The sequence below is a fragment of the Callorhinchus milii genome, unplaced genomic scaffold (assembly GCF_018977255.1).
Source record: "Callorhinchus milii isolate IMCB2004 unplaced genomic scaffold, IMCB_Cmil_1.0 Scaffold24, whole genome shotgun sequence".
In the NCBI taxonomy this organism is placed as follows: domain Eukaryota; kingdom Metazoa; phylum Chordata; class Chondrichthyes; order Chimaeriformes; family Callorhinchidae; genus Callorhinchus; species Callorhinchus milii.
Window position 1 is genome coordinate 2995703 of NW_024704765.1, and position 60948 is coordinate 3056650.

Genomic DNA, 60948 nt, shown 5'->3' on the forward strand with positions numbered 1-60948 from the left:
TTACAGCTGTATCTCCCTGTCCTGCCACCTTCAACGATTCATTTACCTGCACCCCCAGGTCTCTCTGTTCCTTCACCCCCTTAAGATTGTATTACCGCCTACATTGCTCCCCTCATTCTTTCTATCAAAATCCATTACCTTGCATTTCTCCACATTGAAACTCATCTGCCATGTGTCGCCCATTTTACCATTCTGTCTATGTCCTCCTGCAGTTGGCTGCTATCCTTTTCATTGTTTACCGCTCTGTACCTAACTTTGTGTCGTCCGCAATCTTGGAAATGGTACTTGCTGTACCCAAGTCCAGATGATTTATGTATATTAAGAAGAGCAGTGGTCCTAATACCGATCCCTGGGGGACACCACTGTACTCTTCCCTCCAGTCAGAAAAGCAGCCGTTCACCTCAACTCTCTGCTTTCTGTCTCCCAGTGAGTTCTGGATCCGCTGCCACTGTCCCTTTTATACCATTGGCTTCTATCTTTCTTACAAGTCTTTCATGTGGCACTTTGTCAAATGCCTTTTGAAAGTCCATATAAACTACATCAACTGCTCTACCTTTATCCACCCTCTCCGTTACCTCATCGAAAAATTCTATTAGATTTGTTGGACAAGATTTGCCTTTAACAAATCCATGTTGGTTGTCCCTAATGAACCCATATTCTTCAAAGTGAAGATTTATTCTGTTCCAGATTAGAACAACAAAATTACATTTGTGTAGCGCCTCTCACGTCGGGAGGACGTCCCGAGCTGGGGATCGGGGTGGGGGAGGGCAGGGGTGGGGGCAGCAGGGAGATCGAAAGCACGGTCGAAGTGGCGGGTTTTGAAGTGGCGAGGGAGGAGGCGAGATGGAGGGACTGCGGTTTGGTGGGTGCTGAGTGTTAGAAGCCCCATCCGCCAATAGTAGAGCAAGCGAGGCAGGGGACGTAAAGCAGGGGGTCGGAGAGGTAGGGGGGAGCGAGGCCATGGAGGGCTTTGAAGGCGAGGTCCAGGATCTTGAACTGTTTCCTTGTGTGATGGGAAGCCAGTGGAATTGTGCGAGGATGGGGGTGATAGGGCCATGGAGCCTGGTGCGGGAGAGGACACGGGCTGCAGAGTTCTGGATGATCTGTAGCCTGTGGAGAGAGGAGTTGGGGAGGCCGACAAGCAGGGAGTTTGCAAAGTCAAGTCTGGATGTAATGAATGCGTGTATGAGGGTCTCGGCGGCCTGTGGTGTGAGACAGTGGCGGAGCCGGGCGATGTTGCAGAAGTGGTGGTAGGCAGTGTCGGTCATGGTGCGGATGTGGGGTAGAAAGCACAATTCAGGGTCAAACAAGATACCCAGACTGACTGGAGTGTGCAGCTGTGGAGGCTGATACTGCCAGCGTCTGAGGTGCAGAGGCGCTAGCGAGAGCCAATCAGGAGGGCCTCGGTTTTTCTGACGTTCAGCTGAAAAAAGTTATCCCTCATCCAGGACTTGATGTCGGACAGGCAGTCGGTTAGGCTGCCAGTAGTCTGGAGTTGAGGGTGGAGGGTGGGCAGCACGGAAACCCGATTGGAAGGGTTCATGGAGGAAGTGGGAGGAGAGGAAAGAGTGAAGCTGGGAGGCAACGGCTCTCTCAAGGACCTTGGACAGAAAAGGAAGGAGGGAGATGGGCTGGTAACTGGATAGCTGTGTTGGGTCAAGGAAAGGTTTCTTCAAGGTGGGGGTGATAGTGGCTGTTTTGAGGGGGTTAGGAACAGTGCCAGATGACAGGGAGAGGTTGATACTGTCGGCGAATAATGGGGCAAGGAGGTGGAGCTGGGATTTAAGGAGAGGGGTGGGGATGGGGTCCAGGGAGCAGGTGGTGGGCTTCATGGAGGATATGGTGGTGATGATAGAGGAGGGAGTGACAGGTTCAAAGGTGTGGAAGGAGGGATAGGTAGTGGTCGGAGTGTGGGATGTTGATAGGGAGAGCAGTAGCAGCTGAGCAGTTTCCCTCGATTTTTCCCTCACCTTCTTCATCATCCACACCATCTTCATCACCTTCTTCATCATCATCCACACCCTATTCATCACCTTCATCATCATTCACATTTTCCTCCTGCTCCTCGTCATCATCATCATCCACACTCCATAAGACCATAAGACTATAAGATGTAGGAGCAGGAGTAGGACATTCGGCCCCTCGAGCCTGCCCCGCCATTTAATAAGATCATAGCTGATCTTCTAACCTAATTCCATTTACCCGCTCTATCCCCTTATCCCTTAATCCTTCTATCCTTGAGAAATGTATCAACCTCAGTTGATGTTCAAGGACTGAGCATCCACAGCCTCTGGCGTAGATTCCACAAATTCACTACCTTCTGAGTGAAGAAATGTTTCCTCAACTCAATTTGAAAAGGCTGATCCTTAATCTTGAGACTATGACCCCTAGTTTTAGATTCTCCAACCAGGGGAAACAGTCTCATGGCATCTGCCCTGTCAAGACCCTTAAGAATCTTATAGGTTTCTATGAGATCACCTCTAATTCTTCTATATTCTAGAGAATAAAGGCCTAGTTTACTCAACCTATCCTCATAGGTCAACCCCCTCATCCCAGGGACCAACCTCGTGAATCTACGCTGCACTCCCTCTAAGGCAAGTATGCCCTTTCTTAAATAAGGAGACCAAAACTGCACACAATATTCTAGGTGCGGTCTCACCAAGGCCTTATACAACTGCAGCAAGACTTCCCTACTGTTGTACTCTAACCCTTTTGCAACGATCGCCAACATGGCATTATCCTTCCTAGTTGCTTGCTGTACCTGTATACTAACTTTTTGTAACTGGTGTACAAGGACACCCAAATCCCTCTGAAAATTAACATTGCCTCGTCTCTCCCCCTCTAGAAAATAATCTGCTTTTCTATTTTTACTACCTAAGTGAATAACTTCACACTTCCCCACGTTATACTCCATCTGCCACCTTCTTGCCCACTCACCTCACCTGTCTATTTCCCTTTGCATTCTTTGTGTGTCATCCTCACAGCTTACTCTCCCACCTTTCTTTGTATCGTCCACAAACTTAGTTATGTTAAGTTCTATTTCCTCATCTAAATCATTGATATAGATTGTACACAATTGAGGCCCAAGCACTGATTCTTGTGGCACCCCACTAGTCACATCCTGCCAATCTGAGAAGGACCCGTTTATCCCTACTCTCTGTTTTCTTCCTGCTAGCGACTCTCCAATCCATGCTAATATATTACCTTTCATTCCATGGGCTCTAATCTTATCCAACAACCTATTATGTAGCACTTTGTTGAATGCCTTCTGGAAATCCAAATACACCACATCTGCTGGTTCCCCCTATCTAACCTGCTAGTTACTTTCGTAAAGCCATGTTGACTGCCTAATCATGTTATGATTTTCTAAGTACCCGACGACGACATCCGTAATTAAGGACGCTAGAATTTTCCCCACCACCGATGTCAGACTAACTGGTCTGACATTTTTTGTCTCCCACACTTCTTAAGTCCCAAAATATGAGGTATGCATATATGCAACTACGTAGCAACAGAGGAAAGCACACACTGTTCAGAGAGATACATCTGTATTCTGGAACAAATGTATAGCACTTTTTTTCTGGTTGTCATGGGAGCTGGAGTTCTTCCATTTGGGACACAGAGAGAGAGAGAGACTGAGACAGTGAAAGAAACTGTGAGAGAGGGTCAGCAATTGTCAAAGGACTGATAATTTGCACATCAGACCTCAAAATGTTTGCCCTAAAGATTTAAGTGGCAAGCCTTTGCTCTTTCAACGTGTTTTAAATACTGTATTTAACAAGCCAAGTAAATACCCAAGTCGAAATACTTATTATGTACACCAACAACAGCAGTGAAAAAAACGTCTCGTCAACTTTAAAACATTAAGAAAATGAGATGAGAAGTTTAAGAAAAGTCAACGTTCATGGCCTGAAAATTCCAGAGAACCCCAACCCCATTGTCGACCAATCCATATTGGTTTTGAAGAGTAACTGAAGACAACAGCACCACCGTAGTCCCCAAACCTACAGAAATTCAGCAAGACAGTGATTTGGGATACAAACACAAATCTTTGCCAGTCTCAAATATACTGGGCATTTTCAGCCCATTAATACCGCACACCTCGCCATCTGTAGGGTTAGAGCACTCGCCCTGAAAGCGAGGGGACCTGGGTTTGATTCCTGGGCAAGGCGAAATGCTGGGAAAGTTTCCTTACTCCACACGCCTATTTATCCAGCAGTAAGTAGGAATCTGGTTGTTAGTCGATTGGCGGATCGCTTTCTCTTCAAAATAATAATAATAATCTGGTTACTCAATCTGCTGTGCGCAATTGGCTGCTGCATTTTGCCCACAAAATATACAGTCAATTAATTTTACAGTATTTTCTGTGAAGCGCTTGGAGACGTTTTGAAGATGTGATAAGGCGCTGTATCAATCACAAGTATTATTAGTATTATTGTTATCACCACACAGCCCCACACCCCATTAATACCACACAATTTAATAAGCGTGTTTGACACATTAATAATACACCCTCTGTACTTCCCTTTGAGGCAACAAGTTGCGTCCCTCACACAGGGCAACGTCCCAGAGCGCTTGACAGTGACAGAGCACGACACCGAACCTGGGAGAGGGGGAGATGGTGATAGGCACCGTCAAGGAGGAAGGTCTTCCCACCTTCCTCTAGGACGTCTCCACCCTCCTAACTTTCCCTCTCCTTCTGCTTCGAACTCTGTCCCCTTGAACCCCTTCTGCTCCACTGGCAAACGTGAACCGGGAGACGTCGGAGAAGAGGAGCAGGACCGGGGGGTGCAAGTGTGAGAGGTCAGTGTGAGAGGTTAGTGGGAGGTGTCTGTGTAAGGTGGCAGGTAGTGGCAGGGCAGGGCCGAGGTCTCGGGGATCGAGATTGGTTGTGGGCACCGGTGGGTCCAGGCACAGGGACGTCATTTTAAAATCTCCCGCCAAAACCAACGCCCGAGATTCCAGGCGTGACGTCACTTATGCACCCAGTTTTGACCCAGGTTCAGTTTAGTTTTATTGTTCCCTCGGTCCCTTACTCTCTCTTCCTCCAGCAAGCTTCACAGTGAGACCCTGCCGCCTCTCCCCCCTCTGAGCTGTCCCATCCAGCCCCGCCGTCTCCCCCCCTCCAGCCCCCACCATCCACACCTCCAGTCGCGCCATCCACGCCTCCAGCCCTCGCCATCTCCCCCACGTTGTGCTCAACATGGCACTCGGCGTTGGCTATCCAGCAGCAGCCCCACTGATACCCCATTCCCCACTATCACCGCAAGCCCCGCCAGACCCAGACCCTCCTCCCTCATCCACATTCTCACCCTCCCTGCCTAGCCTCCCCCCACACAAATTCCTCTGCCAACTGTCCCCTCTTCATCGGCCTGCAAAATGTCCGCTCCCTTTCTAACAAGCCTCTCGCCATCAACGACATTGTCATTGCTAAACATTGATACATTGATATTCTCGTCCTCACTGAAACCTGGATTACCCCAGGCTATACCTTCCCCCCGATTGAGGCCACACCTCCTGGCTATACCTTCCACCACACCCCACGGCCTAACCGCCGTGGCGATGGTGTGGCTCTCATCTCCAAGACTCCACTTGCTCTATCCCCCCTACTCCTCCAGCTCATTTCACTCCTCTGAACACCTTACCCTTAACCATTTCTCCAATCTTTCCCCCATAATAATCCTTGATTATCATCCCCCAAAACCTTTCCACACCTTCATCTCTGACATCTCCACCCTTCTAGCTGCCCTCTGCTCTGAACGCCTCCTCATCCTTGGTGACGTCAACCTACATTTCATCCAACCTCTCCCTCCACAGCCACTCTGCCACCCGCGTCCATGGCCACTTGCTTATCCTGGTGATTACCCGGGGCTTCAGCGACTCAACCTCTGCAAACCTCTGGAGTGTGGAAAAGTGCAAGATAATAATAATAATAATCCTTGCATTTGATATAGCGCTTTTCACGTCTTCCCGACATCTCAAAGCGCTTCACAGAATATACTGTAAAGTGAATTGACTGTATATTTGTGGGCGAACGCGGCAGCCAATTGCACACAGCAATGTCCCAATCGTGGATTGAAAATGACCAATTTATTATTGTTTTTGGTTTTGGAGGGATTATTATTAGGCTCTGTGTGGAGTAAGGAAACTTGCCCAAGGTTTCGCCCTCTGCCTGGAATTGAAACCAGGTCTCTCACTTGCAAAGCGAGTGCCCTAACCACTGAGCTACAGGACTCCACAATAGAAATGGAGAGCACCAGCTTTGGTTGTCACAGTAAGGTTTCCACAAGTCCAGACTTACCTTATTGTAGCACAGAGTACAACAGGCCTGAGCCAACCGTACAAACCAACTCTCAACTAAACCTGACAATGTAACAGTGTGTAATGGTGGTCACACACACACAGCGCCCCTCTGTACAGGAGCCATGTTATAGTCTCTGACCACGCACAGCAGACTGCCTAACTCTAACCCCCTTCTAAACCTAACCGAACCTAACCCTAATTGGCTAATCTTAACCCTAAACCTAATTTGCTAACCCTAATTGGCACTAACCTCTAACCCTAATTGATAGCCTAAACCTAACCCCAAACCCCACCCCCTAACCAAAACACCTAACTGGCCCTAACCCTAACTGGAAACTCATCACCAAGTTTAAGAATATCCAGACCAAGCTGAGATTTCCAAATCCCAGAGATAACATGTTGTCCTGTAGCTTAGTGGTTACAGCACTTGCCTTGCAAGTGAGAGGATTTCGGTTCATGTTCCTTATATAATTCATCTTTGCCCATCACCTAAAGATCATTCAGATGAACTGAGCCAAGAATGCCTCGATGTGATTCACGGGTACGTTTCCGTAGTGACTGTTTTTGCAGGCAGATGGGATTGTTGGTGAGATCACTGGGAGAAACTTCTTTTCAAATAATGATGATAATAATAATCCTTGTGTTTGATATAGCACCTTTTCAATTTGTTGAAATGTATCAAAGCGTTTCACAGAATATATTGTAAAGTGGATTGACTGTGTTTGTGGGCAAAATAGTCTAACAGGATCTTTAACATCTGCCTGAAGAGCACCTCGGTTTGATGTCTCATCACCTCCAACAACGTAGCTCTCGCCCAGCATTGCACTGGAGTGTCAGCCTGGACTCTCAGCTCAAAGTACCTTCGTGAAGTGGAACCCACAACCTTCTGACCGCAAAGTGCACCATGGTGCAGTGATCTGATGAAATGTTGGTGCGGTTCCTTTCATGACCACTGGAGGTCTTTAGCACACTTTGAAAGATCCACAGGATTGAATCGACTGAACTAACTAATAAGTAACGACAGGCTCCACATCAACGTTTCTTTTGCAGTGTAAAAAAAAAGCCCTCAGAGGAGAGCTAAGTGAAGATGGGGAGATAGGCAATGTGAGTCTCCTCCATTAGCTGCTGAGCCCCAACGGTTCGAGTTTAAACACTAGGATCTTGAACTCACAACTCACCCCCACCCTATCCATGTGACCTCCTGCACTCTGGCCACTTCCTCTGCTTCACATTCCTTGCTCAATGCATCCCACCGGTGGATGGCCGAGCTTTCACAGGTGTAAGGTGATAAAGGTGTTTCATCTTGATCTGAAACAGTACAGACTGTAAGACAACAGTAAGGCACAACAAGGAACATTGGCCTTATTCAAACAACAACTTGCATTTACATCGGGCCTCACGCAGGTTAGCGTCCAGGAGCGTAAACATTGGGAGCACGAGCACCGAAGGAACCGAAGAAACAAGGACTCGCAGGAGGTGAATTGAATTAATGAGTATAAAACACTATTTTCTGCAGCCTTTCTCACCTCTGACCGTCAGCTTTCTATTTGCAGTGAATGAAGCAGAACAAGCCTCCTGAATAAAGTCAGGGTGTAGTCTCATGGTTCATTCCCCTCAATCACACAGGGAGAAGCTAAGGAAAAAGCAAAAGCACCTTTCATGAGGGGTAGCATCTCGAGTGCTTAACAGTGGTGGAGCACATTGCCGAGGGAGGAGGTGACCGTAAGCACGGGTTGAAGGGGACGGTCTTCAGTCATGATCTAAAAGATGGGAAGGCAGAGAGATTGGGGAAGAGACTTCCAAAGCTTCGGGGGGTGATGGCTGAAAGCACAGCCTCCGATGGTCGAGTGGAGGGAACGAGGATGCCAGAGCAGAGGGAGTGGGGAGTGGGTAGAAAGCATGTCACAGAGGTAGGGAGGTGTCAGGGGGTGAAAACATTTGTAGACAAGTGAGGCAAGCATCCAGTGCAGTGAGTAGTGTCTCGAGAACGCAAACGGTCACATTATTCATCAGCTTGGTCTCTCCTCTGTCCCGCTAAACAAGCTGTGACGATTCATGGATCGAGCGCCAAAGGGACGAGAAGTGAAGCACATAGTCTGGCAGTTTAAAGACACGATATTTACAACTAGTTGAATGCTTTGCATTGAGGGCAATGACATGACGACACTGCTCTCCCTCAATTTGCATCAGCACAGATGGTGTGTTTACGTGCAGACTCTCTCGGTGTACTCCTTCACAACCAGCTGCAGATGTCGTTGGAACTACCTTGTCTGTGCCTGTACCAAGCCTCTCCCTACGGCTTCTATATTGGGTCCAGCAGAGGTGGTTTGTGTTAGTGGAGACGCAGGAGCTGTGCTGTCGGCTGTTTCAGGCTGTGCAGAGGCTGCTCTCTGTCCTTTTTGAGAACATTAAAATTAATTTCAATTAATTCATAAAAAACTTCAAATGCTGCAGCCATTGTTGAATAACGTTAATTCCAAGCTGACACTAAACCTCCTGGGGGTCATTCTTCTTGCTAAGATTAAGCACCTGAGCCATCGACAGTTGCCCCAGTTAGCTGACGAGCTGAGCAGCAATAATAATAAATAATGATAAACCTTGCATTTGACACCGAGCCAGAGAGAAAGGGGACGTGACTGCAGGCACAGTCTAAGAGGAAAGTCTTCAGGTATAATTTGGACACAGACACAGAGGGAGTAAGGTACAGGGAGTTCCAGGGGTTCAAGGTAATAGTGGCTGAAGGCATGGCCGCCAATGGTGGAGCACTGTTTGGGGAACACAGAAGCCTGAGCTGACTGAACAAAGAGGGCGAGTAGAGGAGTGGGGTTGGAGAGGCAGGGAACGGCCAAATGCAGTGATTTGTAGGAGCTTAATACAAACATAGAAACAGCAGGAGGCTATTCAGCTTGAGTCTGTTTCTCCATTCCATAAGATCATGGCTGATCTGTACCTCAACTTCAATTACCCGCCTTTGTCCCATATCCCCTGACCTAACAAATATCTATCCACCTCAGTCTTGACAATGTGAATGGCTCCACAGCATCCACGGCCTTTTAGGGGAGAGTTCCAGATTTCATCTGCCCTTCAGGTGAAAAACTGCCTCATGATTTCACTCCAAAATGGTCTGTCTCTAATTTTATGATGTTCTTTTCAGGGAGTTCCAGAGGTTCAAGGGAATAGAGACCAAAGTTATACAACCTGCTCTCGTAATTTAACCCTTTTAACCCTGGTATTATTCTGGTTAATTTGTGCTGCACCCCCCCCCCCCCCCCCCCCAGAGCCGATATATCCTTCCTGAGGCCCAAAAATGAACGCAGTCTCAGGACCATTTCCTCTCCTTTATATTCCAGGCCCTTGAGATAAAGGCCAACATCCCATTAACCTTTTTGATAACTTTTTTGTACCTGTGATCTTGTTTTTAGTGATTTGCTCTTCCACAGATCTTAGTTTCTCACCATTTACAAAGTATTCCATTTTGCTATTTTTGGATGACCTCATACTTCCCCAGATTGAATTCCACCTGCCACAGTTTTGCCCACTCACTGTATCAAAGTCCCTTTATAACTTTATAATGCACAAAATCCAATTAATCGAATACTCCGCCGGCTGGATACTCACCGGCATGAACCTCCGTCCCTCATCACACCAGTCCTTGCCAGGCTCCACTGGCTCCTAATCACCGAACAGATCGACTTCAAGATCCTCTCACTCATTTTCAAATCACTTAAGTCCCTCCCAGCTTCCTACCTCTCCGACCTGCTAATCCCCCATTCCACCACTCGCTGCCTCCAGCCTCCTATTTGTCCCTTGTGCGCTCCGTTCCACCATCGGCGGCCACACCTTCAACCACTACACCCCGAAACTCTGGAACACAGCCCCTCAATCCCTCCGCATTACCCACCCCCCTCCCTCCCCACCTTCAAATCCCGCCCAAAGATCGTGCTTCGTCACCTTCCCGCTCCCTTTTGCCTGGCTTGTTGTCAGGCTCCACCACTGTCAAGCACTCCGGGATGCTACCTGTGTGAAGGGCGCTATGTAAAGTTGTTGTTGTTATTAACTGCCTGCTCCCATCTACACAATTTACTAAGCCTCATAACTTTGCATCTGCAAATTTGGATATAAAACTCTCCTTCATCCAAGACATATACAGGTGAAAAGCTGAGGCCCCGGTACAGAGCCCTGGGGAACACCACTCATCACATCCCACTAATCAGAAAACGTTCCTTTCCTCCCTACTGTTTCCTGCTCCCATTTTCTCCATTACCTTTTTTAATTTAATAATAATCCTTGGATTTGATATAGCACCTTATCACATCTTCGAGACATCGCAAAGAGTTTGTTTATATTAAATATATATTTATTTATATTGAATGTATTTAGTACTTCTCTTTGGCTTATTTTTAGGTTCTCTTGTACCACTGGTATTTTGTCCTCTTCCTCTACTGTGAAAACAGAAGTATTTATTCAACAAACTTGACATTTCCTTATTGTCCATTATTCTCACCAACATCTGTCTTTAATGGGCCCATATTCCTCTTTGCGACTTTCTCTTAATAGATTTATAAAAACTTTTACTGTTGCCCTTGATATTCCTTGCGAGGTTTTTCTCATATTCCCTTTTTGCACCTCTTCTTACTTTATATGTTGCTTCTTATAAGTCTCCCAGGCCGCTGGATTTCCATGGTTTCTTGCAGTAGTGTAAACCTTTTCTTTTAGTTTGTTGCTGCCACTCACCTCATTTGTTGACGATGAACTCCACAAGAGGAGCTTTTGTGTTTAGGGGTATGGACTGGTTTTGTATTGTACCAAATTCTTCTTTGAATGGTTCCCACTGTATGTCTGTGGGTTTATCCATTAACAGTTCAGTTCAGTTTACTGCAGTTGATTTATTTCTCATCCTTTCTAAGTTCGCCTTGTTTAAATTTAAAATCGTGGTTTGCGACTCTCCCTTCTCCCCCTCAAACCTTATATCAAATTCAATATCATTATAATAATGCTTTAATTTCATATATAGCACCTCATCACGTCTTAAAGCATTTCATAGAATATGCTGTAAAGTGAATTGACTGTATATTTTGTGGGAGAAACAAGTCTATTTGAGTGAATTATGGTCACTATTTGCCAGATGTTGCCTTACCTTCACATTGTTAACTATACTGGTTCGTTACTCATCACCAAGTCTAGTTCGCCTAATCTAGTCCGTTCTAAAACATATTGTTCCAGAAAACTGTCCTGAATACATTCTGAAAAATTGTTGCGTTGCCTACTGGAGCTATTCTGCTTCTCCCAGTCTATATGAAAATGAAAATCTCCCATTACAACCACATTGCTTTTGTTACATTCTTCCCTGATCTCTGCATTTATTTCATCCCCCCACTACATCACTACTATCTGGAGGTCTGTAGACAACTCCCAACAGAGTCTTGCCTCCTTTGGTGTTCCTTAATTCTACCCATAGTGTTTCCATGGCCTGATCACCCTGACTGAGATCCTTTCTTTCCACTGCTGTAATTATGCCTTTTATCAGTATTGCTGCTTCTCCTTTCCCAATCTCCCTGTCCTTTCTAAAGATCTTATAGCCTGGAATATTTAGCGCCCAGTTATGCCCAGCTTGTAGCTTATAATGCACTTGTTTTATTACTTATGCCACGTGCATTCGTGTACAGAACACTTATTCGGATAACTGTCTTCATCCTGCTCATATGCCGTGACATTGTTTTTTTCTCACTTTGTCTCGTCACACTTGTGCTTACTTCGTATAACCCTTTTTCTTCTCAGAGTGTTCATGTTTTCTTTGTCACTTTCCATAAAATCTGACCTTTGCTCTTAATCCTCCGTATTCTTATCTTTAGTTTACTGTATGAGGATCTTGAACTCAATAAATTCTGAGACAGGCAGCCAGTAGACTTGGATAATGGGGTGTGGAGTTTGGTACGAATGAGAATACGGGCAGTGGAGTTCTGAATTAGTTGGCCCTAATACCTACAAACACACATGATAAAGAAAGTACTTTGAGATAACTGGAAGTCATAAATGCTAAGCGAATGCAAGGATTAGTATTCATTGTAGATCTCTCCAGCACTTAATTCAGATAGTGCAACAACCGCAGGTAAATCGTGACATCTGTAGATCAGAACCATTTCAAATTTAATAAGATGTTGAGTTCCGTAATAGCCGAACAGCAACTTGCATTTATATATAGCACCCTTCACAAAGGGTAGCATCTCAGAGTGCTTAAGAGTGGTGGAGCTTGACTCTGAGCTGGGAAGAGAAGAGGTGACCAGCAAGATAAAGAGATTGAGACAGAATCCAGAGTCTTGGGGCGTAGCGGCTGAAAGCCGATGGTGGAGCGGAGGGGACAAGTGATATGTAGGAGACTGGTGCCGGCTGAGCGAAGAGGGTGGGTAGAGGAGTGGGCAAGCAGACTGGAGAGGTAGGGAGCTGCCAGGGTAAGAAGTGATATCAAGCGAGTATGAGGATCTTGAAACCAACCCTTTCTGCAATAGGGAGCCAGTGGAGCCTGGCAAAGACTGAGGAGTTTAGTACAGGAAAAGATACGGCTAGCATACAACTAACAATTAGTTATGCATCACAAATGAGATATTGTCATTGCTGTTTCCAACACAGTAGTGAACTGATTCAGCCCTAACAATAGTCTTCATCTTATTTTCTATAAGTCTTCTTTTATTCGGTACAGTAATGATAAGCAATATAACAACTCTAGTGGATTTTATATCAAGATAGCAGTCTTACCACAGCATTTCTGCAACAAACGCAATTTGCAAAACCCTTTTAAAGGATTTAAAAAAGCTATCTCAGCATATTTTAGATTCTTTTCCAAACAAAAGTCCGTAACAAAAACGAACAGAAAACAGTAAAATGTATTAAATCAAAAAGCATTGCATATATTTACAGCACTTAGTGTTCCTAATACAGTACTACATGAACAGATCAGGAAACATTTCTAGTGTAATAAAGCAGGCAACTATTTCACTGTGTACACAGCTTATAAGTCACATGGAACAAGCTGATCTAAGCAGCTTCTTCAGATGTTCGTGGAACGTTAAACCTCTTCATCCGGTTCTTGCATATTCGACATTTTGAGAGACGTTGCGGGAAATTGTTAATCCAGAAACTGATTATACAACCCAATGTTACACAACACGGAGGTTAATTCCATGTCTCAATCCAGACAGAAGACATCTTCAGCCCAGAGCTGGATCATACACACAAATATGGTTAAATTATTGGCCAGTTGGCAACAAGGTAGCCACAATTATAAGTGCCAACAAGGTAACTACATCCAATTTACATCAAACCACTTGGACAGAAATGCCACTGAGATATCATTTTTGGCTTCCAAACATTGGATAATTAGACAGTGAAACTGAAGAGTTTTTTCTCCCCTCACGCAAATGGATTTTCTAGTCACCACTGTTTGTGAGGCAGCATCAAAAGGGATCTTTTTTTACATAAAAAAAATCCATGACCAGTACCTTGACTATTGCTCCATGAATTGAACTCAAACCTTGGTCAGGCACTCCGGCACTGGAAGGCAAGCTTTCAGATTGGTCCTTTGTTAAAGAGAGAAACCAAGTCACTGAGCGTCCCTGTGTGCCTGGTGCAATCTTTAAATGACTTTGCTTCTGCTGTTCGTCTTCACTGTGCAACCCTCACACAGCTGTCTGCAGCATCTGTGTTTCAATGGCCCAACAGACCAGTACCTGGAATAGGAACCAAACAGGATGTTATTGCTTTAAGCGCTCTGGGACACTACCTCGTGTGAAAGGTGCTATATAAATGCAAGTTGTTGTTTGATCATTGAAAGCTGGCCTCATGTTTTGTGCACCAAGAATAAGAACTACACAGCCACAGAACAATCCGGTTTCTTCTATACATCACGCAATACTATCATTTGCTCTCCAATTAGGCAGAGCCATGAGATCAGACAATACATTTCACATTCTCACAACCCGGAATGTGGATCACAGTCCTTCAGCCCACAGATGCAGAATCAATGGGATTGGTAAAAGGCAAGACGGAGATGCACTTTAGGATACAGAGAAAGGTTGGGAAATTGGGATTAAATTGATATAACCTAATCAAATTAGAGAGCAGGCTCAATGGGCCGAATGGCCTCCTCCTGTTCCTGTTACTAGATGCAATGCAGTGCGTCTCTCAAGTCTGAGATGCATGCCCCATCACACTCTCCATCCCAACATACCAGCATTCCCATCACCATCGAAACCTTTTCGAGTATCTATCAAGTAAGAGCAACTTTCTATACTGAGCAACAAGAAATATTTTATTGAAATCAGACTCAGCTTCTACAGAGATAAACTACCCGGCATCACAGGGAAGTCTTTGTAAGAAACAAAACAACTTACCCTTAAAACCCTCTTCAGGCATACATACTAGAAAGAAAAAGAAAACACTGTGAAGTCCTATGATAGGTTGGTTGCGCACAGTGAAATTGTAAACACAAAACAACGGCAGACATTTCATCATTTCTAACTACAAGAACACTTGACATTAAAATAAATTAAAGTTTCTGATGAAGGGCCCCGGCTTGTCCAATCCCAGAGGCTGATTGTCTTGGTGCTGGGGTTGAATATTAAACCTTTCCGGATGAAACATTTCAAATTCCAGCAGTTTACCCAATTCCTACCTTGCATTATATCGTCCATTGCGGTATAATCAGCAATTGGTTCGTCCGCCTTAGATATAGAAAGAAATTGAAAGCAATTTAATTTTCAAGGATATGTATTAATATCAAATGTCTACGTTATTAGTACAGAAGAACGTGCACTAACTAATGCACCTACTTATCCACAATGGGGCCAGTCTCAATTACTGCTGATAACAGGATCCTCCTCACTGTCGTCTCTAAAGATCAAGTGTGGACTGAGGCAGACTAACTGAACACTAAGTTACCCAAAGTGTATGTTTCCATCAAAACATCACTGAAGTAACCACAATATTGAAGTATAGGGCACTGCCATCAGAGAGCACTTCGCTGGAGCTCACGTTCTCTCACAGCGAGGTGCTTTTGTGGCTGTGCGATCACTGGGTGTGGACTGGCCAGCTTACTGAGCAACCTCTCCTGTGAGCATCTCTAGCACTAGAAGTGATGTCGGTGGTGACCTGATGAGCCAGGATGGGCAAACCAGTTTTCGCAGATCCTTATAATGGGGCACCTAATTTTATGCACCCAAAACACCATGTTATAATAATGATCCTGTACATGAAAAACAACTATTAATATTAAAGCTTGCTTTTTTCAGGAAGCGAACCACAAAGTCACCAGAACTTTATTAAGCAATGGCTTTCATTAATTGGCTATGGTTGGAGTAAAGTACCTTTAAGAGGATGACAGATTCAGGAATTATACCCAGATTTCCAAGTGTTGCAGTGTCGTCAGTCAGCATTCGGCCCTCCAGTGACAAATTCTGATCAAATGGAGCAACGGAAAATGCGTGCATAATCTGCGGGTATGACAGAGGAAGACTGAATCCCAAAAATCATCACTTTAAACAATTAATCCCAGCAACACAACTCTCTGATTACATATTGTGACGTTATGTTGTGAAGACATCTTGAAAGTTCTCTTTTCAACAATTTTTCATTCAAACACCAAATGCGAATGGAAACATTTTCAAGTAATTTACCAGAAGTTTTGAGATCAAATCTATATTGGTCCTTATTGTACAACAGGGTCTCATACAGGCATTTCACCCGGTTAATGATATTCATCAACTTAAAATCACTAGCTTTTGTTCATTATAACCAGTACTGCAGCAATCCCAGAAGGTACACAGCTACTGTTCCTTACCTGTATTTTTAGCTCTTTCAATGTTTGATTGGCGGACACCAGAAGCTCCTTCTCTCCCCGCACTCTGTGGCGTGTACTGCGGCGAATGCCAGGTTTATAGTGTACGCTGCTGTGTGTGTTGCCAATACACAGATGTGCCAGTTTACGCCGTTTGGCTCCATTACTCTAAAAGCAAGAGATTTAGTCTGCATTAGCTTACCACGGTACAAGTACTTACCAGTGTATAAGTTTGAAAATGAAATCACTTCCTATTAATTTCAACGAAAATCTTAACGGAAGAATAATTAAGGGGCTGGGTGGGGGGGGAGTTGGGGGGGAGAACTGAACCCTGGTTTTAAATGTATAGTATTTGAATGAAAGGTTTTTATGTATGGTAAAGCTACGTTCCCATCTCAATTCACGCCCTGCCCTTTGTGGCCAAAACTCTGATTCACGTCCCTCCAAACTGGACTTTCCCAATGGTCTCCTCACCAGCCCGTCAAGCACTACCATCCACAGGCTCCAACTTAGCCACCGTTCAGCTGCTCGCACTTTACCCACTAGCCTTCATAATACCCTTCACTCTGTCCCTTGTCTCCCCATGATCAGCTTAAAGATCTCCACTTTCCACCTACAAATCCCTTCACGCCCTTGCTCCGCTGTGACTTTTATGAAGCCTCACTTTCCTGTCGCTCCTTCTGTTTGGCAAGCTCAGCTTTGCTTTGCATTCCTCACCGTCCGTCCCACCCTCGGTGGCTGACCTTACAATCACTATTACCCTGGAACTCCATACTTGAAGCTCTCCCACATCTGTGTTACCCTCCCTCCTCTCCCTCCGTTCCTGCTTGGTGTCTGCCACAGTCTCTAAAGCACTAGAGATGTTGCCCTGTGTGAAAGATGCTGTATAAATGCCCATTGTCATTTACACACACCAGGTTGCAGCTGCAACGACAGGTCACCAGGCTAAAGTCTCTGCTACACAATGCAAGAGGCTTTACATAAACTATTCATAAGCAGCAACTGAAACAAAGCTACCACACAACCACTCCTTTATGATACTGGAGTTAAATGCCACACTACCTGGTTAAAGTCAGGATCTTTCTCTCCTTCTATCTTGAATTCTTCCCTCTCCTCCTCGGCCTCAGAACCACTCATGTTTAGCTCTGGTGCACCTTCTTTCATAACCTGAGAAGTAAAGCAATCACTTGTGACGCAAACTAGCTACTAACACCCCGTTATACCCTGCCCACAATCCACAATGTGGAGTCATCCAGCTTTCGAAATTTCAACTAGGTTATATGTCTGAAGAGAGGCTGACTGATTTGTATTTATCCCATTATCCTCTCCTCCTGGGAATGGGGGGAGGAAAAAGGAGAGTCTAGTAGGATCTCCATCATTTTGAGCTGGCTCTATGATGATATACCTGGCAATAGAATATCAGAAGCGATTTGATCCTCTCAGGTGGTGGGTATTCCAGAGCTAAATGCAGCTGCAGTTCTCTAAGACACTGTTGATGACAGACCAGAGTCTGGCTCTTTGGTCACGGGAGGGGGAGAAACTGGGATTCCCACTCAGATCTCATTAACAGCCAAAGCCCTAACAAGTAGTCGGGTTGTACTTGGAGAAGCAGCTAGAAGCCTGCCAGATGGGGTTTGCAATAGAAAGCTACACAATGGTATTGCTGGTTAAACTCCAACACCACCTAACGCATACTCTGGGTTGGTCCCCAATCCTCAATTCCTTGCCTCAATACTCTCCAGAATTAGGCAAGTTTCCCTCTGTGTGTAGGTGGGATGCATGGAACTCTCAGTCTGGATGGATACTCTTAAGCATGGTGATGGGTTTCCACACATGCCAGACACCCAACTGACTGAAAAAAAATACTTAAACAGCCTCATTGGCAATCGTCCTAGTTAATAAAACACAAAAGTGTGGTCGGTATGATTTATACTCTGGGCACTTTACCTTCCCAAGTCCAAACAGTTCTCAGCACTTCAATTACATGAGCATTGTCATATACAGTCAATTCACTTCACTTTACAGTGCACAAGATATCTATTATACTATCAGCTTTCATTCCTAAATTACACTCGAAAGTATTTAACTCGGGCAAAGGATGCCAGTCTATATTACACTCGAAAGTATTTAACTTGGGTAAAGGATGCCAGTCTAACGGTGTAATACTTTTTTCCTCGTCTTCTCTCCATATCCCTCAATTGTTGATCGTCCTCTAACTGGACTGAAAGCACCTGTAATTGGTACCCTTTATAAGGTAAGTGCTCTGGGACGCTGGCCGCATGAAGGGAACTATATAAATATAAAAGTTGTTGTTTTAATACAGTGACTGCACCATTAATTGCCACTGGTGGAGGTAATCCGTCACAGCATTGGAGCACAGCAAGAGTGCTAAAAACATGCTTAATATTATTTTGCCATTGCACAACGCTGGTTCCCCTGTACAACTAAGCCTTCATCATTACAGATCTTCACCTTCTTCTGCATAAATGCCCACACAGTGAAGCTAACAAACTTGTTTGTTTCAGAGTATTATTGATGCAAAGTGTTCCAAGATTTGATGTGGAACTAGGAAGAACCCATACAAACAGCAAAGCTTAAAATCTGAATTTTTATTCTTAATCACAAAAAAACACAACATGATTTTCCAGAATGAATACAAGATTTCATCTGATAACATGGTAATTTTCTGTGCATTCAACCCATCATAACTATGCCAATATTACTTTGTTTTTCTAAATCCTTTGTTATTAATCCCATTTGGCAACTCTCTCCACACATCCCTTTATACCGTTAATACTCAGATTGATGATATCGGTCCAGTCTCGAGGGTAACTGCAAACCCCAACAAGCTTCTGAAGAAATCTGTTCTAACTTCTTATCATAGAATCTTACAGCACAGAAGGAGGCCATTCGGCCCATCGAGCCTCTGCCGGCTCTTTGAAAAACTAGTCTCACTCTCCCACTCTCACTGCATAGCCCTGCACATTTTTCGTTTTCAAATAGCTATCCAATTGCCTTCTTCTGCGATTCTTCTACTAAAATCCTAGGACTATTCCCCTGGTCACTGACTATTTTTTCCTGTCCTTTCAGCATATTAAACACTGTTTTGAAATCCCTTTTCAATCTCCTCTACCGCATTGGAAAAAGCACCAAATTAGCTCAGCCTCTCTTCAGATCTAGATTGTCTCATACCTGGTACCTTCACGATTTGGAATTGAAAGCTCAAATGAGCCACATTCTGGACAAAGTTTAGCAGAGCTCCACCTCGTAACATGCCAATAAATTGGACAAGAATAAAAAAAGAAAGCTCACCTTGATATTGTCCACAACTTTACGGATGTATATGGTGGCTTGGGTGTACTCTCTGAGGTCTCGCTGCTGCTGGCACAACAAGCCCTCTCGACACTCCACACACAGCCCTGCACGGTAAGAACAAAAAACATTTTAAAAGTGTTATAAAAAAAACCTAGCAACAGGATAATTTCAGTGAGGTAACAACAACAAAATTACATTTGCATATTGCCTTTCACGCCGGGGGGATGTCCCAAGGCGTTGAACAGGCAGAGTTCCGGACCCGAGCTGAGGATAAGCGTGGGGGAGGGCGCGGGGGGGGAAGCAGGGAGATCGAATGCACGGTCGAAGAGCAGCGTCTTGAGGTGGGTCTTTAAGGAAGGGGGCAAGATGGAGTGACCGCGGGATGGAGTTCCAGAAGGTGGATGCAGAGTGGGGCGAGCAAGGTGGGGGACGTGAAGAGCGGAGGGAGTGAACAGGGTGGTAAGTGGTTAGGAGGTCGAGAGGTAGGGGGAGCAAGACCATGGAGGGCTTTGAAGGTGAGGACAGGATCTTGAACTGTATCCTCTGTGTGATGGGAAGCCAGTGGAGTTGGGCGAGGATGGGGGTGACAGGTCACAGAGCCTGGTGCGGGAGAGGACACGGGCTGCAGAGTTCTGGATGATCTGCAGCCTGTGGAGGGAGGAGTCGGGAGGCCGACAATCAGTGAGTTCGCATAGTCGAGCGTGGATGTAATAAAGGTGTGTGTGAGGGTCTCGGTGGCCTGTGGTGTGAGACAGTGCCGGAGCCGGGCGATGTTGCGGAGGTGGGGAAGGCAGAGCGGGTCATGGTGCAGATGTGGGGTAGAAAGGATAATTGAGGGTCAAACAAGACCCCAAGGTTCTGGACCGGCTTAGCAAGGTGGAGTGTGCAACCATGGATGGTGATGCTGTCAGCGGCTGAGGTGAGGCGGCGCTGACGGGAGCCAATCAGGAGAGCCTCGGTCTTGTTGACGTTCAACTGAAAAAAGTTAGCTCTCATCCAGGACTTGATGTCTGACAGGACAGCAGTGGGTCCTGGAGTCGAGGGTGGAGGCAGAGATAGAGTTGGGTGTCATCCATGCATGTGGAAGTTGACCCCATGTCTGCGGATGATGTCAGCAAGAGGGAGCATATAGATGTTGAAGAGGAGGGGACCAAGGACAGAGCCCTGAGGAACGTCGCATAAGACAGTGTGGGGGCTAGAGGAGAAGCCATTTGAGGAGATGAAGTGAGAGTGTGAGAGGTACGATCCGAACCAATCAAGGACAGCGCCGTGGAGGTTGAGGTGAGAGGAGAGGCGGTGGATGAGGATAGAGTGGTCAACAGTGTTGAAAGCAGCGGAGAGGTCAAGAAGGATGAGGAGGCAGAGGAAGCCCTGTTCCCAGATGGACAGAATATCATTTGTCACTTTGACCAGGGCGGGTTCTGTGCTGTGGGTGGCACGGAAACCCAATTGGAGGGGTTTGTGAAGGGAGTGGCGGGAGAGGATGGAGCGAAGTTGAGAAGTAACAACTCGTTCCAGGACCTTGGAAAGGAAGGAGAGGTTGGAGGTGGGGCTGTAGGTAGGGAGTAGAGAAGGGCCCAGGGAGGATTTTTTTAAGGATAGGAGTGAATGGCAGCGTTTGTTAAAGGGGTGGGAACAGTACCAGAGGACAGGGAGAGGTAAGCAAGTTTTGTGCATTTGAATCAGGTTACCAAGTTTCAAATTTCTACGCTTGGAAACTAATTGGCGGCCAGAGAGCTCCAGCGTAAATAATAATAAAATCCATGACTGTTTGTGGGACGCTGCTGTGCGCAATTGGCTGCCGCTTTTCGCCCACAAAATATACAGTGAATTCACTTTACAGTAGATACTGTGAAGCACTTTGAGACGTCTCAACGAAGTGATAAGGCGCTATATCAAATGCAAGGATTATTATTATTATTTGACATAACTCGCGATGTCCTTACCAGGACTGGTGCTGTATTCCACCTGTACAGAGCCCGTCTCTGCAATGCTGGTCTTTCGCATAACTTTAATTGTATTATCGACAACAAATAATTTGTGGAGGATTTCCCATTCATTTGGCCAGATAAGAGCTACACTGTGCAAAGGAAGAATACAGGTTGTTGAATTTGGAAAGAACATAGAATCAAGATCTGAAAGTGAAAACAATATTAAACAGGAAGCACATCTAGACCCGACGAGCATGAATAAAGCTCTGTTGGTGAAAACATTTTACCCAAATCTTTACTGGTTCGGCAATGAAACCATGACCTTCTATGGCAATGCATTAGTTCCATTTTACACATCCCTTAACTTCTTCCAATTTGATCCTTTGTGTGAAGAAATATTTTGCAAACTCCACTTTTACTGGCTTACTCTAACTTTACGGTTGACTTTATGTCCCCTTGCCCTGCTTTCGCCAACCAGAGCAAAGTCGATCCCCATTTACTTTCTCAATACTCCATTATTCTGAGCACCTCAATCAAAGCACAACTCAACCACCTGAACTATGATGAATGTAAATAACCTTGATTGACTCAGTCTCTCACAGCTGGTGACAATGGAGGTTTGTGTGCAACCACACGCAGATGAGGAAATTGTGGTGACAGTGAAACTTTCTGAAAGTAAAGACAGAGCTCAAGACAATGTACGTGTACTATACATGTAATTCAAAAGTATTTCAAGTTTATTTCCTGCAAATTGAAATTGAACCAATTCATTCTCTCCCCACCCAATCCCTTTGTGGGCACTGCTGATTGACTTGCTGCATTTGTCAATATAACATCTAATTAAAATAGTATGTGCTTTAATTTAGTAATTTAGATTCTGTCTGTCTTGTGATTCAAGTGAACAATAATAACATTTATTAATTGTGTTATTAATTGAGGTTAATCCCCATCACTAATTTTTTTCCCTTCCGGTTACCCTGGTTCATATTCATCAAACATGTATCACAAAATTTTCAACGAATCAACTACTCACTTTATTGTTTATGGGGCTTCATTAGGCAAAGGTTAGCTGCCTCATTTGCCTACGTAACTTTCATTTCCTCTGTAATAAATTTTGTCCTGTACAATACTTGTAATGTTTTATTTTATGTTAAAGGCACTGACGTTCTTCAAATGGGACCCTAGCAATCTCCTATTTGCATGTGGAGGTTAACCAAACAAGAAAGAATTATTCTTTAGGACATTATTTATGCATTCCAAACACGTTTACTAGTATTTACCAAACAAGGCAAACACTTCAAATGAAGCTTTCACAGCATAGCAACCCCCCCAAAGGCAATATTAGATGAACGTGTGAGGGCAATTGTGGAATAAGACTCACTGTTTAGAATCCTCCTTCGTCATGGACTCGGCTGTGAACATGAGGCCTCCGTGAGGACAAAGCAGCGCATTGTTGCCCACTGATGATACAGGACTGCATTTCGTCGGCTTCCTTCAGCAAACAGAACCAAATCAAAGGATAGGGGAGAGATTTATAGTAATGCGCTGTACAATCAGCCTCTTTGCTTTCACATTTCAAACTGAAATGATTTCCAGGTTTCACTGGATGCTATTCCCTGATTAGATTTATGCCTCTTGCAAGGTGATTGGGTTCAGCCTCGGCAGGATCTCCCTCCTCTTGTGGCCCAAGGTATTATCACCCTGGGTTTACTTGGGTCTAGTTTTCCTTCGGCAAATGTGCGGATGTAAAAGCAGGCACAGAATCGTGGTAATGCACAAGGGAATTTAATGGACCGGCAAAGATTGCAGCAACAACAACTTTTATTTATACTGTGCCCTTCGCACAGAGTGACACCTTGGAGCACTTTACAGAAACAGGGATAGACACTGAGTTGGGGGGGAGAGAAGTAGAGGGTGATGTGGCCACAGGTGCATTTGGAGAGGTAGGATTTGAGGCGGGCCTTAAAAGACTGTAAGAGAGGGAGTGTTATACCCAAGTGATGGATGGGGGAGAGGGCCAGAGGTTAGGAGTGTATAAACTGAAGCTTGGCTGCCTTTCCCCCATTTCTACACCTCAGCATTATTCATTTAAGTTTGATATTGTTTATTATTAGTTTAATGTTTATTTCTCTTGTAGCCTTATTTAATAAACTAATTGCTTGACCAATGTTTATACAAACTGAGTGAAGTTTCAAATCAGATGTTGGTCAATGTCAAAACCCCCCAAAATCTAGCGAGTGGATGGGCAATTAACAGATGGAAAGAACTAAATTAACTGGTAAGCAAGTTAATGCGTTAACAAGAAAGCACACTCACTGCCAACTGGAGAATATGCACAGAGTGAAGCCTATATGTAGGAGGCTCTAGGACATTAGGATTCTTTCTGTGCAACTTCAAAGTCAAAGAAACAAAGCTCTATTCTTTTTCTCCTGTCCGGACGTCAAGGATAAACAAAATGCAGAACCTCTCAAAAGCTCACCGACCTTTAATGCAAGGTCAAAAATACAATTAAAAATAGTAATAAGAGAGACAACATAACAAGCAGAACAAAAAAGTCACCTGATAAACTTCTTCCATTCTTCAACAAAAAATTGTGAAACAATGTAGAGAACATCAGTCTCCTGCAAAACATACAGTAAAGAAGCTGTGAGCCTTGTGTGGATCAGACCATGATGCACTCACTTGTACCAATTCCTTGGACATTGTGAAGTGTGTGAGGAAACCCATTCCTAGTACAAATCACCTACCAATACACTTAGTGTCAGAATCTCATACCCCTCTCATGAAATCCAACTTTATACATAAACAACAGTTTGTATTCAAATAGACAGTCTCCTTATTGCTCTTTAATATGAATAAAACATGCTGGATCTATGCCAATGGAATGGCTCCATTGACTTTAAGCAAATTCCTCAATGCGTTGAACGTAAAAATTCCTGAGGGGCTAAACATATGAAAGAGCCTCACAAAACAAGTTACCCCACGGAAAGGAACATCTCTGATGTTTGGGGAGAAAAAAGATGACCAGAAAGTCACCCATTTAACAGGAATCCTTACTGTTATTCAACTAGAATTGAACAGTAGATTTCCATCAATATTTTTCATGCTGCTAGATTAGAAACAAAAACACAGATTTTCTTTTATAAAACGGACAGCAGAAATAATAATAATAATCTCTTTTTTTTTTACCTCAGGCCACTTGATGAGTATTGGTCGGTTCTTCTCCTGAAAGAGACAGAGCAGTGCCGACTTCTGCTCGTTCGCCATCATCTTGCTCAGAGTTTCGTTCTCCTCACCCTCCTTCTCTAATACCTTTGTCACAAAATAAAATACTCTGGTTAGATGTGCAGTCATTAGTTTGAAAGCGAATTCAACAGATAATTGAAGATAATCATAGAATCATTGAATTATACAGCACAGGAGCCCGTTTGGCCAATCATGTCGGTGCCGGCTCTTTGAAAAGAGCTATCCAAATCAACCCCGCTCCCCATAGCCCTGCAAACTTGTTCCTCCCCAAATAATTATCTACTTCTCTCTTAAAAGTTGTTATCGAATCGGCTTCCACCAGCCTTTCAGGCAATGCATTACAGATCCAGATTTCACTCCGTGTGAAAACATTTCTCATCTCCTCTGTTTCTGTTAACAACTATTTTAAATCGGTGTCCTCGGGTTACCGACCCACCCGCCAGTGGGAATAGTTTCTCCTTGTTCACCCTGTCGAATCCCCTCATAATTTTGAAAACTTCTATTAAGTCTCCGGAATAATGCCCTGGAGCCTGGAATAAGTAGTTCTTACCTGACACTGTACACAAGGCGAGTGATAGTGTGCAAATTCAGGTGACTTTGGGAAGTAAGCCTTTAGTCGCTTCCAGGTTTCCTCAGACACAAGTCGCCTTTCAGTTTCGGAGGTGCATAAGTCCCCTGTTATCACAAAAATGTGAATTATGACTCTGTGTGTGCATATTACAAGCTCAGCGCATGCCACTAACAATTACATTTGTGCTGTACAAACAGTATACAGTTCCAATGTACTACAATGAATCCCTTCAAAAAAAAAAAGTTGGTCATTCAACCCATGACTGTCTGTGGGACGCTGCTGTACACAATTGGCTGCCGCGTTTTGCCCACAAAACAGTCAATTCACTTTACAGTATATTCTGTGAAGCGCTTTGAGACGTCTCAACAACGTGATAAGGCGCTGTATCAAATGCAAGGATTATTACTATTTCTCAGAGCTGTACCATCTGTGTGTGGTTTCCATGTACCCTGAACCACTTGAGATTTAAAAGAGAACAGTTCTGACAGTCACATCCAGGTGAGATTCTTTGATTAGTAATGTGCCCTCAGACACACACTCACTCTAAGTTGCTCTATGAAGCCACTCTCACAAATGTGGATAATGGAGACATTTTGGAAAAGATTCCAGGATTAACCCAGAAGCCAGTGTTTGAGAAGCCTGGACCCGAGCCAGAAACACTCAAACTTGGAAAGGTTAGGTTCACAGCAGAAACTAGCAAGGAGCCAAGATCTAGATTCCTTTTGATTTGCTTATTTAACCTCTGCCCATCCAGGAGATATTCGCAAAGACCTTGTGTGTCTGACTGACGAGCAACAATCGTTCAGTGATTGTAGTCAGCTATGAACCAAAAGATAATATATCATATATATTTTTTATTTTTTCATTTCAGTTTTTGTTTCATTAAAAACTCCAAAACTTTGGTTTAACAGTATGCTTCTATGTGAAGAAATCGGGGATCATTAAAGAGCAGACACTCACCGTGTGGACAAACAAGGTCTTCATTGAAGTTCATGTCTTCATTGTCTTTTTCCCCAGTCATCTCATCATCTCCTTTAACAAACCCACAAGAGTAGTAGGAATAAAGCAATGCACACCCATAAAGAAACATAAATTCAAAAGATTCATGAAAGGGGCTGTCAAAGCTCCAGTCAGGGCCGAAGAGAACAGCGTTAAAGGGATAAGAAAAGGCTTTTCAGTCTTGAAGAGACATCTCTTTATGCCAGATTTAAAGTCTGTATATAAAGTCTGTCACTATATCGGGTGCTATAATAAAGGATGAAACTAATCACCTCAAGGAGTGTGTTATTAAAAGTAGCTAGAATGGATTATTGAAAATAAGGTCATGCCCAACCAACCTTATTGAACTAATAGCCAAAGTAGATGAGGGAATTGCAGTGGACATTTTGCAGATGGATTTCCAGAAGGTCTTTGATAACGTGCCACATAGGAGTCTCCCAGCAAAGATCAAGGCATGAGGCATCATAGGAAAGATAGCAGCTGATAAATTGCTAGAAAACAGGAGCAGCAAAAGGGCAACTTCTCTGACTGGCAAGAAGTAATGTTCCAAAGGCCCACTGTGGAATTAGGATCACTACTGTTCACTATACACAAATGATTTGGACCCAGATATAGTAGGTATGGTGTTGAAATTTGTAGACACCACCAAATTGAGGGTATGATAAATAATGAAGGGACTCCAAAAAGTAGAAAAACCTATGCTGACTTGCAGAAGGAATGCAGGCACTAAAAGAGAAATTAACTGAATAACAAACGCAGGAGGAAATAAATGTTTGGCCTGAGGTAGAACCAAGCCTAATGGTGAGTTACAAAGCTACCTTTGGCATGTAGGTTGTTGAGACCTTCCCCATTGCTCTTCCCATCAGCGAGGTCTGAATCGTCATCCTTCCCATCCAGCTGGTCTAAAGCCAGTTGGCGCCAGCTTCGGAGTGAAGTTTTTCCAACCCAGTATCCTTCAAGGCTGTAAAAATTAGGTCAAGCAAGTCAAGAACCGGTTGGACAAAGAAGAATATACAAAGAAAAATAAAAACAGAATTACTAACGCTTCGTATAATGTGTCCTAAATTAGATGCATCAAATGCGCTCCCAAGATTTGGTCATAAGATGACAAGAAGTGCTACCTTTGTAATGTGGTCCTTGTTAGATTAGAAATTATTTTGTAATCTTCATTTAATTGGTTCTTCAACCTAAGAATCCGACACTTCTCCATTACACAGTCTGCGCAGAGAGCAGAAGCTAAGGGAAAAAACAAATACTCAGTTAGAAAACAAGACTTGTCCATAAACCCTTGATCCTTTAATATATCCTCTACAGGACAGAAATCTCACTACTGCAATAGCAGCTGCAAAAAGCTACTTCTGAAAGATTTACTCAATTGCCTTCAAACTTAAAAAAAAATCTAAACTTTAAAAAGGCATTCAACATAACAGGATTTCCTTGGTAAAATAAAGGCAGGCAGAAATTATACTGACCACAAATGTAGACAAAGTTTAGAGATTAAGAATACAGATAACGTTGCATTAAACCCGGGCCCACATGTCAGCATGCAACAGCAGAGTGAAAAGGCCAGAAGTACACTGGAGACATAGCAGGAGCGCTTGCTGACTCGGGAATTAAGCAGTTAAAGATGCCGAGAATTCTTCGACATTGGACTTGCCCTCTCATTCATGAAGGTGGGTGGGTGTCAGAGGCTCTACCTGAAGTGAAGGAGAATTCTCACTGAAAGAGTGGCAAAGGAAGCCTGTATTATGGATTGTCGATTGCTCGAAGGAGTTACCTGGAGCTTCGATTCAGCCAGAATTCAGTGGCTACACTGATTGTCATACAAAAGTGCTTGACAACATTGCTGGTGAAACCAACCTTCACTGGGTTACAGTTTGGCTGTGGCCCAAGGATGATATTTATATGGAGCTGGCGACAATGAACAGTCAGTGAGGTCCACAGGGGTTAGACGGGACATTGCTTTAGCAGCCTCTAGAAACCTCGTAACCTGAAATGAAAGCTCCTGATGGCTGAGGTCAACTGAAATCTATTCTGAGTGGAACTGACTCCATCAATTGTGTTTCCTTCTCTGTTCAAGCTTTGTTGGCAGAAATATAGTGCAAATCAAAATGGACTTCTACAGATCTTCATTCTGGAAGCAGAAACTCCACTCCATATCCATCTCAAATGAAAGTGAAACCTCAATGGATTCCAAGCTATTTGTGGCTGCATCAAAGTGAACGAGTTGAAGCAGCTGCATATAAATCAGCTGTGCATTGGCTGAAGACTTTTTTTTATTCAATGTCTGCTGATACTGGTGTAATCACAGATTTCCATAGCTCGGTTGATGTGCCACTTGTGAAAAGGTTTTCTAGAAAAACTGGAATGCCACCCACCCTCCCCACTTTCCAGTCTGGTGACTGAAGCAGATCAAGAGAATTCTGAGGTTGGAGCCCATGTGGAATATGGGTTCGATTCCCGGCAGGTCGAAACCTTGTGCAAGTTTCCTTACTCCACACGCCTATTAATAATCCCTCAAGGGAAAAAAAACAATAATAAATTGGTCAATCCATGACTGTCTGTGGAACAGCAATTGGCTGCTGCGTTTCACCCACAAATATACAGCCGATTCACTTTACAGTATGTTCTATAAAGCGCTTTGAGACGTCTAGAAGACTTGATAAGGCGCTATTTCATATGTAAGGATTATTATTGTCTCTACTCAATTTCCTTTCAAACCTTGGGCTTTTGGAAGGAACCAGAATTCAAGACCGTTTGGTGCAAAGGATCAAAGGTGACCATTCCATTTGGAGGATTGCCCCTCAGACAGCTCTAAAGCCAGGCTCCTTTTTCTAAGGTTAGTTTTTGGTCACTGGGAAGCATCCATGACATATACTCCGTCTTACTCATGCAAGCTTTCATCGATAGGATATTGGTTCCCGAGCATTGGTCTCAGCCACCAACACTGAAAGCATCAAAGTAAGAAAATGTATGGAGTTGTGGTATCTGTGACTTGAATGTTGAAACTAAGAAAAGTTTTAAAACTCAAATAAAACATCCAAAATTCACTGATGCAATCCAGGTTTTTTACGCAACGGAATGAACTGCTGCACAGAGGCGATACAGATATGGGGGGGGAGAATTTAATTTATGTTAATTTTTACATTTGATATGGCGTCTTATGTCATTGAGACTTCTCAAAGCGTTTCACAAGATTTACTGTAAATCGCAGTGGCTAGACTTCTAGGTGAACGATTCAGCCAATCTGCACATAACAAGTTCCCACAAGCCATGAAATGAATAATTTTATCTGGTGAATTGCTGGCCAGGACACTGGGAGAAAATCCCTCCATTTTTCCAGATAGTGTCATGGGATCTTTAACGTCCAATTGAACAAGCAAACGAGAACCCGGTTTAACTGTCTCATCTGAGAAACGGGATCCCTGATGATGCAGTGCTCCTCCAGCACTGGACTGGTTTGTCAGTCCATTCTCCATTTGTCACTTAGGACTCTATTAATGCTGCAGATTATAAATCGGACTCCAGATTCCTGGTGTTGCTTTGGTTTCTTTGGTGCTGTCTCGGTTGCAGAAGTTTGCATTGCAGAGAAAGACTTCAAGTTGTAATGACAGCACGACAGTAGAAGCCACTTTAGCCGGACACCAGTTAAGCCCGTAAGGCGGGTACATCGATCAAAATGGCAAGCCCCAATTCTTTTGCATTCTTATCAGTTTTATATATGTCTGTTAATTTGGACAAAAACCCCACACAGCACTTTGGGACGTCCTCCCGACAGGAAAGGCGTTTAGGAGGGTAGGAGGAGTCAAATTGACTGACAGCTGGAGCTAACTGGCCCCCTTCCCAGCCAAAGGGAAGGGCAACGGGAGGGAGGTACCACCACCACCTACCGGGAGGCAAGGATAGGGAAAGCCAGACAAAACGGCCGACCCGGACGTGTCCATCTTAAGCAGCTTCCACTGTATTTACAGTAACCCCTCCCCTTATAAGATGGTAGGTTCGGGCGGAGGAGCCAATCTGCCTTACAGAAACGATCCTGCTTCAGGTCATGTATTTGTGCTTCAAAATGTGTCAGGCTTCAAAACCCGTTGCGCTAACACGTTTTGAAGAGAAACAATGGGAAAATCAAGCAAGATTTGAAGATTGATGATGGATTTGAATGGCACAATGTTAGAATTTAAAATTTTTAGGCAAGAAAAATATCACATGTTATACGTGAGCCTGTGTTATAATGGGGTTTTACTGTATTTGTATTTCTAGAATTTGAAAAGTTTGGAAAACTCGACTCACCGTCTAATCTGGGACCTCCCCCGTATCTCGCGTAGAAGATGTCTGCTGCTTTCTGGGAGATACGTTTGACATCGCAGATTTTATCAGGATTCAGGCCTCCATGTGCACACAGATTGCAAGAATTGTCAATCGGTTTGGTTACTGCGGAGTCATCCAGCCATTTCCGTAGCCAGTCCACAGGTACAAACTCATACAGCTCGTCTACAATAAAGCAAAGCAAATGCTTAGCCTGTGCTCCATATCTTATAGATATTTGACCAAAGCCTCTTTTAAGTGGTGTACTGAGAGGGTTCTCATTGCACTAATAAAGCTTGCAGCAGTCTCAGTCCTGGAAGGGCAGTTAATCAATCCACTAGTATTCACAACTATAACATTAGCTTTGAAACTCCACTTTGACTCAGTGCTTCTAGTCGACTTGATTCCTCTAACTTACTGTTTAACAGATGTTGTGCCTTTTGCCAATATAATCAATTGCTTAGGAACACCACTCCACAAACACTACAATCATATTTACCACCCTTTCCTTTTCACATGCCTTTCCGAATGTTTCTCAAAACAATTAAATCAAGTTTGTTCATGAGTTACATATTGATTGGAGGTAGCTGTCCAAACCAATAAAGCTTTTTGACCACGTTATGAACTTGTTTCAGGTCTGGATGAACATTGAAGCAATGTAATAATGAGCCAGGAAGAACACATTCCTCAGAAATTCTGCCCAACTCACAAAGAAAAACAGCACAATATCCACACATGCAAGTCCACCAAACTATACCGGATGCTTTCCAAATATAGTGCACAGAAATTATTAGTCAGTGGAGTTTTGTGTCACCTGCAGTTCCATTCCTAACCTCACATGACTGAGCTCTTTTTTTTTTGAAAGGCTCAATTGCCAGACTTAATTGTCTGTTCCACTTATTCACAATTCTGTTGGGAATTAAACGTTTAATCAGTCAAACTTGATATTTGGTATTTTTATTTCTGTGATCAGTCTCTCAATTAAACAGCCTGCTTACATTTCCATCTACACCTCCAGCATTTTATAACACTGCCCTCCCCAAGATTGGTCTCTCCCCAATCTTGTGTTCAATGAAAACCAGTTGAGCACTGCGTTGGAAATCCTCACGGTTGCCCTTCTCTAAACCTTGCCTGGAATACTGATGCCAATTTAAATGGAAGCAACATATTCTAAACCCAATCATCCAAATATAATCTCACCAACAATTTCTACAAGCCTGGAATAAAATATTTCAACTTAAAATGTGATTGAGATGTATCCCAGTACAGGATTAGCTTGAACAGTTTTGCAATGACCAGATCCTTTAGTGATCACACCCCAAATCCTTTTCCTTTGTTGTCTTTACTAGAGACCCTTTTGGCATCATGACTCACTGATTCTAAATCCACATTGCTCCTGACCACAATATAATGGGCACATTACTAGGCAAACCCAGCTATATTTACATGCAAATGTCCATCTAAGTCACTGCAGTGTTACTTGCCAGGTGCATTATAAAAATATTGACCACAAGAACACTGACAGATTTTTTTTCCAAATATATTTTATCATATGGGTACACACAGAAATTGAAAGCTGCAATGGCACTTGTTAAACTTACAGACCTTCTTTAGCTGGTAACATGTTAAAGAGCTCTTGCACCTCCTCATGCTTGGCCTTGCCTTTGTCCACACTCTGCTTCCGCATCTCAGCCATTTCCATGCACCACTCCTCAAACTTTTTGTTGTCGCGTTCAACCATTTTCTGTAAATGTGCTACAAGAAAGGAACAAGGCAGTTTAGTGCTGTGGCTCTGCTAATATACACACAAATAAAGCATCAACACAAATAAAGCATAAACCGGAAGCTCAGGATTGTGCTTGTGGACAGAACGGAGGTGTTTGACAAATCATTCGATAATAATAATTTTGTTTCAGACACACACACAAACATTTGCCAGTGTAAGATGAATTATCTTAACACAGAAAGAAGGCACTGTATATGTAGAAATACGATTTTGTCACCCTTTCCCTAATCTGATGTACACAATTGAAGTGGCAAAAACGAGTCTTTGTAGGGTTTATAATGAATGTTAATAAAAACAAAACATTCCTTTTCCTTCAAAGCTCAAAACTCTCAGCACCATCTCTCATGATCCCTTTTGTTCAAGCGTAAACAGCAAATGTCAGTGTTGACTATTTCAAAGGTGTCAAAATGCTTCTCTAGATCAATCTGCCAAGGCTGTGAGATGCTGAAGTATGCTGAGCAATAATCATAGAATTATACAGCACAGGAGGCCATTCGGCCCATCGTATCTGTGTCGGCTCTTTGAAAAGAGCTGTTCAAATCAATCCCACTCCCCCGCTCTCTCCCCATAGCCCTGCAAACTTGTCCTCCCCGGATAATTATCTACTTCTCTATTAAAAGTTGTTATTTAATGCATGTAAACGGGAATGTAATTGGAGCCATAGCTCACTAAGCAGTGCTAGTACACCAAGCAGTGCCTGCACTCAAAGGGTAATCAGTAAATGCTGCAGGAGCGTTTTATGGCTGATTCCTGAATCTGTAACTTTCCAACATTAGGTTTCAGTGCTTCAAAATGCTTACGGAAATATAGAATCTTTTCCCAATTTTAATTAACACCTGAACTTCATGTAAAAAATATTTGTAAAGGGAAAATAATCTTTCAGAGAATTTACCTGGGAGCTGAACACTAATATCCTTCTCTTTGCTCATTTCGCCTTTCCTCCTGTACACCAGCATGTAAGCATTCCTCGAACAATGAACGCCTTTAACACATTTGGGTTTTCGTGTCTGCGACTTCGAAGGCTCTGCTACATATGGGAAAAGAACAATACAAAACTAAAAGGCAGCAGAACCAAACTGGATACACAAGCACACTGAGAACACAAAGAGCAAAACTAATATTTACAGTAAGAACAACAACTTATAATAATAATCCTTGCATTTGATATAGCGCTTTTCACGTCGGGAGGACGTCCCAAAGCGCTTCACAGAACACACTGTAAAGTGAATTGACTGTATATTTGTGGGCGAACGCGGCAGCCAATTGCGCACAGCAATGTCCCACAAACAGTCGTGGATTGAAAATGACCAATTTATTATTGTTTTTGGTTTTGGAGGGATTATTATTAGGCTCTGTGTGGAGTAAGGAAACTTGCCCGAGGTTTCACCCTCTGCCTGGAATTGAACTCAGGTCTCTCACTTGCAAAGCGAGTGCTCTAACCACTGAGCTACAGGACTCCACCTGTAATCTTTCAGAGATAACTTGCACTTATAAGGCGCCCTCCTCGCAGGGCCCGACTCTGAGCGAGGGAGAGGGGGCCGTAAGCAAGGTCGAACAGGAACGTCTTCAGGCGGGGCACGAAAGAGGGGAGAGAGGGCAAGGCGAAGGGATTGAAGAAGTGTTCCAGAGTAATGGCCGAAAGTGCAACCTCCGATGGGGGGAGCAGAGAGTGTGAGGGACGAGCAGGAGGCTGGTGCCAGTCAAACTGAGGCGCCAGGGTTGAGGAGTGAGGAGGTCGGAGAGGTAGAGAGATGCCAGGGAGTGAATGGATTTTTGAACACGACAGTGAGGCTTGTGAAGTCGATCTGTTCGGTGATGGGGAGCCAGTGGAGCCTGGGCCAGAACTGGTGAGATGTGGGTATGAAATTTGGTCGAGTCAGTACGCGGGCGGCAGAGTTCTGAATGAATTGGATCTTTTGAATAGTGGAGCTGGGGAGACCGGCGAGGAGTGCGTTGGGAGTAATCCAGGTGGGAGGTGATAAACGCATGCACAAGAGTTTTGGCTGCATTTGGGGTAAGGTATGGTTGGAGGCGGGCAATGTTGAGGAGGTGGAAGAAAGCGGTCCTGGTCAGGGACCGGATGTGGGGGAGGGGGGGGGGGACAGTTGGGGGTCGAACTGGACACTGGAGTACAATTGGTTAGTAAATGAGTATTTTCACAGGCTAGCTTTCAGTGCTTTTATCACAATCCAAGTTATCTGCGTATAGTATTACATTAAGTTTCGTGAAACAGCATTCCAGTAAGGAATTTCAAAAATGAAACGAACAATGGGCCTAATTCTCTCCTATGTACAAGACTCAGGAATTGCTGGTAAATATACTTCCTCTTGCCTGCTTTTGAAAGCAGTGCAAAACTGCTTCATGTGAAGTCTGGTTAGTGAATGGATTTATTCGCTTGCAAATCACGAACACAGATAGCACTACACTTCAGTTGTGGATTAATTAAAGTTTGGAATGAATGTGCGTCATACATATAACCTGCCAGGGCTTTAACTTGTATTTAACTTGTATTTCATTAGGATAAGGTCACCCATGTGGATCGTTGGTAAGAACATTGATTCAGAGGATTGTTACGGTGTGGAATACATTACAAGTAGCTATTGAGGATGGAATGATAAAAACATTTAAAATGGAAATGGATGAGCATCTGAGTAGTAAAAAAAAACAAAGGGATATGGAAAGAACTACAAAGTTGGATTAATTTTTAAAAAAGCAACAGAAAAACAGGTTAAATGGGAACAAAGCAGAGAAACCTTTCGTTTAATATTTTTTACGGTTTTATGGTTAAATGCAACTACTTAAAAATGAGATTTGCCATGGAGTTTTAGCAGCACAGCTTCAATGTGTTGCTCCACAGACAACAACAAGATTGCATTTATAGAGCGCCTTTCACGTCGGGAGGACGTCCCAAGGCGCTGGACAGTTGGACCGGGACCCGAGCAGGGGGGAAATGGTCAAGGGGAGGGAGCGAGGAGGGGGTAGAGAGTCAAGAGGGGAGCTGAAGGCACAGTTGAAGAGCGTCAGCATGCTGTAAATGATGGGAGACCAATGTTCAAGAGGGAAAAGTTTCCCAAAGGAGTCACACACCACCAGGACAGAGCAGCATCAGCAGAGGGTGGGTGAATTTTGCCCAATTTTGAGAATGCTGCAGGGTGATAAAAGAGGGAGCAAGCAGCGAGAAGAAATCTCGTCTGAAAGAATTGGATAGTCAATATCAAACACACTGGCGACTTACCAAGATCTTCTTCTATCCCCAACTGGAGCTTCTTCCCTTCCATCTTCTCGATCTCCTCATCGTTAAATTTGTACCAGTCGCCGGTCCGGTCATCTCGTACGTGTGCAATATAATGGCCAGAGTAGGCGCTCACTCCTCTATGGATCAGCACTGCGCTCAGTTCATAAACAGTGCTGACATCTGGCAAACCCGACAAGGAGAAAGATAATACAAACGATAAAGACTCCCGATAGTAACGAGCAAACGTGTCTCATTTTCAACATAGTCCATGCTCTGGAATCTCCTGCATTATTCCTCCATAATGGACTATGTACCATTGCATTAAAATTACATTTGCTGGAAAATAAAACTACACAAAAACTCCAATGTGCTTTGAAGTTGCAATGTACGCTGGCTACATGGCGAGACAGCCTTGTACAATGGCTACAATGGGATTCGAACAATGAAAAGGTTAAGCAGAACGAAAGATGACCTCCGCTTCACATAATGCTACCTGCTATACATACCGTGGTCTCTCCTGATCCCAAAGCTGCTATGAAGTTACCATTTTGAGTTACGTTGCCAAATTGGGGAGTAGGGGGGTGAATAAAAAAAAACTTCCAGTGGAATGAAACAGATGAAAGATTATTTGCAATTGAGATTAAGAACACAGACCATTGTTTCAACGTGACTGTGAGTCCAGTGTTAAAGAGCCAGCTCTTACTTTCAATTCCTTCTCTAGGCAGACACCAATGACCCAAATTACCAAGGGAACGGGCCTGAATTTAGTCTGCTTTCATGAAACCTCAGCAAACACATCAATCACTTTTACTGCCTTCGCACTGCAAAACAATCTCATATTTTACTTTTAGTACTGTGTTTCCCTGTCCCACATGCAGACAAAAGTAGACTGTGGCAATTCTCGGGAAGGTTTCTGGCTAAGGCACTTGTGGTTTCCTGTTGAGACGAGCATTCAAACCGCTGACATCTCAATATCAATTTAATTCAGTGAAGCGCCAATCCTAAAGCTGAAGCCACAATATATTAATTAGCAGCAGTACCTTTTGATAAAATGAGCGCAGGAATTGTAGACGCAATAGTTACAAGAGAGATAACCCACCAAGTGGAAAGGGAAGTTGTTTTATTCATCTTCTTCCACAGTGGATAAAACATAACCAACAAAATGAAGATCTCGGATCATCTTAGTGTGCATTTAACTTGGATGTGTGTAATTCACTTGGACTTCAACAAAATAATTCCTTCTCTCAACTTATACAGTGCAAACATGCAATGAATGCCCAGAGACAGAGTCAGTATCTGTTACTCTTTTGCACAAAATTCATTTGGAAAATTAAAGCTAAAAACGTCAACTGACATTACCTATCTTTTTTCCTCATTTTTTCAACACTGTTCAAGTTCCAATTACAAAAGGGCCCCTTACCACAGCGCTCACCATCTCCTCTTTCCTCTCCCTCGACCACCCCTCCCCCGCCCCAAGTGTTTGTTCTTTGCACAAGGCTCTTGTTCTGATATTGCCGGACAGTTCTTTTGAAGTAGGTCTCATTGCATATGCCAAGATGCAGAGAAACAAAATTATAAAAGAAAATGAGTTCCGGGACAGAGAAAGTAACCAAGGGACAGGCAGACAAGCGAGAGCTTTGTCTGCGTTAAAGCACGAGCCAACACACAAGACTGAAGGTAGCCAGTATTCTATTTCCCAAGTTTGATATCGTCTTCCTTATTTTATGAATATTCTACTGCCTCCAGACACAAAACCAACATCCATTGGTAGGAGAAAACTATCTCAAGTGGTACCCTCGAAACCCAGGGGAGGGGAGACAGTGGTGGTGGTGGGGGGGGTGAGGGTGTGCATGTCTAAACAGCTAGGCAAGCACCATGGGCTGCCGACAAGTATCTCATGTAAGGAGCATAATTTTTTTTTGGGAGGTTTCTGTGAACTGTCTTGCCTTAGCAATGTAGGAGAGGGAGTGCCCCAACACTGGAGAGGGAGTTTGACAGTTACCTTCGTTGTCTCCATCGATCAATGAATGAGCCAGAAAGCTTGATCAGCTTCAGCATGCCTTGAACAAACGAGCTGCATTCCTCAAAGATCAGCCTCTTACATTTCTTTTCAGGATGCAAATATCTCTTGGCTTCAATGTAAGATTTGGTGAAATCCATGGATGTGGGTTCTAGTTGTTTTTTTCTTAAACTCTCTGGCTTGCACAGAACTTTTCCAGGGCCAGGCTTTTTAATACAAACCAGCTGTGACTATCTGTAGGGCAGGTTAGCTGATCCAACTAGACTTAAAATCCTTTCACAACTCACCGAATAGTGACTGAGCAACTTGTACTTAATAATAATAATCCTTGCATTTGTTATAGCGCCTTATTATGTTGTTGACACGTCTCAAAGTGCTTCAAAGAATATATTGTAAAGTGGAGTAATTGTATTTTATCATGGGCAAAATGCAGCAGCAAATTGCGCCCTTCATGCAATAAAACATCTAAAATGGAGTGGAAGCCCAAGCAAGTGGTAGGTATGGGAGGGTATAAAAAGGAGGTGGCCAAAGGCTTAGTCATGTTTTTTAGACAGGTTTTGAAAGCAGAGAGAGAAGGATTAAGATGGAGAGATTCAAGGATGCGTTCTCGAAAATGAGGCAAAGTAGCTCGCCCACCAAAAGTGGGGCGAAAGTTGTGCAATAGGCCACTGTTGGCAGAGACAAGTGAGTGGGCCGGGGAGTATGACCATCCGAGATCATAGTAGTTGGGTGGGACAAGGGCGTGAAAATACAATTGAAATTTAGAACAAAGATTTTAAAAGTCAAACCACTGGGAAAAGAGCCATAGAAAGATGAGGGTATTGTGCTTGTGGAGCCTGTTATGGGGCAGCAGAGGTTTAAATGATCTGGAGCTTGTGGAAGATTGAGCTAGAAATGCTAGCGTTGCAGAAATGAAGTGTGGAAGCAACGAAGGAGTATATGAGGATTTGGGCTGTGTTGGGGGTGACGTAGCCATGTTGTAGAGATGGAGAAAAGTAGCCAGTCAAGGACTGGATTGAAGGAGAAATGAGGTAAACAAAACATTAAAATTTAATACTGGCTCCATGAGCTGCAGTGAACGCCAGGGAAGCTGATGTAGTCAGCGCCACAGATGAGAATAGTCTGCAGCTTTGGTTTTGTTGATGTTTAGCTGACTTTTGCAAAAGATTTTTTGATGTCTGACAGGAAGTCTGTCACAATAGGAGAATAGACATTGTACACGGAATATCAAAAAATGAACAAATGAAGTAAGAAGAGACACTCTCTGGGTCTGTGGAATGTTCTGTGGAATATGTTAAGAACCAACCAAAAATTGGTGTGAGTTTGTGAAGATTGTTGTAGATTTCTAAAACGCAAGTATGCAACAGACACTGGAACTGAGATTATAGGCAGCGCCAATGGTTACGACAGTTTCTTCACAAAACCCAAATATCAAGGAAATCATTAAATTCTGGATGTGTCTCAAAATAATATGATAATAATCCTTGCATTTGATCATTTTTTTGAGGGGGGGAAATTTCAGACAGTGATCTACCAATCGAGAAACAAACAGGCTCCTACTTACTCTGAGGTAAACATTGACGTGTGGAGGAAGGAAAAATGAACAACAACTCGCATTTACATAGCGCCCTTTACACTGGTTGGCGTCTCAGAGCGCTTAACAGTGGCGGATCCTGATGCTGAGCTGGGTGTTAGGGTGGTGGAGGATTAGGGGGTGGCAAATGATGTGAAACTTCTGGGTTTTTGAGCCCAAGAGATTGTGCCACACAAGTTATCAATTAATTACTGATCCTCAACACAGACCTATGGTCAACAAGGTATGGCATAAGATGAGGTTTCTTTAGAAGAAGCCAATACCCAGCTTTGCACTCCAGGGCTGGATGTCAGATATTTTAAGAGCTAAGAGAATTTTAAATGAGTCCAACTGTTTCTCCTCAATTTGAAGGGTTAACGCTGAACACGACTCAGACAAGAGGTTTGACCAAGGATGGTCTTTACATGGACTTTAATGTGTTCCACATACAGACACACACAATTCTCTAATTTGGCAAGCTTCTGCTTACTGAAATTCAACAGGAGTATGACTCCAAAGTTTCTGAATTTGTCAAGATTGTTCAACATCATGAGTGTAAACTATGCACTTGTGTGACATTGGGCTACCCTTCACCAGTAAGCAATCTGAGCCACAAAATGGAAAGGCAGGTCTATTTAATGCTGAGGTACTCAACTCGCTAAAAGGTCCTTTATATTTTTGTTAAATGTTGTCAGAATTTTGAAATGCTAGAATCTTATCAATATGAAAAGTTCAGAATATTAGTCTCCATATCACTGGGTGGGTAAAGAATTTTCTCAAGCAAACAAATAATAATCTTTGCATTTGATGTCACGCCTCATCACGTCTTTGAGACGTCTTGAAGCTCTTCACAGAATTTACTATAGGTTTTGTGGGCAAAACACGGCAGTCAATTGCGCACAGCAGTGTCCCACAAACAGTCGTGGATTGAGTGACCAATTATTGTTCGTTTTTTTGAATGGATTATTTTCCCCGGAAAAGCAATCCGCCAATTGACTAACAACCGGGTTCCTACTTACTGCTAAATAAGCAGAGCCGTGTGGAGTAAGGAAACTTGACTAACATTTCGCCCTGTCTGGGAATCGAACCCAGGTCCTCTCGCTTGCGAGTTGAGTGCTCTTACCACTAAGCTATGGGATTCCTAAACATCTTAAAATGTTGATGTGGGTGAACAGGTGTTGGGAGTGGGTATTCCCATCAACAGTGTGTAGTTAAACAAGATCTGAATAGCCTCCATAAAAACAAGCGTCCTTTTCCCACACAACAGCTGGACTTGAACCGGCATTGTCACAATCAAAAGAGGGAAGGGACAGGGAAGGGAGGAAAGCAATTCCAGACAGAGTTAAGAGTCTAAAATTACTACGGATTTACATAGAAAATGATTTGAAATGCATTACCTTTCCTTTCAAGGTATGGACTTAGGTCTAAAACTTCAGGAAAGCTGATGTAAGAGTTCAGTTTTTTCTTGTGACCAGTTTGCCTGCAAAATTTAAATTGGATAAACTCAGTATTCAGGATTTGCAAAATAATAACTTGCATTTGATATAGCGCCTTTTAATAATAATAATAATCTTTGCATTTGATACAGCACCTTATCACGTCTTCGAGACGTCTCAAAGCGCTTCACATAATATACTGTAAGGTGAATTGACTATATTTTGTGAGTGAAATGCAGCAGCCAATTACGCACAACTATTACGCCAATTATTGTTGTTATTTTTTTGAAGGGAAAATTATTACCCCCGGAAAAGCCATCCACCAATCAACTAACAATTGGATTCCTACTTCTTGCTAGGAAAACACTGACGTGTGGAGAAAGGAAACGTTTCGCCGCCCCGCCCGGGACTCAAACCCAAGTGCTCTCGCTTGCAAGGCGAGTGCTCTAATCACTAAGCTACAGGACTCTTACAGGAGGATGTCTCAAAACGCTTCACGGGATTTAAGTGACTGTATATGTTACAGCTTTGTAAAATTCTGAAGGAATTTTTCTAAATGTATAATAAAAGGAAGTCAAGTAGTTAATGAAACAATTGAACATTTATTTACATTGTGTACATTAATTTAGTAAATGGGAAGGTAGTCCTAAAATGTCAGAACATGAAGCTTGTGAAAAGAGCCTTTGTATTAGCAAGATTTTAGGCTGCATTTGCAGAAAATGGTGGGCAAATCCAAATTGTTAATCAAACCAGAGACGGTTGAAAGCAGATAAGTTTCAACTATCTTCAGTTTTGTTCTCCTCATGTGTAACATCTAGTTCAACCTCCATATTCAAATGAATTAGCCACTGTCATCTAAACAAGGGAAAAGCCAATTGTAAAACTTCTTCATTTAAGCTTAGTGCCAGAGCACATCAAAATGTCTCAAAGTACTTCACAATCACTGTCAAACATAATCACTGGTTTCAGAGAGCTGGGAAAACTCAGCAGATCAGGCAGCATCTATGGAGAAAGAAAAGTGAGTCAACGTTTCCTGAGTCAACGTTTCGGATCCATGACCCTTCGTCAGAACTCCGTTCTAATCCTGCCCTGCTGACTTTTCCCAGTTCTCTCTGTTTTTGTTTCAGATTTTCAGCTTCTGCAATATTTTGTGTTTTAGTCACTAGGTTTTGCAGGCAATGAAAACAGCAACTGCACCAGAAGGTTCACAAGCAGCCATGATGTGAAATGATTAACCTGGAATCTGGAGTATTGGCCAGGAGACTAGGATAAACTCAGAAATTGTAGTTTGTCCCTTTTCTTTTCCAATGGTGTCACAGGATCTTTAAAGAGTTTGATACCGAATGCCTAGTGGACAGTTGCTTCTAAGATGGCATTAGTGTAAAGACCTCAAAGTTATTTCACAGGAATTCTTTTGAAGAAATACAAAGACCGAAGAGTTAATAGATATACCGATCAAGAAACACACACACAAACTCCAAGTACTCTAGGATAGAAGGGAACAAAGGAGATAACTAAAAAGGCTTACAAATTGAACTAAAATCAAAGAATGAGGAAGTCAAAACCAAAGACAAGTAATCCAACAATGCATGTCATTCATTCAACCTCCACATACATTAACACTGTAAAATCTCATGTGATTATACACTGATTGTCTCCTTGCCTAACTATCTGCATCAGAGCTCTGAAGAGGAGGAGGTGAAGAGGAGGAGATGAAGAGGAGCTGCAATGTCAGGAAATCATTTTTAGTTGTGCAACCAGATTTAGAATTTTGCCCGAGCAAGACTGTAAATGTGAACAGTAAGTGGAGAGATCTGATCCACATAAATACAGGATGAGCAAAACCGAGGCAGCGAGTGAGAACAAGACAAGCAGACAGCGAGTGAAAGGCAGAGGGAGAGAGACAGATAGTGTGAGACAGAAAAAAACAATACGAATGAGCGAGTAAGAAAATAGTTTGAAGACATCGGCTACAAACAAATATTGCTGTCAGCGTGAACTGTGCTCTTGCAAGCACCAAGGCAGGATATATAACATGGTCTGGCCTTAAGCTGAACAGGTTGGGGATCACTGTGGTAGACGTTCAACTAAATGGGCTACATATGCTTGTGTGATGGACAACAGCCTCACGTCACTATTATCAGACCAGGACGCTGCACCAGAACAACATATTGACGAGCAGCACAGGATTCTACAAGCAAGCTGAGGTCAAACATCATATTAGTCTTGTAATTATGAAGACAGTGGAGAGAGATGCCACAGGTGTCAGATACTTAAAAGTTGCTGTGCTACTTTATACAAACAGAAGCAGCTATGGACTGACAGCCCTAGCAGGGAGAACATCCTAAGACAACATCCGTAAAATAGTGTGCAAACAAACATTTAAGGTACTTCAACAGAGAACATCTTAAACCTTAAATCTGTATCCCTGAGACAACGGATTTGAGATCCGAGGCCCCAAATTCCTCATGGTCTGAGCCTAAAGACTGTCTTCTTTAGGCTCAGACCATGAGGAATTTGGGGGCTCTGGGGAATTTGGACTGCTCCCCCTTACCTCTGCGACCCCCTAACCGCCTACTCCCTGTTCGCTCCCTCCGCTCAGTTGGCTCCGGCCTGCTTCATGTCCACTGACTTGCCTGCCCAACCATTGGCGGGCGGGCCGTAGCCCCTCTGCCCCCACTCTCTGGAACTCCATCCCACAGTCCCTCTGCCCTGCCCCCTCCCTTGCCTCTTTCAAGACCCTCCTCTTCAACTGTGCCTTCGGTCACCCTCCTACCCTGAGTCTCCTTGCCTTCCACTCCTTCTGATTCCAACCACCAGCTCAGGTGTGGATCCTTAACTGTCCAGCACCTTGGGACGTACCCCTGACATGAAAGGCGCTGTACAAATGTAATTTATTGTTGATCCACGTTAAAATGAAAAGCTCAATTTCCAAATATTACAATAAAAATGGCTAGCGGGTGGACACATTTAAGATGATCTGAGTTAAAGGGACTTTGAAAAAATATCTTTGCGCAAAGGTTGCGTGGAATGCTCTGCCACAAAACAAAGTTGAGGGATTAACTCTTTGAAAACGGGAATTAAATAGATACAGATACTTAAACAGGAGGACTATTAAAAGCTATAGGGAGCAAACTGGAAAGTGAGATTAGATTATGGGGGGAAAAACAGCAGACTTAGACAAATTGGTTTACTTCTTCACTAAGATACTCCGGTATGGTATAAACCAGGGCCTGAGGTCAAATTTGAGAAATGGCCATAGGCCGCATAAACAGTAATTTTGTGCTTCCCTTCCAGAAACATTACTTAATTTCACTATACTTTAGTTACAATGCAAACTTTAAATAGGCAATGCAAAATTTCTAACAAATTTTAAAATAATACTTTTATCAAAAAAGTACAAATATTCAAGAATAATCATAAAATCTGGAGTAAACAACAAAAGTGAAAGAAATAAGTGAATTAAAAATGCATATAATTAATAGCCCTAATTTAGTTTTGGGGCGTAGTGGCTGACAGTGCAACCTCCGAAGTGGGGCAGAGGGTGAGAGGGACGAGTGGAGGTGCCAGGTGGTGGATTGGGGAGTGAGGAGGTCGGAGAGGTAGGGAGGTGCCAGGGAGTGAATGGATTTGAACACGAGATGTTGACAATGTGATAAGGTGCTACATCAAATGCAAGGATTATTATTATTATGGCTCCCGCTCCACCCCTCTTCCCATCACCTCAGCATGGAGGTGAGACAGCATAGAGACTAACCAGAACAGATACACAACCAGGAACTAAAACAATGAAGTTGCAAATGGATGAAAGCATCTCCCGAACCAGAGGCGTCCATGGACTCCCAGTTGGACCACCCTGGTGTAATCTCCTCTGGCAGCACTTAAAACAGTATCAGGTGCTTGGCTCGGAATACTTTCCCCATTAACAAAAATATTAGAAACATAAGAATTAGGAGTAGGAGTAGGCCATTCAACTCCTCGAGCCTGCCCCGCCATTCAATAAGACCGTGGATGATCTTCTAACCTAACTATCTGCCCGCCTTATCCCCATATCCCTTAATCCCTCTATCCTTTAGAAATCTATCAATCTCAATCTTGAATATAAGAACTAGGAGTAGGCCATTCGGCCCCTCGAGCCTGTGCCCCACCATTTGATAAGACCATGGCTGATCTTCAGACCTTACTCTAATTACCTGCCCTATCCCCATATCCCCTAAGCCCTCTATTTTTTAAAAAAATCTATCAGTCTCAGCCTTGAAGATGTTCAAGGACTGAGCATCTGCAGCCTTCCGGGGGAGAGAATTCCATACATTCACTACCCTCTGAGTGAAGAAGTGTTTCCTCAACTCTGTTTGAAAGGGCTGACCCTTATTCTTAAGACTGTGACCCCTAGTTATAGATTCTCCAACCAGGGAAACAGTCGCATGGCATCTACTCTGTCAAGACCCTCAAGAATCTTATAGGTTTCTATAAGATTACCTCTAATTCTTCTATATTCTAGAGAATATAGGCCTAGTTTACTCAACTTATCCTCATAGGTCAAGCCCCTCATTCCAGGAACTAACCTAGAGAGTCTACGCTGAACTCCCTCTAAGCAAGTGTGTCCTTTCTTAAATAGGGAGACCAAAACTGCACACAATACTCTAGGTGCGGTCTCACCAAGGCCTTATACAGTTGCAGCAAGACTTCCCTATTCTTGTATTCTAACCCTTTTGCAATAAACGCCAACATGGCATTAGCCTTCCTAGTTGCTGTACTTGCATATTACCTTTTTGTGACTGGTGTACAGGGACACCCAAATCCCTCTGAACACTAACATCATCTAGTCTCTCCCCCCTAGAAAATAATCTGTTTTTCAGTTTTTGCTACCTAGATGAATAACTTCAAACTTCCCCACATTATATTCCATCTGCCACCTTCTTGCTCACTCACCTAGCCTATCTTTATCCCTTTGCAATCTTTTTTGTGTCCTCCTCAGAGCTTACTCTCGCACCGAGCTTAGTACCATACGCAAATTTAGATATTTTAAGTTCTATGTCCTCGTCTAGATCATTGATATAGATTGTAAATAGTTGAGGCCCAAGCACTGATCCTTGTGGCACTCCACTAGTCAACATCTTGGCCATCTGAGAAGGACCCATTTATCCCTCCTCTTTGTTTTCTTCCCGTTAGCCACTCTTCGATCCATGCTAATATATTGCCTTTAATTCCATGGGCCCTAATCTTGTGTAGCAAAGTTTTATGTGTCACCTTGTCGAATGCCTTCTGAAAAATCTAAATATACTACATCTATTGGATCCCCCCTATCTAACCTGCTGGTTACATCTCCAAAAAACTCTAAAATATTTGTTAAGCGACTTCCCTTTTGTAAAGCCATGTTGACTTTGCCTAATCATGTTATGATTTTCTAAGTAACCCTCTACGACATCCCGAATTAAGGATTCTAGAATTTTCCCTAACAGTGACGTCAGACTGACCGGCCTACAGTTCCCCATCTTCTCTCTCCCACCCTTCTTAAATAGGGTGTTACGTTTGCAATCTTCCAATCAATGGGAACCGTTCCACAATCCAGAGAATTTTGGAAGATCAAAAACAAATCATCCACTATCTCAGCAGCCACCTCTTTAAAACCCGAGGATGCAGGCCATCAGGTCCAGGGGATTTGTCATTTTTCAAACCCAACAGTTTCCCTCGTACCAATTCTTTACTGATGTTAATTTCCCTAAGTTGCTCACTAACATTAGCTTCTTGGTTCCCCTCTATTTTTGATAAGTTTTCAGTGTCTTCTAAAGTGAAGACAGAAGCAAAGTATTTGTTTAATGTCTCTGCCATATCTTTATCCCCCATTATAATTCTTCCTGTCTCTGCCTGTAATGGACCCACATTCACTTTTGATAGTCTCTTCCTCTTTATGTATTTATAAAAACTCTTGCAGTCTGTCTTTATGTTCCTCGCTAGTTTGCCCTCATAATCCCTTTTCTCCCTCCTAATCAGTTTCTTAGTTTTTCTTTGCTGGTCTCTGAAGCCCTTCCAATCCTCAGGTTGGCAGTATTATAGGTCTCTTCTTTTAATTTTATACTTTCCCTAACTGCTCTAGTTAGCCATGGTTGAACCCTGTGGTATTTTTATTCCTCAAGGGAATATGTGATCGCTGGGAATTATGTACTACATCTCTAAAGATTTGCCATTGCTGGTCTACTGTTGCATCCTTTAATCTAATTCCCCAGACTATTTTAGCTAAATCCTCCCTCATACCTGCAAAGTTGGCTCTATTTAAATTTAAGAGCCTTGCTTCGGACTTAACTATATCACTCTCTAACTTAATGTTACATTCCATCATGTTATGGTCACTCTGCCCTCGAGGAGCCTTAACTTCCAGATTGCTGATTAGCCCTATTTCATTACACAAAACAAGATCTAGGATAGCCTGTTCCCTGGTTGGTTCCTCAGCAAACTGATCTAGGATACTATCTTTAATGCATTCTATAAAGTCCTCCTCTAATTTACTTTTGCCAATTTGGTTTTCCCACTCTATATGAAGATTAAAATCACCCACTATTAGTGTATTTCCTCTGCTACATGCTCCTCTACTTTCCTGGTTAATACTCTGCGCAATAATGTGACTGCTGTTCGGGGTCTATAAACTACTCCCACTAGCGTTTTCTGTCCCTTGTTATTTTGTAATTCCACCCATACTGACTCTACATCCTGATTTTCTGATTTAAAATCCTTCCTCTCTACTGTTGTTACCCCATCCTTTATTAGTGGGCTACCCCCACCCCCATCTCGTTTTCCACATTGCCTATCTTTCCTATATGCCAAATACCCCGGAATATTTAGCTCCCACCCTCAATCTCCCTGTAACCACATCTCAGTAAAGGCTACTGGATCATACCCGTTTGTTTCTGTTTGTGCCATTAATTCGTCTCTCTTACTACAAATGGTTCGTGCATTCAGATATAGCGCCTTTAATTTTGACTTCTTGCTATCTTCCCTACTCACTAATGGCCTATTTTCTTTGCTGAGTATCTTGTCCCTCCTTGACACACTCTGTTTATCTCCCTCGCTAATTTGCTCTACCACCTTCATCGTTCTTTAATTTTGCTGGTTTACTTCTAACTGTAACTCTAACCTCCCCCCCCCCCCGCCCGGTTTTCCAGCGTGAATATGCCCGATTTACTTAGTGGCTCCTCATAGTCCAGTCCTTCCGTTCCCTCAATCATTTTGGTTGCCCTTCTCTGTCTCTTCTCGATTTCTCCAATATCCTTTTTGTACTGCAGCGACCAGAACTGTACACAGTCTCTAAGTATAGTCTAACCAATGACATACTGCACAACTCTTCAATATGACTGGAGGAATGGACTGACGCAGTCAGATGTAGAGGGCTTCAGTCAATCCAATGCCACCATCCAACCCAGATACCAAAAATAATACAACATTAGTCACTGGGCATCGCTGACTCTGTTGGGACAAACATCTTGCAACAGCTTTCAAAAATGTAGAAAAGAACTAAGCTACTCAAAAAAAAACTAGCTAGAACCAAATCAAATGGACTTGAACATTCCATTGCCTACGAAGAAGAAAAAAGGGAGCACGACCAGAATGACAACCTAAATGCTGTATTACCGTTAGAAGATTTGTCCGACAAGTTTGTGGAACCAAACTCTTTAGATGACAGAATCCCAATACTTTTACACCCATTTGGAAGACAGACAGCTTTTTTTTTATTAATAAGGAGGTTGAACTAATGGACAAGTGTGGACATATTGTGTGCAGCTGAATTAAATTGCTCCAAATAATAAAAAGCAATATTTCTACCAATTCCTTTTAAATTCTGGTTATGTGAATTGGGAAACCAGAAACTAATGAAAGGAACATTTAGCCAGTCCAGACCAGTCAGTCAGACTGGCTCAGGACAATTAAGACTGTCCTTTTTCAATAACAAACCGTTTTATCACTTGACTTCCTGCTGAACCTGCAATTGATTCAATTCCCCCTTTCTAAATCTTCAACTGAGCAACTGTTTAGTTTGCAAAGCAGCAGTCGATTCCATGAGTTTAAAGTGTGAAGAAATTAATTTTTGTCTTTAAGTTTAAATAGACTGAAAGACAGAACTAATTGCAATACACCAAGCACTAAATTTTAATGTCTCTTTCCACGTAAAGCTTCAAACGTAATGGGGATTCGCTAAACAGTAACTCCTGTGGTAGTGAATTGAGTCACAGGATGTGCAGGAACTGTATTCCAACAACTTTGGAAAGAGATTGAGCCAATCCTGCAGGGCAGGACTTCATGTTATAAACAGGAATCATTACTTGTAGTTATTTGGATTGTGTCTGCTCGTTACTTTCCAAGTGTTTCTTTCAAAATTTAAGGTGAATTAACCTGACTGCTATGTCTGACACATAAATACAATGTTTTTGTTCAACACCTCATCTCATTTAACTGTAATATCTATCTAATTGTCAGATAAAGCAGACAGATTAATTCACACGTTGCAAGTTTGAGGCGCATTCTCTCCCACAATAGATCTATTATTAGTATGTCATCTCAAGTGCACTTAAATTCTTGAGTTTTATGAATTTGAAATAACAATTAACAATTTGCCTTTATTACTGACATTTTTTATTCAAGATATTTTACTGCAGTTTTTAGTTTATACAGGCAGCAAGGAACCAAACTGTGACTGAACATACACCTCAGTAACACCTATAATCTGAAAGCCAAGTACAAATAGCATACACTTACTAACAATGGCGCCAGCAGAGAAAGATGACTGACCTGTCAAAGACGAACCTCAATAGTTGCAGATTGAGAGTGCGTGGAAGGTTAAGCAATTTAATTTTTCTGGTGGCATTCTGCTTGTCCTGACATTTATCACAAAAATACCTGTTATCTCCTTCAAGTTTTTCTTCCTGAAGTAAAATTAAGACAAGTATAAGTGGATTAAAAATACAAAGTAAATCCAACATGTAAGAATTTGATGCTACAAACGATAATAATGGGGCCATTTCTGAGTTGCGACATTCTATTATTCTTTAAAAGTTTCCTTTAACAGAAAATCTTTGCTAGGTTTCTATTTCAGAAATCAATGAAAATGTGATCGAGTTAAGAACTGGTCACCAAAGTCTCAAACATTGTGATAAGCCTCATGGATTGGCTGAAAGAGGTGCAAACTAGTTGGAACAATTTTAATACCTTTTGAAAGAAAAGTTCAGTGAAAAGTGAGGAAAATGAGGATCTCAAGGCAACAGAGTTGAGCCCAAAGAGGGCTATAAACTAAAGCATCTGGCTAGAAGAATTCTAACTAGGTTTTCTCAGAACTTTAGTTTAGTTACCTTCAGAAATTCTTCAATGCAATCTGTTAGTTGTTTGTGTCCTTGAATATTTAATTCCAGCTCATAAAATCGGGATAACAACTTAGACTCCCAGCCACATTGATTACATCTGAAATTAAAAACAAATATTCCTAATTAACCCAAGTAAGAAGAAAACTATTTCCTTAAAGACACGTCCACCAGCATGTAAATCACAGCTGTGGAATTACATCCTCAACAAAGGCTTACTCTGGATTCAAGGCAACATATTGAGATTCTGCACCTTTAGGAGTCTATCCAGGTCAGTAGGAATTCCAGATTCTTGGTCATCAGCAACAATGTCTCTTAAGGTTTTTTTTCTTTATTCAGATTATATACTTTCCTTGAACAATAACATTTCTATAGTATCTTTCGCATAAAAGAAACATTCAAAGCAATTCACAGAATGAGATTAATTAGAAAATAGAGCGAATGTTAAGGAGGCAAATGCAACAGCCAATATGTGCCACGAATACGCCAGAAAGAACAAGATCAGTAGCCAATTACAGGGCACCTGAGTTAAGAGCCTTGCTAGAGTGTGGACTTGCTTTTAACAAAGGTGTTCTGTGCATCTGCAATTACCTGAAGGGGAGTGCACTTATGCTACAGACAAGCCAGCTTCATGGGTTAAAATAACATGAACAGCTTTGGGTTAGCAGATCACCAGCACACTGCTCCTGTGTGCTGTACAATGGGGGCTGTCACTTAGCAAAGGAAGTTTGAATTTCGGGAAATTTGGAGGAGGAGGGAATAGAAACCATTAGACTTGATGCAGACATGCAGCAATTGTAACGTTTATCTTACAGTTCATTTACTTTTGTTGCACTGATAAAGTTCATACTATTTCATATAACCATGTGAAGTCGCACTTTCACAAGAAAGGAACAGCATTGCAGTTAAATAGAGAGTTGAACACTTTTGAGATGCGGTAAAAAACTTTGACCCATTCGAATGATTCCAACATATTGAAGTTTCTTGTTAAATGCAACTGCTCACTACATACCTAACAAGAAGTTCTAAACTGAACTTGGCATTGTAAATACTAGCAAAGCTGCTCAACAACAATCTGCACTTAAAAAAGTCTTTGATGTGGGACGATGTCTTGTTGTGGTCAAGAGACAGAATGGGAACTAGAGTAAGATGGAAAATATTTGGGGGGGAAGAGAAGGGAGAAACTGTAGGAGGAAGGTGCGTTTTTAGAAAGGGTTTTGAACTCAGAGAAGGAAAGATTTGCGGAGATAGTTCCAGATAATGGGCAAAATGGCTGAAAGCTCCTTTGCCAATGGTAAGGTAGAGGAGCAGTGGATGTACAGCAGGCCCAAGTTAGCAGGAGTTTGCATGGGTAGTTCCAACTCCTAATAGATAATATAAGCATGAATTATAAAATATCTCACTTTAATAAATCACTCCTGTTTCTGATACTATAAAATATGCAGATTGTGTAGTTTTAATGCTAACTAAGAACTTTTCACAACTGAAAAGGCCAACGTTTAAGAGAAACTTCAGAGAAAATCTGCCTTAATTATTGAAAATGTAACACATTACAATTACAAATTGAATTAATTAGCAGAGTAGAATTGTATTACTTAAGTACATATGAGGTTTCAGCACAGAATTCAGTGTTGGAACTAGTTGATGATCTGTGCTGTTTCTGGGCTTCTGGTCAAAAGAGGATTATTTCTACACAAACAGTCCAATAAATACCTAAACTGTGGACAGCAGTGGAATTGCACATGTTCACCCCTACAATCTAGATAAACACAATGTTCCCAGTACCAAGGAGTCAAACTATAAATTAATCTCAACGTTCACCAGATCAACAAGTCACCAGTTTCAGGTTTTCCATGTCTTTCCCTTTGTACAATTTAAAAAGTACGCCATCATATAGTCAGGCTCAAATCCCAGTATAGTGGGATGGAGGCAAAGGAGAAGCAATATATTTATGAAGGTGCTGTCCTTCTGCTCAGATATTAAACCAAGATCGCTTACAATTTGTTCGCCTACAGTCACTACATTTCAGTAAAATCATGTGAAGCACTTTAGAGACATCTCAATGACAATGTTGCATCAAATGCAAGAATTATATTATTATTATATTCTGTCTACTCCTCTTCAGGTATACATTAAGGACTTCAAAATGAGAAGAATTTCTTCCAGTGCTCTGCCAATAATCCTCACGGGCATTTGCGTTGATAGAACCTTGCTGTCCGCAAACTGGCTGCTGTTTTTGCCTATAGGTAGTCACGACATTTAATACCAATTGCTTGTGAAGTGCTTTGAGACTTTCCAATGTTATAGGCCCAAACCAAGTACAAGGATTATTACACCGATAATTACAAGACAAGCGATGTGCAGCTTCAGGTTCCAGCACTCACACTGTCACGTAGGCGTACTGTCCGCAAAACTGTTGCTGAATAATATTCTGTACATCAGGATTGTTCTGTTTCGAAAGGGTATCTTCCAGCAGTGACATAAAAAGCTTGGAGAACTCCTGAGCATCCTGCAAGACACAAGAACATGAGAAAGTCTGGAAAAGGGCATTTAGTCTGGTGTGCAGAACAAGGCAAAGAAATCTAACCCAACTGTGAATTCTACCCCTGGTGAAAGCTTCTGTAAAATACACCGTAAACTCTGGCCTTCTTTCTCTCACAGGCACAGGAGCCCCCCTCCAACAACAAGGTTACATTTGTATAGCGCCTTTCACTCGGGATGACGTCCCAAGACGCTGGACAGCATTTCAGACCCGAACGTTAAATGGAATAAGTATTTTGTCTGGGGTTCGGACCTATCTTTGTATATTACTGGCCCACAGCTGCACACCTCCAATATGTCTATCCGAACAGAAAATTTAAGACAAGCAGTTTCAGAAAATCTTCCTGCAGGATAGTGAACACACATCCTACAGGACCAGAAAACGGTGTAGCACTGACTGCTTCCATTGATTGAGATTATTTTCCTCCGAGAAGGAATATAACCATATAACTTGCATTTATACAGCACCCTTCACGCAGAACGCTTGAGAGCTCTACACCCAGCCAGGTGAGAGGGAGGTGACTGTAGGTACATTCGCTTCAGGCGTGACCTGAAGATGGGGAAGGAAGGGTGAGGCAGAGGGAATAGAGGAAGAATGATCCAGAGTTTCGGGGCTTAGTGGCTGAAAGCGCAGCCACCAATGCAGGAATGGAGGGCACGAGGGTCTGCAGAAGGCTGGAGCCAGTTGAGTGGCAGTAGCGGGTTGGGGGTAACCAGCTCGGAGAGGTAGGGAAGGTGCCACGGCATGAAGGGTTTTGAAAACGAGTGTGAGGATCTCAAAATTGATCCGTTCAGCGATAGGGATCCAGTGGAGCCTATCTAGAACTGGTGTGATAGGGGTACAGAGTTTAGTGCGGGTGAATAGGCAGCAGCAAAGTTTGGGACCAGCTGGATCCTATGCATGGTGGAGCTGGGGAAACCGACAAAGAGGGCATTTGAAAAGTCGAGTCGGGAGGTCACGAACGCATGGACGAGTGTTTTGGCTGCGTCTGGGGTAAGGTACAGTCAGAGGTTGGCAATGAGGTGGAGGAAGGCAGTCCTGGTCAGGGACTAAATGTGGGGAAGGAACGAGAGCTGTGGATCTGATTGCCCAGATTGTCTGAGAGATGGGCTGGGGCGATTGAAGAGGTCAGAGCCGCAGGATGGAAGGCAGGAACCAACGAGAGTAGCTTCTATCTTGTCAGCATTTAGTTGTAGGAAATTTTCGCTCATCCAGGTCCTGATGTCGGCCAAACAAGCCGAGACTGGCAGACCTGGAGTCGCAGTTGGAGAAGTAGATTGTGTGTCATCCGCATACATGTGGACATTTACCAACGCCGAGAGGGAGCGTGTAGATATGGAAGAGGAGGGGGCCAAGCATGGATCCCTGTGGTACACTACAGGTAACTGGGCGGGAGGAGAAACCATTTTTGAAGATATAAAGTGAAGGCGGTTTGCAGTGCCAGTGCAGTCCCACTGAGGTGGACGAGGTGGTGGATGAGGATGGTGTGGTCGACACTGTCATACGAGGAGGAGTGGTCCAGGAGGATGAGGAGGCATAGAGAGCCCTGGTCACAGAGAGAGGACGTCATTTGTGACCTTGACCAGATGTGCTGTGGGCAGGGCGGAAACCAGACTGGAGAGGCTCAAGGAGGGAGTGGAGGGAGAGGTGAGAACAAAGGTGGTTAGCGACAATGCGTTCCAGAGCTTTGGCAAGGAAGGGTAGGTTGGAAATTTGTGAGGTTGGACATGTCAAGGGTGTTTTTTTTTTTTAGGAGTGGTTTTAAGGGGGAGAGGAAGAGAACCTGAGGAGAGTGACTGGTTAACCGTGTTGGCCATCAGCGTGGGGGAGGAGGGGGAGTTTGGTGGCCAGCAACAAGATGGGGAGGGGATCGAGGCAACAGTGGTGGGCTTCATCTGGGAGATGGTGGTTGAGAGGGAGTGATAGTAATCGGGGCAAAGGAGTGTAGCGAGGAGGGAGTGGCCGGAGCCATGGAGGAAGGAGGGGGTGGTATAGATGGTCTGGGTGCGGAAGGGGATGTAGGGGAGGAGGATGCAGGAGAGGGAGATGGGGAAAGGTCTGAGATGGCCTTTTCTGTGATGGACTGAGATGTCAAGGCCGTGAGTGATAGAGGTAGACGGTGGCCACCGTTGCTGGTTGGGGAGTGTATGTGGAGGGTGATGTTTAGTGTGGAGAGGAGGGCAGTGAAGTCAGAGGAGATGAGGCAAGAGGAGTTTAGATGAAGGTTGAAATCACCCATTACGATCAGATGTTCAGATAGGGAGGATTTTACCCGCTGGGGGAGAATTGGCCGTGGGGGGAGCTTGGAAGGATAAGGGGAGGCAGGTGTGTCGAGGAGAGTGGGCGATGGGGAGGTTGGGTTAGCTGCTTTGGGACAACCATCTCCGAGAGGCACAATGAGCCTGGCGGAGGATACCCAGGTTGGAGCAGAAGGAGGCAGTGATGAGGTGCAGGAGAGAGAAGGCGAGGAGAGCGGTGGGAAAGAAGGACTGATTTGGAGTAGTGGAGTGTGGGGAGTACAAGGTGCAGCATTTTCGGGGGGGGAGGCGCTCGGGGTGGCAGCCAAAACTCGCACGTGGAGACTGGTAGCAGGCGTTTAGAAGGACATGGTCAGCCCTGGGGTATTGCAGTCGCTGGAGGCTAGAGGAGACAGTGTAGTGGGGAGAGAAGGAAGAGGGCACTCAAAGTGTTAGTTACCAGGTTGCCCGAGAGAGAACAGGAAGGGAAGGAGATGTAAAACCATACCTGACCTGAGTTTGAACTGGCCGCTGTCCTCTCCCGCACCAAACTCCGTGACCCCATCTCCCCCATTCTCGTCTGACTCCATTGGCTCCCTATCCTTCAAAGGATCCAGTTCAAGATCCTAGTACTCACCTACATGGCCTCGCCCCACCTCTGCGACCTCCTAACCCCCTACCAACCCACCTGCTCCCTCCGCTCAGCCAGCTCCGGCCTGCTCCACATCCCTCGCCCCGACCCGCCTCACCACTGGCGAGAGAGGCTTCAGCCACTCTGCCCCCAACCTCTGGAATTCCATCCCCCAATCACTCCGCCTCACCCCCTCCTTAGCCTCCTTCAAGTCCCGTATCAAAGTGATCCAAGTGCATCAAATTTAGTTTAACTGGATTAAACAACTGGACCAGATCTGAGGGCTGACGCGAGCTTACCTGTTGCTGTCCTGTATCCAAACCCAATGCTTTGACAAAGCCAGAAGGATCAATATAGCGCCGATTACTACTCTGTAGCAAAGCAAATAAATACTGAAGGTGCTCACAGACAGACTGTGGTTCGAAGTCTGCAGTAAAAAACACAAACATTAAATATTAGTCAGGCTTTCAGGTTATCTGCCCTCACTCTCAGAAACTCCACCCCAGCATCCCTTCAAGATCTGCCTCAAGACTTTCCTCTTTGCACATGCTTCCGGTTATCTTTCTGCCCCCACCCACCCCAACTTGTGACTGTCCAGCACCTTGGCATGCCCTCCCAACATGAAAGGCACTATATAACTGTAAATTTGTTGCTGTATTAGTTTGTTCTAGAAGGTCTTATATTCAGATTTGCTATAAAACAGCACACGACGAATAGCAAAAAAATTACTTCCAAATTACAAATGAATAAGATTGTTATCAAAATTATGCACAAACTTAAATTTTAAGACACATGATCATGCCTCTACCAGCTTTCCTGAAGTACCACTAAAATATTGACAAATGCAAATGCAAGGATAATTATTGATATTATTAATAATATTTCAGGCCTGATACACACCTGCATCGTCTTCAATCCTTTCTCCGGTCCCCATCTCCTTGCGAGGGCTATGGCAGAGGTATAGTGCTTGTCTCAACTCAAGGTTATGGAACCAAACCTGTAGCAAAGTGTTGACGTAGCAAGTAGCCCCAAGGTTTGTCAGTCCTACAAAGGTATTCTTAACAAAAAAAAGAAAGTATTGCACATATTTCGCATGGGAGATGATACTTCAGTTTTTAGAAAACTTAGCATCCTGCTAAATTAGGCACTGCATGCCGCCCAAGGTTCATGAAATCCAGCTACATTTGCGCTGTAATTAGCCAGATTCCCTTGTCACAGCTTTCCATATACGAATAATAACTTCAATTGAATGTGTTGGATTCCCTCGAGGAGATCATCAGATATGTGAGAAATCAAAGAACTTTGACTAACATCTTGTAAAGATTGTAAAGAAAAAGATTTGCATTTACGGTACACACAGCATGCCAATGTTTTCATATAGGCAGATGTTTTTCCGTAACATATGCACAATTTTGTGTTAATGTACATCCATAGATCACATCACAATTTGATCAAAACAATCCAGAACTCAGCAGATTATTTTGTGCAAATTGCATGAAGAGTTTAGTTTGTCCAAACTACAAAGTTACAGAGTTGTTAGAAAGCGATTTGTAAAATACAGCGCATGCCCCACCTTGCATCTCCTTTCTGAGTTGGGATCATCGATGTTGTGGAAGCTATTCTCATCGATTTCTCCTAGCCACACGTGCTCACCAAGACCAACTAAGCAATTTGGGTTTCCTCTGCAGTTCCGTCTGCATCGCGAGATTAATAAAGAAAAACAATAATATCAAAACTTGTGCAAGCAACACTCTTCAGGTTCTTGCAGACAATGCAAATTTTGCACCATATTTGGATACCGTGTTGTTTGCTATTAACTTTTTTTGATTGTAACTATCACCAATTAAATGCTTTTGTTCAGCCTTCTGAATGACTCGGTCATTAAATTTACTAAATGAAAACGTTCAGCGTTCCTTCGTCAATTGGTGAAATGAGGTCACCACTCCTGGCCTCAGGAGCTCCTAGTTTGGAGCCAGAGTAAATAGGTTATAATAATAACAATCCTTGCATTTGATATAGCGCTGTATCACGTCATTGAGACGTCTCAAAGCACTTCACGGAATATACTGTAAAATGAATGAACAGTGTATTTAGTGGATGAAACACGGCAATCAATTGCACACAGCCTTGTCCCACACTACCTCCGGAAAGCAATCAGACAATCGACTAATAACCGGGTTGCTTTTTACTACCAGGTAAACAGAGGCGTATGGAGTAAGTAATTTTGCCTAACGTTTTGCCCAGCCACCGAATCAAGATTGCATAAAGGCCTGGGTGCTCTGGCTTGCGAGGCGAGCGAGTTATACTACACTACCAGATTCCGTAAAAGGTTCCCATTTAATAACCATAATGACCGTGGGGTCCTGTAGCTCAGTGGTTAGAGCACTCGCCTCGCAGGCGAAAGACCTGAATTTGATTCCCAGGTAGGGCAATATTACGGCAAGTTTTGCTTACTCCACACGCCTCTGTTTCCTTAGTAGTAAGTAGGAATCCAGTTGTTAGTCGATTGGTGGATTGCTTTTCTGGGGGTAATAATTCCTTCAGAAAAAAAAATGTGGTCACTCAATCCACGACTGTTTGTGGGACACTGCCTGTTGCGCAATTGCTGCTGCGTTTCACCCATAAAATATACAGTCAAAAGATCACTATACAATCAATTCTGTGAAGTGTTTTGAGACATCTTGAAGACATGATAAGGTGCTATATCAAATACAAGGATTATTATTATTATAGCAGTCAGGCTGGTAGTCTAGATTTTGGGCAAGGATTGGATCAGGCTTGGTTGTAATGACCTATTCTTTTCTTGCAACCCCTCTCCTCTCACAATCAACTAATCTGTCAAACACACATGAGGAATTAATGCTGGGACAAGATACCAAAGGACCATCATCACCCAAAACACATTGCTAAGATTTGAAACCAGCAACCTGGAAGGCAACACACTGCTCAGAGACGGAGAAGGATGCCAACAACAATCTCAATCAACGGATAGGAATAGTTTAAAATGAAACAACTGATCTTTTCCTTAACATCATCCCAGTTTCAGACAGTGAGGAGAATGAATTGGACAAAAGCTGATGCCAATACTACTTTCCAGCCAATCTCAACAGGTGTGAGAAAGCAGTCAAGGGTCACAGGAGTAAGTGTGTCTTTGCCCTCTTCCCCCTTCACTTCCACAGACTAAATGCACTTCATCAATTGAAAAAATTGCAGAAGCATCAGATAGGCAATTAAACCAGCAGTGCTTAAAATTACTTGATTTTAAAAACTGATGCACTAAACCACAACATTTGCCAGGTACCAAACTCAAGGCATCCTGTGTTTACCAACTACTGAGATTATAAATTATTACGTCCCTTTAGCTGAACTTGGCAAACGCACCTTGTACAAGTGGGTTGTTAAATGAAATCTGCACATCAAACAACTAAGCTTGTGCCTCACAGCCAGGCATGCCTGCTAATTAACTAACATCTGACCAGCAGAACTTGGTGTGAACATACAGTCGTGCTATTTCAGTTAACATAGTAACATGACAAAACTGCTAGCTACTCTATCTCTACTCTGGAATGTGATAACAGCCAAGTATGACTGAAGGGGGAAAAGAGAGGGAGGGTGTGTGCGTATAATGAATAAAATCCATCTCTTTCACACAATAAATTATATTTGTATAGCGTCTTTCACAAAAAATGCATTTTTTTACAATTTATCATTATATCATTATTTATTCTTAATGAAATGCGTTGTGGAGTCTTGCAGCTCAGTGGGTAGAGCTCTTGTGAGAGACCTGGGTTCGATTCCTGGGCAGGGTACAATGTTGGGCAAGTTTCCTTACTCCACATGCCTCTGTTTACCGAGCAGTAAGTAGGAACCCAGGTGCTAGTAGATTGGCGGATAGCTTTTCTGGGGGTAATAATTCCTTCAAAAAAATAACAATAATTAATAATAAATAAATCACTCAATCCATGACTGTTTGTGGGATACTGCTGTGCGCAATTGGCTGCCGTGTTTCGCCCACAAAATACAAACAGTCAATCCATTTTCCAGTGTATTCTGTGAAGCGCTTTGAGACGTCCAGAAGACGTGATAAGGCGCCGTATAAATCACAGAATCATAGAATTATACAGCACAGAAAGAGGCCATTCGGCCCATCATGTCTGTGCGGTTCTTTGCAAAGAGCTTCCAAATCAACCCCACTCCCCCGCTCTCTCCCCATAGCCCTGATCAACCGCACTCCCCCGCTCTCTCCCCATAGCACTGATCAACCCCACTCTCTCCCCATAGCCCTGATCAACCCCACTCCCCCACTCTCTCCCCATAGCACTGATCAACCCCACTCCCCCGCTCTCTCCCCATTGCGCTGCAAACCATAGTCCTCCCCAAATAATTATCTACTTCTCTCTTAAAAGTTGTTAATGTATCGGTTTCCACCGGCCTTTCAGGCAAGGAAATCATCAAACCCAAGGATTAAAGGCAAAGATTCATATTATTATTATTTGCTGAGTAAATAAAGGGAGGAGGAGGAGGGTCGACACTTTAATTAAAAAGGAAAGCATATTTTTTTCTTAAAAAAACTCCAGGAAGTGGTTCAAATACTTTTTTGGAGGATGGCGGGGGGGAGGGGGAGGGGGGGTGGGAGAGAGAAAGGAATTTTTTTTAAGAAGAAATCACACTGCAGGTTGACAGTTACACAGCTATAAATAAAGTTTAAAACAAATAATAATAATAATAATAATAATAATCATCATCATCATAGCCCCAGCACCGAGCCAGTGACAGCGGGGGCCCCGGAACCGGTATAGGCCAGCAGCAGCCGCGCGCTGGCCCCGCGGAGCGCTGTGTTACACATGGTGCGGGGCGCGCCCGCCCGCCCGCCAGGCCCCGGCCTTACCTGCGAGCGTCTCTGCGGCAGGAGCCGAGCAGGACCCGGTACGCCAACTCGATGTGCTCCCGCCTCACCTCCTCCGGCCTCACGCTCTCCGCCCACTGCCAGGCCGCCTTCTCCAGCTGCTGCTTCGGGGCCATGCGCGCACTGCCTGCTGCGCCCGAGGCGGCGGGAGCCGCGCTGTGTGTGTGTGTGTGTGTGAGGGGGGCTCCGGGCCTGGTCTGCTCTGCTCCGCGCCGCCAAGCGACCGCCCGCCCGCACACCCGCCCCCTTTTTTTTTGCTTCGCTTTCCTTTCCTCTCCTCTCCCCTCCGCCGCCGTCGTCGACGCCGCCGCCGCTGCTGACGTAGCACGCACCAGAGCGCAGGAACTGCGTGACGTTTCCGCGCACCGTGAACGTGTGACGCGCGGCGCAGCGTCACCGCTGCTCCACGTGTCTCCCCGCCCTCAGGCCCCGCCCCCGCCCTCAGGCCCCGCCCCCACGCCCCACGCCCCGCCCCCACGCCCCACGCCCCGCCCCCGCCCCACCAGAGCAATGTTGTCAGATGAGCCATCAAATGATGGACATTTTTTTTCAGTGTTTACGTTTGTAATCCTTTCTCCCCTTTTGTGGACCTTTCCCGCGGGGGTCCGAGCGCGGGGAAGGGGCGGTGTAGGGGTGTGAGGGGAGGCAGAGCGAGGGGGGAGGGAGACCAAAGGCTCGGTCGCAGAGAGTGACCGTGTGGGTTACGTCCTCATTACAAGAATGAGCCCCGAGAAAG

At 43.6% G+C, this 60948-nt stretch overlaps 1 protein-coding gene across 1 annotated transcript; it reads right to left on the bottom strand.

The window, feature by feature from the left end:
• Nucleotides 1-13166: 13166 nt before the first annotated feature.
• On the bottom strand, nucleotides 13167-60501 carry usp48 (ubiquitin specific peptidase 48). Its single transcript, XM_007897807.2, has 27 exons — nucleotides 60195-60501; nucleotides 56880-57000; nucleotides 56207-56363; nucleotides 55606-55733; nucleotides 52281-52405; nucleotides 49888-49996; nucleotides 49331-49464; nucleotides 40511-40593; nucleotides 35521-35700; nucleotides 33178-33312; nucleotides 32105-32254; nucleotides 30485-30685; nucleotides 27316-27430; nucleotides 27013-27155; nucleotides 26156-26227; nucleotides 25175-25299; nucleotides 24568-24690; nucleotides 23938-23999; nucleotides 22760-22870; nucleotides 21394-21527; nucleotides 19445-19551; nucleotides 17195-17299; nucleotides 16136-16300; nucleotides 15663-15788; nucleotides 14972-15020; nucleotides 14691-14717; nucleotides 13167-14027 (listed from the first exon to the last, which is right to left on the bottom strand). The coding sequence occupies exons 1-27, from the start codon at nucleotides 60326-60328 to the stop codon at nucleotides 14005-14007; spliced, it is 3144 nt and encodes a 1047-aa protein (XP_007895998.1). The 5' UTR covers nucleotides 60329-60501; the 3' UTR covers nucleotides 13167-14004.
• Between the last annotated feature and the right edge of the window lie 447 nt (nucleotides 60502-60948).

Bases quoted from the DNA above. Each gene is read 5' to 3' on its own strand.
- usp48 (XM_007897807.2), bottom strand. From the start codon at position 60,328: ATGGCCCCGAAGCAGCAGCTGGAGAAGGCGGCCTGGCAGTGGGCGGAG. The intron at 49,465-49,887 runs GTAACTAAACTA...ATTTTACTTCAG, and splicing joins GCATTGAAGAATTTCTGAAG to GAAGAAAAACTTGAAGGAGA. The intron at 22,871-23,937 runs GTGACTTTTTTG...TGTTTGCTGAAG, and splicing joins GAATGGAAGAAGTTTATCAG to GAAGCCGACGAAATGCAGTC.